General features: G+C 44.3%; 4 protein-coding genes and 1 long non-coding RNA gene across 10 annotated transcripts; 3 read left to right on the top strand and 2 right to left on the bottom strand.

Moving 5' to 3' along the window:
* The first annotated feature begins 494 nt into the window (after window positions 1–494).
* On the top strand, window positions 495–9630 carry LOC124702158. Of its 6 annotated transcripts, none has more exons than XR_007002363.1 (9): window positions 497–658; window positions 1462–1774; window positions 2246–5722; window positions 5808–5877; window positions 6104–6183; window positions 7424–7509; window positions 7860–7954; window positions 8098–8144; window positions 9321–9630. It is a non-coding gene; the product is annotated as an uncharacterized LOC124702158 (long non-coding RNA). The 6 variants fall into 6 exon arrangements; XR_007002366.1 differs by lacking the exon at window positions 7860–7954 and having other exon boundaries at window positions 503–658; window positions 2246–2325; window positions 5570–5722; XR_007002364.1 differs by lacking the exon at window positions 7860–7954 and having other exon boundaries at window positions 495–658; window positions 1462–2325; window positions 5570–5722.
* A 9221-nt stretch (window positions 9631–18851) lies between these two features.
* LOC124684647 lies at window positions 18852–22048 on the top strand. Its single transcript, XM_047218917.1, has 4 exons — window positions 18852–19336; window positions 19586–19709; window positions 19796–20030; window positions 21652–22048. The coding sequence occupies exons 1-4, from the start codon at window positions 18888–18890 to the stop codon at window positions 21810–21812; spliced, it is 969 nt and encodes a 322-aa protein (XP_047074873.1). The 5' UTR covers window positions 18852–18887; the 3' UTR covers window positions 21813–22048.
* Window positions 22049–27011: 4963 nt separating this feature from the next.
* LOC124684645 lies at window positions 27012–29796 on the top strand. The gene is made up of 5 exons (XM_047218916.1): window positions 27012–27058; window positions 27531–27599; window positions 28243–28411; window positions 29248–29452; window positions 29601–29796. The coding sequence occupies exons 2-5, from the start codon at window positions 27586–27588 to the stop codon at window positions 29759–29761; spliced, it is 549 nt and encodes a 182-aa protein (XP_047074872.1). The 5' UTR covers window positions 27012–27058; window positions 27531–27585; the 3' UTR covers window positions 29762–29796.
* An 8275-nt stretch (window positions 29797–38071) lies between these two features.
* On the bottom strand, window positions 38072–40749 carry LOC124684644. The gene is made up of 5 exons (XM_047218915.1): window positions 40688–40749; window positions 39998–40063; window positions 39034–39202; window positions 38438–38639; window positions 38072–38351 (listed from the first exon to the last, which is right to left on the bottom strand). Exons 2-5 carry the CDS (start codon window positions 40009–40011, stop codon window positions 38263–38265), a joined length of 474 nt encoding a protein of 157 aa, XP_047074871.1. The 5' UTR covers window positions 40012–40063; window positions 40688–40749; the 3' UTR covers window positions 38072–38262.
* A 3933-nt stretch (window positions 40750–44682) lies between these two features.
* On the bottom strand, window positions 44683–50672 carry LOC124684643. Its single transcript, XM_047218914.1, has 5 exons — window positions 50238–50672; window positions 49959–50085; window positions 49642–49876; window positions 47831–47878; window positions 44683–45093 (listed from the first exon to the last, which is right to left on the bottom strand). Exons 1-5 carry the CDS (start codon window positions 50621–50623, stop codon window positions 44981–44983), a joined length of 909 nt encoding a protein of 302 aa, XP_047074870.1. The 5' UTR covers window positions 50624–50672; the 3' UTR covers window positions 44683–44980.
* Window positions 50673–71257: the final 20585 nt, after the last annotated feature.

The raw sequence follows: 71257 nt of genomic DNA, 5'->3' as shown, positions 1-71257 counted from the left end.
GCGGTATCCTTCTCCTATAATACTCACGTATCTGCATACTAGTATTAATTGAAGCCTGGCATGGTAGTAGTGGTACTCACATTCATTGTGGCTAGTCGTGGGAATCATTCCGACCGGATCGCCGGACCTCATTCTCTTCTCGTCTGTTGTCTCGTTCCCAACCTCACGCACGCACCCGACCAGGCCGCCGCCGCTGCTCCCACTCGCTGCCCCGGCCGCTGCTCGCCTCCTCCAGCGCCACTGCCCGCTAGCCAAGCTCCGCCGCCTTCCCCTCTTCTAGTTCCCCGCTGCTATGGCGTTTGCCGCAGCCCGCCCGCACGGCTACGCGAAAACCCTAGCCTTGCGGCACGGCGCCGCGCCGTCGCGCCTCCGGCTGCCTTCCTTCCGTCGAGCAGACCTCCTCGAGCTCCTTCCACCATACCGACATCGACGTTCACCCCCAGGACCCCCGCGTCGGCCACGCCGTCTCGGTCTCCCCTGAACGCTCACGCCGCTCTGCTCCAGGCTACGCGGTGGTGCGATGGTGCTGCTTCTGCCGGCCTGACCGGGATGGCCATTGTCTCCGGCACCTCGGTGCGGTGGTAGGCTGCGGCTAGCCTTGCTCCCCTCCTTGGGCTCCTTCGACTACGCCGTCTCCCTCGACTACATCATCGGTCAGGTAATCCCCCGGTTCTCCCCTGCTCTCTCTCTCATGTCCTGTGGTGTGTATGTAGTCTGTCCATGGTTTGTTCTTGCTTTAGGACTGCAGTGATTATCTCCTGAACACGTGCTAGTTTGCGCTGTAGGATTTCTGGTGCTGCTGATGGTTCTCCTGATGAACAGGTGTATGTTGTGTCGACTTATGCTGGTGGTAGTTGTGATGTTGTAGTTAAGTGCTGGTGTCAGGTCTGGGACCTGAAGCTTACTTTTAGAAGAATTTTTTCTCCTTATATGCAGAAATGGTATGAGTTAGAGAGTATTGCTACAAGTGTTTCCTTTTTAGATGATACTGATCCCCTTATTTGGCAGTATGAAAGTTCTGGAGATTACTCTACTGCTTCTCTTTATGCCATCATAAATTTTGGTGGAGTTACTCCCATTTTTATCCCTGCTGTCTGGTAATTGATAGTTCCTCCTAGAGTTAATGCCTTTCTTTGGCTTTTATCCTAAAATAAGCTGACGAATATAGATAATCTGCTAAAAAGAAAGATGAACATACCTGAATGCTGTATTTTCTGCGCTGGAAAAGAAAGTATTGACCACTTGTTTTTCCAGTGTATTGTAGCTAATCAAATCTGGCATATTGTTTCTGATTACTTCAGCATCCCTTTGGGGTCTGATAACCTTTCAATTGCTAGATTTTGGGTTGCAAATACAAAGCATTCAGTTCTAAATTCTGTATGTGCTGCTACTCTTTGCTGTATTTCGAAATTTGGAAATGAGATGATCTTTAACGGTCAACCATGGCTGAATTTGCACCAGATTCTGTGGATGATTCTGCTTTAAGTCAAGAGATGGCGGATTATCTTCAAGGACCAGATGCAAGCAACCGTGGGCTGGTTCTGGGAGCATGTATCGCTGATCCTGTCGAAGAACTTCTTGCTACAAAGTGGCTGATGCGTGGGGATTGCTTCCCCGGTACCCCTGTCGCTATTCCTGATGATCACATCCCTTCCTCTCCAGTGGCGAAGAAGCCAGCCATGTAGGGGACCTGGACCACTCCCACTTTGACCCTGGAGGCTGCTGCCCTCATCTCCCGAGTCTAAGAAAGCTCTCTCTTCTGCATTGTTTAGAGGTTTGGTAGCCGGTGTCGATGCACTGTTGGCTTTGATAAAACACAAAACTTGGCTACCAGCATTTTTTTTTCAGTTTCTCATCCTGCTTTTGAACATGCTTGCATACTGTAAAAGACCCCGGGATCCAAAATAAAGTGCTGTTGGAGTGGTCCTGGTTATTCTAATGGTTAAGACTGCTGGTCTTAAACTTGACTCGTTCATATTTTAGTGCTGTTCTTAGTTCCTATGATTAAGCATAAGTAAATGCTCAAGAGTGACTTGCTGTTGCTGCCCTATTTAGTTCAGCTGACTGGTAGCCACTGGTTATGGTATTTTACTTGTTATGCTTCATATTCCTGAGAAGAAAATAATGTGTACTGCTGCAATAAAAAATGCTTTTATCTACCTTAAGAACACATGTTCTAGTCATTTAGTGCATTGTGCATCTATAATATCTGTATTTTATGACTTGCATCTTTTCTGTTGTGTAGCTTCTAAAGCACCATCCTGGACAAATGGTAGGATAAAATCATTTCTACATCATAACTGCAGGAATCAATCTGTTGATGAGGTATGTGCTGAACAACTGGTTCAGTAATTTTTTTCTGTATTGATATTATTCACCTACTTGTTACAGTTTTTTATAAGTAATGTTCATCTACTTTTCTTTCCATAGTGGTTTTTAACTTCTTAACCCAGTATAGATTTAGATTCTCATAGTTATTCTATTGGACTCAGTACCTGACAGTTTATCGATCTTAATGGGGATGATTCTGGTGTGCACTTGTTAAATTCAGTCTTTCTACACTTAAGCATATTACCACTTGTCACGTCCACTTGTCGGGTGGGCAGAGAAAGTTGCTGGCAGAGTGCATAAAATGATAACATTTGTAGCAAAGTCACTCTAAATCAGGGATGGGGGATGACTATGTTACATTAAATTAACTACACAAAATTGTGGTTAGAAGGATTTTTTTTTAACTTTAACTTTGCTTGCCTCTACTTGTAAGATGAATGAATAGGGAACATTGGAAACATTTAGGGTCGAAAAAAGAATAATGTATACCCTAATTCTTGTTTCCCTTTTGTTTTACTATACATTCGTAATTGTTTAATCTGCTCCATCCTCTTCCCAATAAATACATTTTCCCTCATTTTCCAGTTCTTCTAATTCATTGTAGATTATACTTTTTGAATCCTCACACAAATATATTGATTGTTTGTTCTTGATTCACGGGCTTGGAGAATGGCCTATTTCGTTTCCATCTTATGTTTTTTCCATTCAATAATATCAGAGCATGGTATGCAACTGCAGGCCTCCTAAAGATGGCCCAATGGGCCGTAGGGATGTCTGTTTGAACAGAATGCTCAGTATTGAATGCGAAAAACGTATTCTCGCTGTTCTCCTTTAGTGTACATCTTAGACTGAAATTTTGTTCCATATTAGTCTATATTTTAACTTTGTAATCAACAACACAGAAAACGAAGCAGTCCTACTCTCTCTATTGGATGTCATTGATTTTAATGCAGCTTGGATTGGTTGAAAGTAGTAGCATTATATGACTTGCTAATTGGTCTTAAAATCTGTAGAATGTAGACTAAAAGAGATTGGAGGGAGTACAGTCCATGTGGGGATCAATGTTTTAATCAACAATTCATTTTTATGCCTTTTCTATGTTCAATGCATGCTTTCTGTCTACATTGGTTTTGATCTTATAAAATACGGGGAACAGTCAATACAGGCTATTGATTGCAATTGCGAGAAGAAGTATCCGAAGGATGGTTCCTTATTGAATATAGTGGTGAGGTACCAGTTCAGACTGCTTACGTTACGTCCTCTATTTTCCCCTCTTTTCGTCTCTTCGTGGTGATCGTATTATGGGATAGGGGGTGCATGACTGCATGTGTGGTGTTTCTCCCACCTACGTTGGGTGCATGACTGCATGTCCTATTCCTGTAGGTGGTAGTGGTACTCTCCCACATAGTGGGTGTCTGGTGTTGCTGATACCATGGCGCTGATCCCACAGAAGTGTTTTCATTTGTAGATGTCTTGCTAATACCCTGTTTTAATAAACTTATTTGTGTTAGCTTTAGCTGTTTGTAATGTTTAGGTTCATGTTGAGGCTCATTTTTACCACATATTTGATTCTAGCAAATGGAAAATGATTCAAAACAATCAATCCTTTCATGCTGCCATCATACCAATCAATCCTTTCGAGTCCTGGCTTTCGCAATTTATCCTAAAATTATTGTTGCCCCCTCGGAGTCCTTGTATAGGCACGTATAGGCCTGTTGAGCCTGCCTCTGACTCTACACGTGTTGTCATGTCCTACTAATTATTAGAGTTTTTGGAGAAGACTCCCAACAAAATCGATGAATTGAGGGCTCCAAATGTGATTATTAGATCAACACCTAGCTCTGATTTTGGGAGCAGCGTTGTACCTGATTTCCATGCTAAGAAGAAAAACAGTCTAAAACATCATAGAAATGTAAAACCACCATGTCGTACTGCCAATGAGCATACTCTGGGAGGTAAAACCTTGTTGCGAAATGTGTCTTTTTTTGCCGCTTGACATGATAGTTTTAATGATTTCCGATGTCTCACCTTATCTGCAGTTAGAAGGGAGACTAAACTGTTCTGACTTGGACTGAATATTTGGACTTAATATCTTACAAATGGCTTGTTATGGTGACTTGCAGTAATTAGTATATGCTAAATTGAAAACAACATACTCCCTCTGTTTCACTGTATCTGTCCTCAGCCGCCATGCACATGGACCTATAAAATAATCAACTAGGTTCAAAATAAACCATTGTTTCCCTGATCAAAGTAAGGGAACATATTCAATCTACATGCTACTTCGCTGCACATTTACTATACCAACTTCAGTACATGCATAGATTCATCTTAACTGGTTCTTCATGCAGATGAAATCATCAATTCTTCATGCATTCTTTTGCGCTATAGTAGTGCAGTATTAAACGAATTTTGTCTGGCACTTTAAGTAGCCTCATAGGTGCAGATGTGCTGTAGACCAAATGCCCCTTTTGCATGGAACATGGCTTCTTGAAGTGGGAGATGATTGGAAACACAAATAGTCGGCTATTGTTAGGGGTATAAGAGGGAAAATGATACAGTACCAAAATACTCGCTCCGTCTCATGAAAGTTGTCTTAGATTTGTCAAAATTTGGATGTATCTAGACACTATTCAGTATGTAGATACATCTAAATTTAAATCTCAGACAAGTTTCATCAGACGGAGGGAGTACATGGTTTTAATGCATGGACAGATATATTGAAACAGAGTTTCCCAGGGCAATATTTTTCTTCTATATTAATGTATATACATAAAGCACTCCTGTACAGTCCTGGAAGAAAAAGTTCCCCGAGACCGAGGACACATAGTGGAACATAGGGAATAGTTAGACATGCTGCAGTTTGACGAAAGCTGGGAAGGTGCTAACATGTCTTCAGTACAAAAGCTGAAGTACAGACTGTGTAAAACAGTACTTATGATTGTTTGATCTTAGGATTCTTTAACCTTCTTAGGTTCTAAATGCTTCTTCATTGCTTGAACTTGAAAGGCTCTACCTTTTATAGTACACATATTTGTTCTAGGATTGTAAAACATTACTTATACATGGCAAGGCATTGTTTGGACTTGAAAAAGGCTCTACCTTTTATAGTGCAAATATTTGTTTCTGTTATATGGTTATGCCCTTGTCAACGTGTTATAACTAGTGATCCAAACAATGTATATTTTTAAACCGGATTCAACAAATGAATATTTGAGATTTCTGCTTATGACCAAAGCCAAAAGTGTTGCGGTGGAACATCTAAAAGGTTGGTTAGCAGTTGCCAATTGGCGTGCCTAGCACATTTGTATAAGGGATCTTGCATTGATCCATGAAGCACTTCTACAAACAAAATCACGAGCTCTCCTCTTGGATACCAATAACATGAATGGTATATTTCCTTGCCTTTCTGCAACTTTCTCTATGAAAGATAATCTTTTATAACTACTAGCTGATTTTTTTATGTTCCATGATAGGATTGTAAATGCTTCATAATGATATAAAGCAGAATAGAGACCACTTCCTTCAAAGACGGAAGCTCTGAAGGTTTGACACTGGTTTGATTTTATCCATTACTATAATCATCCTACTGTATGGTTTCAATGGTAATCACGATATATTTATATGAAACTGTGACCGTTGTGGTGTCCCATTACTTGGTGTTTTTTTGCTGCACATTTCTTTTGAGAATCACTTTTTTTTCACAGCATTGTAAAATAGAGCTTTATTATTCCATCACTTTGTCCTTATGAACAGTAGCATCTTTCTGCAGGTATTGAAGTTTCTAGCTTTGAGGGGAATCTTGTCAGCTGAAAAAATAAATGAGGACACTCTATGTGCTGGAATGGGAAGGTTAGATTGCTCAAATTTTTAATTTCTTATTCTACTTTATTAAATACAAATTAAATAATTTTATATCTGGTTGGACCCTTTTTAGGACTTTCCTTTCTATTTTGCTTTGTGTAATGACTTCTTATTCTAGACTACTATATAGGATTTCCCCGAAGATAGTAATTGAGTTATTTCTTTTGTATGTTACATAATTGAAATATCCGGTTTCCTAAAACATCTTGTGTATGGCCTTGTAAATGCTTATGTCTGAAGTCCTGTTAGACCTATTTCTAACCATGCCTTGCGTGAACCATATGCAAGTAAAGCTTATATGACTTGATACGAGTCATGAGTGAGTTATTGATTTACAGCTATATGTAGTTACAGGTTTTTGGTGCTGGGTAACCCTTGACCTTGCAGTCTTTTGCTAAGCCTTGGCCGGTGGATAATATCATAATGCGCCAGAGAAAAATCTGAATTTCCCTCATAGCTTTTATATTTTGCACTTATTGCCTTTGCGGTTCATGAATCGGTGCTGGATTGTGTGGTCAGTTGTAAACTGATAGCAATGAAAAACATGCAGCCTCTGTTGGCTAGTGATTCATGTGAATATATTACGGTCTAGCGGTGTGGTACTGACACATGTTAGATTGAGATGCATGTTTTGTATATACACTTGAATGCTTCTATGCCTCTGCTTCCTTCACCATGCTGTCTATTGGCTATTGATTCTGTTGCTGTTACTTGTTTTTATCATTATAAGTCAACGTTTATGATTAATTGGATGCATTGCTCTGTAATTGTTTATATAATTGTGAATAGGTTTTTTCATTGGTCAATATGTTTCTATGGCTGCTAAGCATCCTCTCGCCATAAATAATACTGAGTGCTAATTAGGAGCTAGTATTTATCATTCAAGTTGAAATAACTCACTTCTTGGTGCTATTACTTGCTTTCAGATACTCAAGTTAATGTTGTTTCTTTCAGACTAGTTGAAAATAGTTATTCTTCATTGAAAGAAGCTTTGGTACTGATAGTGGTTGAATGGTATTTTTGCATGGTAGATAGCCAGTCAAGTGAACAGTTCACTGATAAGTTGGTAGACGTACCATGCTGTTGTTGCTGCCTCACAAAACATAAGATTGATATTTAGTTCAATTTTAAGGCTAATGTTCTTTATCACGAGTTCAGCAATAGTTGTTTTCTTCAACTTGCACTTCTCATCTTGTTTATTTATTGCTTTATTTGCTCCAAAATTCAGGTTGACCAAGGGTAGATGCATGACTAGGCTGGCTGCATGCATGTCATGAAGTATCCTGACATGAGCAACAGAAGCGTGTCCTTCAGGTATGACATGAGCTATCGAATGCACATCTCATTTTACACTGAAGGAGAGCGTGGATCAACTCAGAGGACTAGAGCATTTACATACTTACTATACTAAACATTGGTTCTCATGGGCATGCAATTAGACAGCCTCTTACTTAGGGTTCTTCCTTCAAAATTGTTCGCCTTTACCTGGAAACTATGTTCTGCTGGACCTATGACTTGGAAACTATATTTTGCTGTATTCCTCACGTCATACATGCATTACTTGTATATGTAGATTAAAGATTATTTTGAATTCCGTATAGAACAAAAATCACATGCCCTTTTTTTCCTTCCACCCATATTGATCTTTTGCATTTGTCTGCCAGGTTTCCTTAACAAGGATTGAGCAAACTGCTTCTGAATCTATATGCATTCTTGTGATATTATTCTTGGCCTATTGATATTGCCAATAATGGCACAGGTTTTCGATAGCTTTCACACAACTGTTATGTTATTTTCAAAGCTTTTGCTTCGGAAGATGTCTGACATGATTTGTACCTCTGCCTACTTGCACTTTGTGAAGCTTTGTTTGCATAAAACTTAATTACCTTTTTATTGTTGCAGCTTCAGGGAGTCGATGTTTGAAGTTGACCCGGTATAGTGACAAACATGTAATGTACTAGTGACCATGCATGCTTTTCAACTTCTACTTTAGATATACATGTGTATGTTTTCTATTTGTAGAATGCATAGCTGATTCATGGACTAATGCATGAAAGTAGTCGACCTCTGGTGTAATTTTACATGTAGAATGAATAAATGTAATAATCTGGGACGGACGTTCCACTGTAAAAGAATAACATAGATTAGCGGATATCAATGAAAGTCGTTATATAAAAGAAGAGTGTAGTGGATGTTAGCATGCTCGTGATTTTTGTGTTCACAAACCGTTTAGGTTTCAGTTCCCCAATTATGTCCTGGCTTTATAATAGGGGGGTTGAATTTTTGGTTGGTTGAGGATTGTGTAGCATTTTCTTAAGGGGGCATCTGTGGCTTGTGTAGTTCAACTCACCACAATCTTGCAATATCTACCAATGGGGTTAAATATTTTTACAGGTCGATATTAGGATGTTTTGAATCCATGTGCTCACAATATTCATTTCCAGTTGTTTGAGTTGCGTCCCCTTTTCTGTCTGTCCCTGATTTATTCTTACCTTCAGGTTGTGTATGATCAAAGCAACTGCACCTATATGTCTCTAGTTGATTCTGATGGCGTACAACCATACACAAACAAAAAGGAAGGCATCTTTTTTGTGGGGATCCTTTTTTAATAAAAAAATGTTTATTCTAGATCAAGAGACCATCCGATATAGGGTACCCTAACTGTGTGGTATCATCTCAGTTGCGCATCTCACATCCCAGGTGAAAGTGGCTAGTACCACTTGTGCACCTGATGTCTTTCTCTTTTACGAGGCTAGCTCTCCTTTGACCGTTGACTAACTTCAATCTTGGTTGAATGACATCACCTGTGTTGTAAATATAAAATTTCACTTGCACCCATTGTGCAACTGAAGAAAACTGTTACTTTTTCATTGCACCCAGTGGTACCATCTCAGTTTTTTTTTGTTTAACAGTTTTGTTAGTTGTTCATCACTTATATGAGTGGTGCTCTTGTTTCACTTGCTGTCATGACATGTTAGTATATGAAGACTTGTGATTATCACTTCACTTATTGAACATGCGTTGTGCCTGCCATGTTGATGCTTGGCATAACCTAGTGTATCTTGTTTGTGTGTTGAGTTTCTTGTACTGTGGAGGTGACTCTTTCTTTGTTTGCTGTCGTGCAGGTGATGGATGAGGCGAGAGTTTGTTCCGCCAGTGGGATCGACGCTGGACGGAGCAGCAGATTATCGTGGTGTTGGTGAAGGGGTGGAGTGATGCGGCCCTGATTCAGCGGCAGCAGGCCGGGCTCGTGCCCTGATTACGGAGCAAGTTTTTGTGGAGGGTAGGCGAAGAGGGCGCGCGGTCACGGGTGGCATTCGAGGAGGACGGCCTAGATCATGGTGAATTATGTTTGATAGCGTGCCTGATGTAGTCAGGGTATCCTCTATGCAGTTTTGATCATTCCAACTGGATGACTGGATGTACGTGGCATGAACGTGACGATGAATTATTTTCAAAAGAAGTTTGTAGAGTGCCTGGTGCCCCAATCGAGTGATGGCATTTCTTGTGTGGAGTGGATGGACTGAGCGGTCTGTCGCCTAGTGTCCGCTGGGCTCTAAAGGTATGGGCCGAGCCCATCAGTCAGTCACTCCCGCGCTCAGCCTATCTTTTCATGTTTAGTCCCAGCCAATGCCGTTCCCGCCAAAAGTCACGCTCTGATAGATCGTACTAGTTCAGTCAGTTTCAAACAAATTCATTTTTCTCTTGAGACAAATTCAGACAAGAGAAGCGTATCCAGTCATGTAGTAGTAGTATCATTCCCTCACCCTTGATCATTTGAAATGTTCCAAGAGCGAGAGGAGGATTGTAGATCCAAAGGTGCGTGCGTTTTCAAAGGAATCACACATGACCGAAATGGCAAAAGAGCAGCAACGCAGCGTTTTCACTGCGGTAAATACGGGGGTCAAAAAGGAAGACGCTGGACTGGCTGTACAGGCCCAGGGGCAGCGCGGTCATTCCGCAGCGCCGCGGCGCACGTCCCTGGTCACTGACACGTCGGGTGAGGTCGAGCGTGGGCCCACGTGTCGGCGAGACAACGAGGAACAGCGAATCTTTTTTTTCCCACCACTGACCCGCTCGCTCGCTCGCTTCCTTCCCCTTCTTCTCCCTTCCGCCGCTGCGGAGCAGCCGAGACAGACACAGGCCTCCAAACCCCAGGAGGAGGCGGCGGCGGCGGCGGCGGAGGGAGCAGCGGCCAGGCCAACGGCGAGGCCATCCACGCCGGCGCGCTCGTCGGACCCTCCAGGACGAGGAAGGCGGCGGAGGGAGGCAGCCAAGGCGAGGCCATCGACGCCGTGCCGTGCCGTGCCGTGTCGTCACGCGCGCGCTCCTCGTTGGTTTTCCTCCCCGGCGGCCGGCGCAACTACCTCCCTCGCCCGCTGCGGAGCACCCGAGGCCATCCAAGTGCGACAAGGAAATACCCCAAGCGCCGCCGTACCAGGACGCGGCCGGGGGCCAAGGCGAGGCCGTCGATCCACGCCGCGCGCGCGCGCTCCTACTACCTTCTCCATCGTACGTTTTCCCCTGCTCACCCGCGCGCCCATCCCATGTAATGTACCCTGACCCTCTTCCTGCTTCCCTCGAATTCTGACTGCCTTTGATGCGCGCAGCTTCTTGGATTGGAGACCTGCACCTTGATCGCGCGTGACACAACGGAGAGGGCCGGCGACAGGATCTACCGTACTGCTGCTTCCCCAAAGGACTCCGCTTTCCCCAAAGGTAGTTGCTTGCTTTGCTTGCGACGCGCGCCCTTCCCGTCCCCCTCCTCGTCCTACTCCTCTCGAATTTTGAGTAACCTCTTATCGCCTTGATCGATCGATGCAGCTTCTTGGACCTGCGCGCACCTTGGTCGCGCGTGCCACCACGGAGGCCCGGTGACAGGCAGGCTCTACCACTTCCCAAGGACTCCACTTTCCCCAAAGGTAGTTGCTTGCTGCGACGCCCTCCCCTTCCCTCCCTCTGCTGGCCCCGCTCCACACGATTTCTCTCTCTGCTTCCCGCCCGCGGGAGGCGATTTCAGGGATCAGGGCAGGCTAATTACTAGTACTACCGTCTATGTCTTGCATTAATTTCATTCGTATTGATCAAACTGCTCAGCTTGTGCACCTACATGTACCACTAATGCTTTTCCATAATTGCAATTCGGGCATGATAATGGAAATGCAGCCCTGCCACATACATGGGATTATTTGGAGTACGTAGATGGCGACTGTCCAGTAGTACATAGGGCTGATTTACTTGTGCCTTGCCAATTGTAAGTTCAGAAATTAACGCTGGACATTCAGGCATTCGCAACTTGGACATTGTCCAGCAAAAAACGCGCGCGGCACAATTGCTCGCTCGCTAACCAGCCAGTTCTACAGATATGGGCAATTGGTCCATGTGTCCATCGCTTGAAACCATTGCTTTACCTGTATGTAGATATAATTGCGCAAGTTGGCACCCCGACAACCTGGCCCTTCTTCCTCTGAATGTATGTCCTCCATCAAAGTTCAGTTTTGCACCGGCTTGGTAGTTGGTAAGAAGCAGCACAGTTGGCTGCAATCCAACCAGCACCCTATAATCATTTCAAACTGTGTTAATACCTAACCTGTGGATATAGAACTCCCCTGGTCGTTTCCCTGCTGACAATGAACGTCAGAGCATAGACGATCCATTCGTAACTTTGTGCCTAGCCTTTTGTTTGTTAAATTTACAGCAACTCAAAATGATTTTTATTGCGCCTAGCCTTTTGTCTTCCTGCTTCTCTCGAATTTTGCGTAACCTCTTATCGCCTTTCATGCAGCTTCTTGGACCTGCACCTTGATCGTGTGCCACAACGGAGGGCCGGTGACAGGATCTACCATACTACGTCCCAAGGACTCCGCTTTCCCCAAAGGTAGTTGCTTGCTGCGATGCCCTTCCCGTGTCCCCTCCTCCCCCCTCCCCTCCCCTGGTGGCCCCGCCCCGTTCCACGATTTCTCTTTGAGCTTCCCGTGGGAGCGATTCTAGAGCGCAGGCTAATTACTACCGTCTGTGTCTTGCATTCATTTCATTCTTATTGATCAAAGTGCTCAACTTACATGTATGTACTACCAGTAATGCTTTTCCATAATTGCTTATCGGGCATGATGATGGAAATGCAGCCCTGCCACATACATGGGATTTGGAGTAGATGGCGACTGTCCAGTAGTACATAGAGGGCTGACTTTACTTGTGCCTTGCCGATTGTAAGTTCAGAAACTAGCGTTCAGTCATTCGCAACTTGGACTCGCACACTAACCAGCCCAGCTGCTGCTTCGGCCAGTTCTACAGATCGATGGGCAATTGGTCCATAGCTTGAAACCATTGCTTTACCTGTATACATCATTGCGCAAATTGGTACCCCTACAACCTGACCCTTCTCCCCCTGAATGTCCTGCATCATATACTGCATCAAAGTTCAGTTTCGCACACCCATGAGCCGGCATGCATGGTAAGAAGCAGCACAGTTGGCTGGAATCCAACCAGCACCCTCTAAGCTTTTGAAACTGTGTTAATACCTAATCTATGTATAGAACTCCCCTGGTTCCCTTGGTCGTTTCAATGCTGCAAATGAAAGTCAGACAATCCATTCGTAACATTGCATCTAGCCTTTTGTTTGTAAAATTCCAGCAACTTAAAATGATTTTCGCAACAAAAGGGGCCTTCTAGTATTTTATTGGAATGCATATCATAATTATGATATCAGCAGTGACAACCCAAGTGCAACCAAGGAGTGCCACGAACTTGTGCAGCATACTATTTTTTGAAGTAGGCTAATCAAAACATGTGTAGTATGTTTTATTTAAGCGGTGTTACTTATTTCAGTTCTTTGATAAAAAAAAGGAACCAACATTTTTCAGCTATGCCTCCTTTTGTGCCTCCGGACTCCTTGGCCAGACGGTTCGATCAAGCGTACAGGAGGCGTACATGGAGAAAAGTCCGGACATCCAATGGTGTGAAGGTCCTGCCGCCAGTACCGAATCAGATTGGACGTGAGTAATTGTAGATTGTTCAATTTGATATGTGCATTCGTACCTGCATTACCAATACGATCTATAATGTTTCGCTGCAGCGACATGCATTTATGTGGCACTTGTGGCATGGTTGGAGTCACATCTGAGGCTGCAAGGTATAATTGTTCGGCTATCATCAAAAGACCTGCAAGAGAAAGAGCAAGCGCTCATGACCGAACAGGAAGATAGAACTGCCCGATGTTTTGAGGCTCTTGGTTATCTGGGTGTCCGGAGTGAATTTGACTACGAGAATGAGGTAATTTCTCAATTTTTTTTTGTCCAGACACGATCTATATATTAGCACTCTCATGCCTTATGCTATTTTGGGGAATTTTTTAGTTATCGCTTCTGCTAGGTTCTTCATATATCAGTACATGCAGGATTGGGCAATTTGGCCAACTCACACACACAAACACTACTCGCGCACAGCCCAAACCATTGAACATGTCTCCATATCTTTAATGAAAGAAATGGCTCTGGTTTAGACTTTGGTTAATGTATTAAGTACTATGCATCTCAATCTCTTTACTAAATGAAATGCCTCTGGTTCAGACTTTTGTTAATGTATTAAGTACTATGCACCTTACATTTTCACGTTGACTTCTTTTTTCAGATATGGGATGGGATTGTGGTTTATGTGACTGGCATTGATAGATTCTTTTCACTGAACGAGCAAGCCATCAGGGGAGCGCTTCAATCAATGGAGAGGGGTCCATTGTTGCTCGTTTTCAACTGTGATGAGACCTATAAGTTGTATCTCACCAAATACGAATCAAAGCCCATCTTGAGCTATGCAAAGTACAAACATGAGGAGATCGAGTCACATGCAGCAAACGCAGTTGGTTACTGCATTGAAAACATTGTGCCAGCCTGGGAGTTCATGAATAGTTATGGTAAAATAGGTCCAACAAAAGGGTTTGGTAGAGTTCTGGCACAGAATGCTGTGCGTCTTGTTGGGATCAAGGCGATGAGAGTTGATTTTCCAAGAGGGAAGATAAACCCTAAGAGAAAACGAGAATACAAACATGACAAGAAGGAAACGAAGCGCCGGCTGAAGAAACGAAGACTAAAAAATCATTAGCTGCAGAAGATCATGGTGGATTAGTTGGAGAAGAGGGGGAACTGATGAAGTGGCCTAGGGAATTTGCTGCCAGTAGATCCTAGATTTTTCGGTGAGTCTGTTGATGTATGACCGTATCTGTCTAGTGTCTACTGCGTCAATAGTGTCTCTTTGTACTCTCTCAACATGTTTCGACGTTAACTGCATCAGCTTCCTGAGGAATACTTGTAACAAACTGCCTGCCAACAGATTTTCTGATAAAACTCTGTCTATTGTTTTTGCTGTTAACTCGTGTTTACAATCCTTGTTGTTGATGTTTCACGGAATGCCTGCTGGATAGTTTTACAGTTTACCAGATTGTTGAGTTTGAAATCTCTTTAGTGCTGGCATTTTAGTGCGGAAATCTCGACGTCCTTACTAAGCATGCCTGGACTGCTGGACAGTGTGCTGCGCGCAAAAGAAGGAAGTCGTCCCTGTCCACACTAAGTATCTAAATGACCAAAGAAACTCCTGCGAATGTTATATAGCATCAATTGTCCACACAGCTAGGGAAAGGAAAGGGGGCAGGAATAGCTTTCTATTGGGATGATCTGCTAGAAATAAAGGTGTTGTCGAGGGACCGAGATACTTTGATGTGTTGATAAACGATATCCCCAATGGATGTTAGTGGCGGGGAACGTTTGTGTACGCCTGTACGGTGAGTCGAAAAGTTAAGAGAGACACCATATGTGGACTGCTCTGAAGAAAATAACAATGGATGCTAATGTCCCATGGCTCATGATTGGTGACTTCAACGAAACCAAGTGGCAGCATGAGCACCTTTCAGAAACAAAAAGATCTGAAAAGAGAATGTCTGATTTTAGAAGTATGCTATCCTTCTGTGGTATGCAAGACATTTCCTATGCTGGCCCTCCTTGGACGTTTGATAACAAGCAAAAAGAGAAAAGAAATGTTAAAGCAAGGATAGACAGGGCCGTTGCTACACAAAGCTGGCTCACTCTTTTCCCTGACGCCAAGCTCACACATGTGATCTCTTCAAGATCTGATCACCTTCCTCTTTTGCTTGAGCTTGATAAGCAGAGTGGAAAAATGAAACCAAATGGCTGATGATTTCTTCAAAAAGTTGTACAAAAAAGATAAAGAAGTGTTCCCGGATGAGCTCCTAGAATGTTTGCACTCACCAATATCTCCTGAAATCAATGAGAAACTTTGCTCCGACTTCTCTGATGACGAGATTGGTGATGCCTTGTTCCAAATTGGCCCGTTAAAGGTGCCTGGACCAGACGGCATGCCGAGCAGGTTCTTCCAACGAAACTGGGCGGTTTTGAAACATGATGTGGTCAACGCTGTCAGGGAATTCTTCAGTCATGACACCATCCCCGAGGGTCTGAATGACACAATCATACTTCTCATCCATAAAGGTAACAACTCAGATGTAATATCCCAGGTTTAGAGGCAATAAAATGAGAGAACACCAAAGTGTGCATTTGCATTCATGCATAGAAAATCCGAGGAATATTCGCGCTTTCAAATAAAACTTGTCACAGTAACTAAAGTTTCACTCGACTTGCTGGAATTGAAGTAGATCATCAAGTCAAGCGCTATAAACTTCACTGTGATCTTTGCTAAAACCTTGTTTTGGGTAGACATAATTTGATCCATAGGTTGGATCAAAAGGAACTAGAACTACTACACAACACTATAAGTGAGGATCAAATACCAAATCCTATAAAGGATCATAGCATGGTATTCCTTACAACAACACATTCTTCCCTCTGCGAAGGGCCTTTCTTTTACTTTTATGTTGAGTCTTCATCTTCTAAGTTCATGCACCATTAAGAGAGCATAGTTGTCATTCTTAGTTTTATGTGCATGGTCCAAAAATTATTATTGATTGAATCATGAATGTGTTATTACTTGTTCTTAAATTATTTTTATTTAATCATCCTTTGAACTTTGAAGGTGCATGTCACTTCAAAAATTATTTGTTTGTTATCACTTACCTACTCGAGGATGAGCAGGAGTTAAGCTTGGGGATGTTGATACGTTGCAAACGTATCTATAATTTTTGATGCTCCATGCTTGTTCTACACCAATTCCTACATGTTTTATGCGCACTTTTATATACTTTTTAGCATTTTTTGGGGACTAACCTATTAACAAGTGCCGTAGTGCCAGTTCCTGTTTTCTGCTGTTTTTGTATTCCAGAAAAGTTATACAGCAAATATTCTCGGAATTGCACGGAACAAAATCCCAGTGTCTTATTTTTCTGTAACGAAGCTGGAGCCAGAAGGGGAGCAACAGGGAGCCAGCCAGGTGGCCAGACAGGGCCCAGGCGCGGCCAGCCCTTGGCCCGCGCCTGGCCTGTGTCTGGGCCCACCAGGGCTCCGTCGACTCCGCCTCTTCTCCCATATATTCTCCATATCGGGAAAACCCTGGAAACCAGACCTCCGTCCACGAAAAGTTCCGTAGCCGCCGTCATCACCGAAACCAAGTTTCGGGGGACAGAAGTCTCTGTTCCGGCACCCTGCCGGGACGGGGAAGTGCCCCCGGAGCCATCACCATCGACTCCACCGCCTCCATTTCGACTCCATGATGGTTTGTGAGTAGTTCCCGCAGGGACTATGAGTTCTTGGATGTAGCTAGATGGTACTCTCTCCCATGTGCTTCAATACAATGATCTCATGAGCTGCCTTACATGATTGAGATCCATATGATTTGATCGGTGTTGTGTTTGTTGGGATCCGATGTATTGATCATTATGTTCAGTATATCTTATAAGTTTGTGAAGTATTTGTTGCTCCAATATTGTTATGTTTAATGCTTGTCACTAGTGCACGAGTGGCATGATCTTAGATCTAGGCTCTATAATTGTTGCTTAGATTGTATCTGCAAATTGTATGCACATGTCATTGTCCGGAACCCGAGGCCCCAAAGTGACCTCGAATTGGGATAACCGGAGGGGGTGGCTTTGATATGAGGATCACATGTTTTCACCAAGTGTTAATGCTTTGCTCCGGTGCTCTATTAAAAGGAGTATCTTAATTACCAGTAGTTTCCCTTGAGGCCCCGCTGCAAACGGGCTGGTAGGACAAAAGATGTTATGCAAGTTTCTCATTGCGAGCACGTATGACTATATATGGAAAACATGCCTACGATATTAATAGACTGGATATTTTGTCTTAATGCTAAATTAAATTCTGTCAATTGCCCAGCTGTAATTTGTTCATCCAACACATGTTATCTGGAGAGTTACCACTAGTGCAGATAGTCGGGAACTCCGGTCTTTTATTTCATCATCATTGCTTTTTCAATCAACTGCGCGCTGGGATATTTTCCAGTATCATTGCCTCTGTGTTACTGCTACTGCTGTGTTACTATTGCTCTCATATTACTGCTGCATCACATTTCGCTGTCAACACGCCATCAAAGTAGTACCAACTATTTTCTGGCGTCGCATCATATTACCACTGCTTTCATATCACCCTGTTGCTAGTGCTTTTCTAGGTGCAGCTGAATTGACAACTCCGCTGTCAAAACTTATAAGTATTCTTTGGCTCCCCTTATGTCGAATCAACAAATTTAGGTTTTACTTCCCTCGAAGACTGTTGCGATCCCCTATACTTATGGGTCATCAGTAATCTAATGTTAGTAGCCAATAAAGATGTTATTATCTTTTTTTTGTTACAATCATGATGATTTATAAGTTTAATAGGTATCCAGAGTTGGGAAAAGACATTCATGCTCATGGCTGGGTGCCAAGCACCCCATACAGGAAAAAACAGTAATTCAATAAAAGTTAAAAATTCGAGTCCTTTCGAAAACCAAAGATGACCAAGTATTATACTTGTAAAAACAATATTTCGCGAAGGAGTTACTATCATTTTATCCTAGGTAAAAAATAAAAAATCAAGAAGGCTCATGTTGATGTACTATTCACGCTATATTCATCATAAATTTGTCTTCTTCGCCTAAGATATCATGGGAATCATTTCAAGCCAAATATTTATATACGAGTACAATACTTAATCATCTTTTATTTTTAGGAAGATTCATATTTTGCTTTCAATATTTGAAATTACTTTCTATTTGTTAAATCAATATGTTTTGGATGTTTTCGTCGAAATCCGCTGTCGCCTTAGTAGATGGAAAAGTAGCTCTCTCTTTACTCTTTTATCAGAATCTCGAAGCAAAACGGACGGTATCGAAAACACCCACACCCATACATGTAGGTAATAAAATATTTTCATTTATTTTGCTCTTTCGCAGCAACACGTGGGTATTTTGCTAGTATATCAAGATACTGTGATACATTTAAGTTTTAATTCTATAGAACGGAGCGACTAGATCTTATCTATGATTTCTATTTATACTTGAGACTTAGGATTTTGTTTTTTACAGGATTGTTAGCAGGCTGGAGTTTTTTTCTTTTCTTGACGGGAACAGGCCGGACTATGTGCCGGTCCATGCTGAGACGGCCTGAATAGGTTTGCAGTGGCCACTCCGGACAAGACCTAAATAGTTTTTCGATAAAGCCGCAAGACCTAAATAAATAAATACTCCTAAAAGGAATCCCCAATCCTAGGTCGAGACAGTCGAGGTCCAAGGAGGCGACGATGGAGTTCCCACCCTTTGCTGATGGTTTCTCTGAGGGTTTCCCAGGAGGATCTGAGGGCGGGTCTTCCAGTTGGGCGGCGCCGGTGCCGGTGCCGGTGCCGCCGTCGCCGCCTCCGCCGCCGCCGGCGCGTAAGATGGCGCCGGCGAGGAAGAGGATTCCGGGTAGGTGGAAGAGGCTCCCGCGCGTCCGGACCCCAGCCATGGAGGCCACAAGGGTGGCCATGCAGGCCGTAGAGGTGCTGGGGATCGTGGATTTTGAGGAGCGGAACCGCTTTTACCTGAAGAAGGCCGAGGAGCTGGAGGCAATGGACGCCGACGACTGCGACTCGGAGGAAGCCAAGGCCACCTTCCTGATCGCCCGAGCCCAGGAAGTCGCCTTATGTCGCAAAATCGCCAGAACCAGGCCGGAGGATGTGGTCCTCCGCCCCATCGAGCTCAGCGACACCAAGTAAGGAACACCACCACCTGCCAAAATTTCCATGCTTTGTTCTCTCTAGGAATTTTTTTTTGGCTCCTGGATATCGTTATTTTGTGGGATTTGCCAAAACAAACCACTAAATCATGTACTACTTGCTGAGTACCATTACAATTTTGTGATTTGGCAAAGGCCACAAAATAACCGTGTATAGGAGCCAATTTTCCCTCTTGATAATGCGGTAGAAGAAAGTGCAAAGTAGTACCTAACTTTCACCTGCAGGGAGGAGCTGGTCACTGCTGAGGAGATGGAAGCACGCTTCGCTGGGCGCAAGGTCTCTCATGTAGCACAATTACAGCACTTTGCTCAACTTGCCTTGAACCATTATAATGCCAGAAAGGCAGAGGTATGCATCCAATACGTACTTATCAAATATATAATTCTGTTATTAGTTGTTGGTTCACTAACAAGATCTTTTTACAAAAATGCCAGCACAACCAGTTTGATCTATCTCAAGCCTTGACATCCAACTGCTTCTCTGAGGCTTGTGGAACGACATATGCCCATGTCAACTTCACAGCCATTCCCCAGAACAATCAGAGCGATCAGCCGATGAAGAGACTCTTCTTCGCCGAGCTTATGCTGATTCCAGAGCTCCTGTCATGTGAAGATGCCGAGCCTATGAAAGTGCTTCAAGTCTCCACTATTAATGATGTTCCTTGTTTTGGTATGGTGTCTCAATCTCTTGCTATGTATTTTGAGGTCACTGACGTGTTGCCTCGTAAGCTAAATATATAGTTATGCATTGTCACCATTTAGATGTATTAACTGTTTAGAAACCAATAACATGCTTCTTGGTGACTAAAGCTCTCCTCTTCATTTTGAGGTCACTAACGTGTTACCTCGTAAGCTAAATATATAGTTATGCAGTGTCACCATTTAGATGTATTTACTGTTTAGCAACCAATAACATGCTTCTTGGTGACTAAAGCTCTCCTCTTCATTTTGAGGTCACTAACGTGTTGCCTCGTAAGCTAAATATATATTTATGCATTGTCACCATTTAGATGTATTTACTGTTCAGCAACCAGTAACATGCTTCTTGGTGACTAGAGCTCTCCTCTTTATTTTGAGGTCACTAACGTGTTGCCTCGTAAGCTAAATATATAGTTATGCATTGTCACCATTTAGATGTATTTACTGTTCAGCAACCAATAACATGCTTCTTGGTGACTAAAGCTCTCTTTATTAGGGACGAATCACCAACTCTTGGTCCTTAATGATTAATGGATACTTGTAGGCATTTTGGATCTCCTTGTCTGCTCTCTACATCATCAACAACTAAGTCTTATATTTTTTATCAAATGTGTAGTATACTAACTTAATACATCATACAAATAGCAATTTAAATGTTGACCTATGGCATTTGTTGCTCAACATGATGAGTCAAATCATGGAGAAGCTGACTGTAATTTTGCTCTTTCTTGTGCTTGGAAACTAATCCTTGACATGAATGAGGAAGATCACACTATTATGGCTACTAGATTAGATCTTAAGTTGTAGGTATGATCAATAGGGGTATGAGGCCCGAGTCCTGTTGACCTGTTTATGGATAAGCGCCTAATTGTGGATACACATAGAAAGGGATTAGAAAGAGAGACCTATTATGCTGGCCTGCTTTATTCATTCCCAGTGCCTGACAATCTGACATCATATAGCCACTCCTCACACCTTCAAATTTAGATAAAATAAAATAATTAACTTGCAAATAAATCAGTTAATCTGAACTTCCTAAAATAAACAGTTGAACATACCTCTAGTTCTTGCTGGATTGTTGGTGCGCCCCCACCTTGGCCTGTTGCAGCTCCTGGTGAGGCCACCTTCTTATGCTTGTAGGTTATGCTCCACATGGCAGATAGTTTCTCATCTCATGTTCTCAAAATATGAAACTGAGATAGCTGTGGATATCATCGGTCGCTTCAGCTTAGCTGTTGCACGAGTGCTGGATGGACTATTGTCCTCAGCCTGATGACTAGCTCTCCTCGCGCAGATTTGTGCAATAGGTTCTGGTCACTCAAACTGGTGTTCCAAAATAGAAAAGTGCAAACAGAAAGCCCTTTGAACAAGAAATCTAGCAACCTCTTTGAAAATAAAAATAGTGCTATATGTGCAGTTTGCTAGTCTAGGTCTGCTGCATGTTTGAAATGATTTGTATGAATGCCGCTTTAGTTGATAGAGAGATCTTATGCCGCTTTATCTATTGTAGCAGCATTTAGATATGTGTGTGCTTGTACTTGAACTTTGTAATCTGTATTTAATTTTGAAATATCATGTGTGTTGCTCTGCAGGTGGATGCCACGAGATACGTCGCAGGATCGATCACAAGATGAGGGGGGTTATGGATTACGAGCGCTGCCACGCGTGCCGCGACATTCTCAAGCATCCAAAAGGAGAGACCTTCGATGGAGGGCATAATAGCACCAGGATGCCGTACTTCTCTGCAATTTAAGTCTGAAATGGCCGCAGATTGAAAACTATTGTCATGGGTGGTGCGACGAGATAAGTTATTGTCATGTGTGCTGTCTTGGATGCTTTCAGATTAGAGGGTTATATGAATAGTTCGAAACCAAGTATGCTTCAAACCGGTGCTGGTTACCCTTGTGAATCCTTCTTGCCCATGACTATATTATCGCATGAATCTTCTTTAGAACAAGTAATAATATTATTGATAATCTCTGCATTGTATCTGAATCCATTCATGACTAAATATATGTTCATGTACCTCAATTTCCTTTCGTGTATAGCCTGAAAAAGAAAATAAAAAATGTATTTGAAAAACAATGTGAGAAAATAAAAAAGTAATAAAATGGAACTGTGCCACTCAGTGGATCCCTATGGCGACGCGATGGATCTGGATGAGAGGCTGTGCGAGGGGAGGTCTCAGGTGAGAGGATTTTCACGGGGAGGTGGCACACAGCAGTTTATCTGGGCCAGTCCTATACACCGACCAGGTCGGTGCCGATGCGGGTTGCCGCACACCCTGGTCGGGTATTGGGCCTGGCCCATTTAGCGTTTTTCGCTTTCGTTTTCTCTTTTTTTCTGTTTTGTTTTTCCGTTTTCTGTTTTGTTTTGTTTTATTTTCTATTTATTTTTTCTTTTGTTCAAATTGGAAAAGTCCATATTCGAAAAATGTTTAAATTTGAAAAACGTTCAAATTTGAGAATTACTAAAATTCGAAAATTGTTAAATATGAAAACAGTTTAAATTCAAAAATTGTTCAAATATGAAAATCGTTTATATTCGAAATTTGTTCAAATTTGAAAATTGTTCTAATATGAAAATCGTTCAGATTTGAAAAATGTTTAAATATAAATTTTGTTCAAATTCAGAAATGTTCAAATTCAGAAATTGTTCATAGAAACAAAAATACATTTTTGTTCAAATTAAAAAATGTTCAAATCTGAAAATGTTCAGATTTTTAAAAATTGATTTTTTTTTTTAAATTTTACAAATGTTCAGGTTTTAAAAAAAGATTCTTTTAAAAAACAAAACAAACAATAGAAAAAAAGGAACGAAAAAGAAAAAACCGGTTTACCTGATATTGGGCTGCGCGGCCCAGTTAGTAATCCGGGGCGCGCGGGGTGTGCGGCGACGGCTTCGGCACCGACCAGCTCGGTGGATAGCATCTCCCAGTTTATCTGTGTACTGGGCGACTTCGGGATGCGGCTGCGGGACGAATCAGCCCACTAACGTCTTTGTCACTTATGTACTGGGCCCTAGAGGCATGCACGCGAATTATAACTGAATGTAGCCCGGTTCTGTTTTTTTTTTCAAACTTCAAATTTTTTGATTTCAAAGTTTAGAAAATCTCGAAAAGAATATGTAGACGTAGAGAATGTTGAATTTTATTTGAGTTGATATAAGGGAAATAACACACTGATGCTATGTAGTCAGGAGCACTGAACTACAAGGCATAATAAACTCCAAGAGAGCAGCACATTGCAAATTATGAAATACAGGACATAAAATCCAAAACAAAAAACATTCTATGACTGACCAATTATGTTTCAGTACAAGATAATCGAATCTAGGATAATAAATTCTCCCAATTCATCGATGAACTATCATTTGCAGGGCACAAAGTAAAAACTTTGTAATAATAAATATTCTAGAACCACAAGCTTTGACACGGAGGATTAGTGTGGTGCATTTTAGGAGGTTTGCACCTCATCCAAGGGAATATCTTCATTTAGATCGGGCAGCACATCCCTTCTTGCTCTCTGTTCTTGCTCCGAATTCATCGATGAACTATCATTTGCAGGGCAACAAAGTAAAAACTTTGTAATAATAAATATTCCAGAACCACAAACTTTGACACGGAGGATTAGTGTGGTGCATTTTAGGAGGTTTGCACCTCATCCAAGGGAACATCTTCATTTAGATCGGGCAGCGCATCCCTTCTTGCTCTCTGTTCTTGCTCCACTATCACCAAAAAGTAAATTGTGAGCACTGTTAGATCCAGAGGTCCAGTGTTGTACGTTGACCTCTCGTCTGCTCCTTTGGCTGTTGTTCCACCTCTTGTACCTCTTAATGTTGTTCTTCCACCTCTTGTACCTGCTAATGTTGTTCTTCCTCCTCTTGTACCTCGTGATGTTGTCCCTACTCCTCTTGTGCTTCTTGATGCTCCTCTTCTTCCTCATGTTCTTCCTACCCTAGATGTTGCAGCTTCATCGTCAACTGCTTTTGTTCTTCCCTCTTTCTGTCACTTTTGATGTATCTCCCCCGCCTCTTGATCTTGACATTGATATTGCAGTTGTAAACCTTCCATTACCAATAGAAATCGAGTCCCTTTTAGCTGCCACAAAGTCACCAATATCTGGCAATTGTTCATACACACTTAAAAGCTTTATAATGTGTTGCTTTCGACATATGACAGTGAATTCTTTTAGTACCATAATACATGGCAATATTTGAACCACAATAGGAACTGTTGTATACTACCATGACTGCCAATATAAAAATAGTGAACAAAGATATGCAATTGGGAGTGTAGGAAAACACCTCTTGTCCCATTATGTATACCATATGTCAAGTTGTGGCTAGCATGTCTTGTAGGGTCTGTTTGTTGTGCACGTGCTGCCACAATTTAAAAGGGATATGTGTTAGCATAATGTGGCTTCATAACTTAAAGATACAATTATTATTTCAAACTTTCAAGATGGTAGGGTCATGTTCATCTACAACATGAGCTTCTTCTGCTTGCTAGCTCTCAATGTACTTAACATGGCCTTTATTATTGTGGTCGGCCTTCCCACAAATGCATTATCAGACCATCCCTGGTAACATACTTAGCTCCTTGCATCATCATAATTCGTTGTTTACTAGTGTCACTTTCAAATATTATGAACCATGGGCAACCATTCCAATTGCAGTATTAACCATCAAACCTTGTAGCTTCATTTCTCACCTTTTAATATCCGCTCCTTCCCTAATGCTATAGGCAGGTAATGCACTTTTGAATTCTTTTCTACAAGAGAATAGCATACGAACTCTGAATGTTGGACTCTCCATATCAACTTATGGATTAAATGTCTTGAATTTGTACTTCAACTCAAGATGTTGCTGCTTTGTTAGTTCCAAATCATCATGATCTAGGCCACCCTAATCCTCCTTTTCTATTATTTCCGTGTGCTCATTATTGTCATTCACATCCTTGTCAACAAAAGAATTAAATATGTCCTCATCCCTATCTTCTGCATCATAGCCTCTATCATAAAACTCAAAATCCGTGTCTCCATCTCCAGCTAGTTAAAAATCCTCCCACTCAACCCTTTGTAGAAGTGATATCTCTAGCAACCTTTGGCACTTTCTTAGGGTTTATAACACGTGGGAGCTGTGTATCTCCATTTATAACCACGTCATCTCTCAATCCCTTCAGAAAATTTGTGTGATCAATGAATATGCACAAATTTGTGCGCTTCTTGGCAATTGCTGTCATTGCTAATATATGAACATAATTCACAATGTAGAATAAAACATCCAAGAAATCTTTCCCAGGCATGCACTAGTAGACGTGTAGTCTTTCAGTTATCTCATTCCCAAAAAACTTGATGAAATCATGAATCCAAATCAGCGAGAAGGTGCCAATGTCGCAGTTGTCCTAGAAATCACAACTATCATTGATGTAGCTCAGATTCTCTACTAGTCCAAAAAAAAATCCATTGTGATCCATTTGTAGTGTGAACTTGTCCGGGTCATCACCTAAATCATAAATAAATGCAACATTCGGTTATAATTCAGTTTAAATTGTGCGAAAGCATGCACACTACACTACTACGAAAAAAGGGTGCACAAAGGTGACACGTTGCACACTACTGAATTCAGTGATTTGCACACGAAATTCAGTTCACACATGATTACATGTTACGCACAACGTGACATGTTAAAAATTGAACTTTAAAAATCATTGTTGCACACTACTGAATTCAGTGCACGCGAATGTAAACAATTAGTCAATGAAATCCGGTTCAAATGTTGCACAAGATTTCCTTGTGCACATCGAAGCACAAAATTCATTTAAAGGTGAACACTTGCATCTGCGATTCAGTTAACACAAGAGAAACATGGCATGGTCAAAATCACATGTACCTCAAGATCTAACCTAACTTATTGCCTGCACTTCATCACTAGACTAACACAAACATCGAGATTAATCCACGCTATAGTATGGTTTGTTGGACGACCTACCAACCCGAAACAAAACATGCTCCAAATCGTCATAATCAGACACATCATCGGTGGAGCGGGGACCATCCCAATATCATCGTAATACGTAAACATTGAAGCTTTACCGATGAACAAGAAGTGGAATGCGGCCATGAACCCTAGCAGTGATGCTGGCCTCCACGAAAAGGGAGCGCACCAAAATCAGTGGAGAGAGGGGAGACAACACATACCGTAATGAAGAGGATCTTCTCCGTGAAGCTGCATGAGTAGATCGTTGGCCATCGTCATGGAGAGATGGCGCCAAAGCTAAGGACCAGCTCAATCCCCCCTTGTTGGACACGGAAAGGAAGTCACATCAAAATGCCACGGAAAAAAAAGGAAAGAGAGCGAGATTTATGCCTCATATTGTTTAGTCTACTTGATAAGTCGAAAAAGAATGAGTACTAGTAAATTTCCCTTGTCTATTATAAGGACCACCTAGTATAGTTTGTAGGTTTCGGGGGTGGTGGTGGGGGTTCTTTGTGAAATTCACAGTTTAGCATGATGCCTCATTGTCACTTTCGGATAATTTTTTTTTTCTGAGAAGACTTTGGGATAATTTTGTATGACTTTTTTTGACAATGATTTTGCACCCACTCTAGCACATTGTGCAAGCCCCTTTTTTTATGAAAAGGCACCCGGTGAAGAACTATTTGTACCCCGGGTGCAAATAGCTTTAATAAATACTATCTCCACTTTAAAATATATAAGTTTTTTTTACAGATTTAATTTAGTTTTCTATATAAATTATAAAAGCCTCGGATTTTGGAAACGGACCAATCGACGGGAAGCCGTACGGAACTGTACGGACCAATGGACGGGAAGCGAACAAAGCGAAAGCGGGTCCGTCCAAGTCCAATAATTGCTCGACCTCGACACATACTACACCCACTCTTCCACACCGCGCTGCGCTGCACACCAACTCACTCCGCCCGCTGCCGCCGCCGCCGCCGGTCCACACCGCGGGGGTGCCGCCGACCGAATCTGCAGGTGAGAGACCCCTACTTCACCCCCTCGAGGCCGACGCGCGGGCTATAATCTTGCACGGCGCGCGGCGGCCTAATCCCACTACGCCCTAGCACCGCTGCTCTCGCGCCGCCAAACGCCCCGGCCGGCGCTAGCACGCTAGCTAGGCTTTCTTCATCTAGCTTGATTCTTTCCATACTTGTGGTTTCCTGGTTGCGGGCTGGCTCCATCTCTTCCTCAACCGATTATTACCAGAAACGACGGATCTACTCTCATACTCTCATCATCCATGGCGCCCCTTCACCTCGCTCTCCCTCTTGCCCATTTTGCAGCCAAGCGTCGATAACACTAGCTTGTTGCAACGATCCTGATCACACGCGCGGCCACACACAGCACAAAACAGTAGCAGCCGGCCCACCCTTGCACAATGCGCTCATATTACCAAGTATTGCATTCCTGACTCATTCCTTTCGTTGTTTATGTTGACTAATACTAGGTCTCTTGATTGGTGGTTCCAACTTCTCTGCCTTCTTTTAGGTGGAGCTTCAACAATGCCTCCAAAAAGGTATGGATGTAGATGCCCTAGCAGATTGAAAGTTTGCGCATTTCCTTTTCAACAACACCAATGTGAGTGGTTTAAAGAAAAGTCAGATGTGTTTCTTGTCATATCAGATTTCATGTACCCTTCCTCTATAAATCGTATAAGCTTTAACAAGTAGCATAGCACATTTATATGATTTAGAGGCCCTTACTCTCATCAGTAGTATGTTCTAAATAGGTAAATAACTAACGGTTCTACGAGTCCATCACTTGGCTGGCTACAGTAGAGGATGCGCTCTAGCTCCAACCTGCATGATTGCTAGGTGCATATCATGTGGTACTGCTGTAGTAATGCGCTAGAGGGCATCCATGCAGGTTGATCGATAGATTGTCAATACAATCCAAACTGACAGAAAATAAGGATTTTGCATGCATGGCTTGGATGATCTAGGTCACTAGAACTTTATCAAGCAGCTGATAGATAGATAGGTTGTCGCTTAAGGCTCCCCCATTAAGGGCGCTCTCAAACCCGGGGAGTTCTTGTTCTTCACAAAGTATTTGCTGCTTCAGGGTTTTTTATGTGGCTTCGTGCCTTTTGTTTCCATGTGACCGAGTAATTCATTTAATTCCTGGTATAACATAAACTGATTAGAGCATACTTTTGCTAGTGTTGCTGAGGAGTTTGTTGGTCACCGTCTGCTTAGTCGAGTCCAGCATTTTCCTGATTCAAAAGATCTACCGCTTCCACTCGATATGGAGAAGTACGCCAAGGATGACCCTCCATGTCAGACAACGCTATGCACAAATGTGGCGGTGGAGCAGTACAACGCCCAGCAGGTATGTGCATCTGTGTTTCTTTGTGTATTAGCTTGCCAACCTTGTTCGTTGTGTTAGCCATAGCCTTGGGGCTTAACATTGCATGGTCAGAACCTAGAGATCTGAACACCACATTAGAGAAGTGGAATCAATTAGACATCATAGTAGATGGTTTGACCAGTGATGGTCATTGGATTTATGATGCCCATTGGTGCCTCTTCTTAAGAACTGTGGTTAGGCAGGTCGGTGCTAACCCAAACGTGTGTACACTAGTACACAAAGGCCTCCTCTTACGTTATATCTAAGGCACCGAGGCTGGTGTAGTGTATCACATATTAATTTCAGATTTTTGATTTGGAAAAATGATCATTGGGACTTTTAGATTTTTTATTTACCAAATAAGTCATAGCTCCAAAGACACTGAATTACTGTGCTTAAAATTTACTGTCATATGTCTGAATCAAAATAACTCGACTTTTTTAAGTTGCACATTCTTAAACCACATTTTTTAAGTTCTCAAGTGAAAATGCTCATTTGGACCATGTTACAGAATATAAATAACTCGACGTTTGGTTGCCAAAAACTTAGAAGTTCATCCAGAACTTGTGCGCATGTTGGCTGGTCTGTTCTTTTTACAGTTGCAAGGAGACGTTTCGCATGTGTGTGTGTCTTCTCCACTGAGAAATGAAATGCTCTACTGTTGCTGGTGTATATATATACCTTAGCCTGCTGCTAGTCGCGATAGGAGAGATGCATACCTTTCTTAGATTGTTTTGTTCTACAGCTTACTAGTATTATGTTTGCTATCACTTAATTTAGTGAATCAGTCTTCTTATGCTGTGCTCATGTATGCATAGGTGGAGAGTGGTAAGAAGATAAGGGGAGCTGTTGGAGTGGACAGTCAAATGTTTGTATTGTCTCAGGACGACCCAGTCAGCTACTGGCACCTATACTTCAAGGGGTCGGTGGGGAGGAAAAAGTGCAAGTTCTTTGCAGAGCTGAGCGGCGTAGGAGGGCCGAAGGAGCTAAGGACCTGTGTATTCGTGGACAAAGCAATTGCTGGTAAGTAGTACTCGAACTATTCTCACTTTGTACCTGTGATGTCACAGCTAGTAAAATTAACTTACAACCATGATGTAATCAGTAGCGTATTTCTGTGTATACATGCTATGGTATGTTTGATAGCAAATTGTATGTTATTTATCTGCAGCTTCTGTGGTGAACTGCGACCATTGCTTTGGAGGAATCTGGCACCCTCTACAAAATTTTCTTGGATGCAAAGAAGAAGAGGAGGAGGAGGAGGAGGAGCATAAGAAGAAGAAAAGAAAGCACGGCTGGGTTTTTAAGTTGGACTGGCTTGATTCTGATTAGCGTGCCAGGCAGGATTTTTGTTTTTGTATGATGCGTCAGGTGATCCCCCTACTGTGTATCGAAAGCTAGCAACCGGGTGAATGCTGCTGAACTGTGACCGTGGTGAGTTGGTCATCCCGCAGCTAGCTGCATATGTGTGTCCCGCAGCTATGATATTTATTGTCTTCGATAAGAAAAAGAACTTTTTTCTTCTTCTCCGAAATTACATCATGAATATTTTTCGGCTGGCCCAAGACGGTACACACGCGTCGTACTAACACTGAATGGGTATATATAGAGCAGCCGATGGATGGATAGTTTTTGTCTGAATTACACACAGGAACGACCGTGCGCAGCTCCAAGGGGATTTTTTTTTTGCCCAACATGGCCTCCCAGTATAATAATGTATCAACGTATGGTTCGCCTTCGCCGTGGAGAAGCCCCTGCACGAGTTACACGCACGTCGACACGATGAATTTTCGTTTTGTTAACTAACCCGGTCGATGTCGTGGCCAAGCCAGCAAGGTAGCTGGCCATCGATCGTGAGAAGTGAGAAAGATAATGCGTACTCGTCGTCGTTGGATGATACAGGTCTTGGGCTTGTACTCCTCACAAGTGGGAAAAAGATATTAAGTCGCCATCTCGTGACACTTCTTATGGATGGTTTGTTAACATTGCCGGAACCTAACTATGAGCTTTTATTGTCGGTCAACCTGTATATAAACATACATAGATTGTACATTTGGTCTTCATTCCGTCCTCCTACTAAAGCTTTAATTAGGGAGAATTTCACTTCCTAGTATCTGCACCAACTTGAAATGCACACAACCATTAAGCATGAGCACTAGATTTTTTTAAATCTTGGTTAAGATTAAATTATAGTCCTCAAGATAAATTGCATTAGTACTAGAATCAATCTGACTCGATCTCAAGTATAAATATGAACATAAATTCGTGCCTGTGAGGATTTAAACTCAGGTGATAGGTTTATACATACATTCCCTCAGCCCGTTGAGCTAGGCTCACTTCTATAAATAAAAAAAAGCTCTCTGAGAGGCTCCCATGCTGCTCCCTAGGGCGACACTGGGGCTAACCCTAACCGCCACCAAAATCTCCTCGTTGGTGCAGAGTATGCAGCAACGTTCACGATATCCAGCTTGACTTGGCAGACCATTCTCCTTTCGATGTCGGAGTTTACACGGCAACCACGTACGCCTCCTCCGGATGTAACATTTTTTCCGTACATTTTTTTTCCGAATGTAACACTTTCTTCTTTGTGTGTAAATATTTCATATTTTTGTAACATTTCTTTGCGGTATATCCAATACTTTTTCTACCTTATCCAATATTATGTAACATTGCTGCAATCTCTATGTATCATATATAAAAAAAATCGTTGTATCACTTTACACGTGCACGTGCTTGCACAACAAAAACAAGTAGCATAAGTACAGATTATGACACCGTATGTATAACTGAAAAAATTCCCCACAAAATTGTCTTCTCTACCGGCGATGGTGGCAGTGGCGTGGATGAATCGACCTTACTGGTCACCAGTCCACCACCGTTGGCACCGTCGGAGACCAGCTGGGCGCAAATCAGGAGTTGCAGCCACCATCGGCACCATCATCGCCGAGCTCGCAGTTGTCGGCAGCATCGGAATTTCTGTACCATAAGCACAAGTAGAAACTGCACCGCTGGAGAGGAGCTGCAGCGTTGGATGCCAACGCACACGCCCGTCCAGAGACGATCTTGGAGGGGCGTCGACGACAGTGGCTTGTGGCAGCGGTTGTCGGCTGCCAAGGAGGCAAGTGTGCGTTGGGCAATCATGGGTGGAGGCGGGAGCACGCGGTGGCCGAAGCGCCTAGCGCCGAATGGAGGAGCAGGCGTGGACGTATCTGTAGCTCAGCGGCGTGCGCGTACGAGTGGTTGCCGTGGAGTGGAGTAGTCAGCGCATAGGAGCTACACCGTCGTAGGCGATGCATTAGCCGGTTGGTGAATAGACTTTTCGGGCGCGTTTGGTAGCCTGCATCAGATTCCTGTACCACTGGCGCCGTGGGAAGAAGTCCCCTGCGCGTCGCAGACGGGCCATGGGCCATAAAAGCCACGTTGTTTGGTGGCATGCACATAGTTTTTTCGGCCCCGTGGAGATTTGGGCTATGCCTGTTTGGTAGGTCTGCTTTCAGGCCTTGAACAGCCCAGACCAGTGCTCCTGTTGTTTGGTTGCAACCCAGAATCTCCGTCTGCTTACCTCTTCCCTTCAGTGGTGAGGTTACCAGCGATGAACAGCACAAGCAAGAACACAATCACAATTCAGGCAAACTTAACACTGACCATAGTTCAACACACAGTCATAGTTCAGGACACAGGACGATCATAGTTGACGATACAACAGAGACGATCATAGTTCTACACACGACAGGAACAACAACTAGACACAGACATGGTAGCAGCGAGGCAGAACCAGGTAAGCTTTAGACATGACTTTCGAAGCACACCTGGTGGCATCGCCATGGTAACGATACATGGTCATCATCTTAGTGCATGTGTAGTCGAAGATGACCACACTGTACTCGAAGGAGGATGAGGAACTAGCCTACCTGCAGCTGATGAGCGACGGCGAAGCCCGCCCACCCCTGGTTGATGTATGCGTCATCACCTTCTCTCGCCTTACTCATTCTCCAGTTGCAGCCAGTTGATGGGAGGGTACATGGCAGGTGTAGTATTAAGTGATTTGGTGGGAGGGTAAAATGGTTTAAAAATTGTTGTTGACGATAATTTCAGCAGAAACTTTAGCTACTTTATTATAAGGTATAAATTGAGTTATTTCTGCAGTGTGTTACGTAAGAACCAGCAGAGACAAAAAAAAAACTACATTGCAACCTAGGAGTACGTTATTTGCTTCCTCGAGGTTATGAGCTTACACTCACTTCAGTTTGCTCTCTAGATAAGCTAATTACCCTCTAGATGTTGCATGATGTGTTGCACCCTTGCAAAAATAGTCATAACATTATTCTCTAGGGAAAATCCCCATCTCATTTGCGTATAACATAAAAACTTGAGTAGACAGGGACAACTTAGTTAATCATATGCAATTCCCTTGTTGAAATCTTATTACTAGTGATTTGATAAGAATGTCTTAAATTATATCTCAGCATGATGAAAAACAAGACTATACGGGTACATTACAACACTTGCAAAAGCCTGGAATTTCAGGATGAGGTCAAAGGGTCATATGGGCATTAAGAAATGAGAATCTTGGTATAATTCTTGCTAATTCTGAGAACCAAACCATCCACATATATAGAAACCGCACTAGCTCAATTCTGTTCACCCAATAATTTTGCCAAATGTAGGAAACTATTATTATTTCTCCTTCACAAATATATTGTTGTCCATGCTTCTCTCTTCACTAGAAATGTCATAGTCGATATTAAAAAATGTATTGTTCGCTCTTTTTTCAATTCCTCTTGGCGTTGCTACTTAAATGATCAAAGTTGCAAAAACGGATACTCAAATACATAAGTTACCACGAGACATTACAATCTTAGGTTGCAGAATAGTAAGGCATCCTAGTACTGTTATGCCCTCCGATGAACATATCTCCTTTTGGATGCTTGAGAATGTCATGACATGCATGGCAGCGCTTGTAATCCATGACCCCCCTCATCGTGTGGTTGATCTTTCGGCGTATCTGGTGGCATCCACCTGCAGATGGCGCAACATAACTCCATCATGATCACTAACCTTCAGGATTCATTGTTAATGCTATTGTCCAAATTAATCAAGAACAATGGAAGCATGTTTACTGATCTAGAATAAAAGAGACTCTAAGAACATACCGTAGCAGGGAACATCATCAATAGTAGAGACATGCAGGACACGCATCGGTTCTGTACCTTCGTGCGCCCCGAGATGGAGAACAAACATAAGCTCGGCGAAGAACAGCCTCTTGTTCATGTGAGCGTGACCTGGGTCGTCATTTGAGTGACTCTTCTGGGGAACGGCGGTGAAATTGACATGAGCGTACGTCGTCCCACATGCCTCGGAGAAGCAGTTGGACGTCAAGGCTTGAGAGAGCTCAAACTTGTGCTGATTGTGTTTACATTCTTTCCATCAGTAAGATTTAAAGTGGACCAAGAAAATAGAGCAAAAACTAGTATATGATCGAAACTGAGAGTGTACAGTTTTTGCGTAGATACATACCGTTGTCTTTCTGCCATTGTAATGCGCCAGAGCAAGCTGAGCAAAGTGTTGCACTTGCGCTGTATGTGAGACCTTGCGTGGAGCCAGCTGCGCCTCCATCTCCTCGGCGGTCAGGTGCTCTTCCCTGCAGGCGAAGTTATTTAAGGTACACTCACTCAATAGTCAATACAGTTGCAACTGAATCATATATACGAACCACTGCTTACTAGTAGTACTAGTATTAGTTATTTTTTCAAGTACAGTAACAGGATGTTTGGACCCTGATAACAGCAACTGCTGAACATGATAAGAAGAACGAAGTGAGCACTTTTTATTTTGTCAGATTATGGGTAAAACTTGCATTGTCCTTGGTTTCTCTGCATACTTGGTGGAGGAAATAATAATCTTTATCGAGCCATTATATCGTCGGCATATGATCTTGCACCCATCGGTGTCATCATCTCTGACCTCAAATTTAGGTTCAGTATGAACTTCATTCAGGTAAGTGTTGTTTTTGCTCCTCGCATTTGTAACAAGTTGGCTCATGAGCTAGCGGCTTTGGGTGTATGTGTAGCTCACGGAGACCATGTATTTATCCGCCTGGTAACCGCGATTTAGCGGTGTCTTAATGGAATACGAGTGTTCCATATCAAAAAGAATATCACAAATGCTTGTCGTCTCCATCGTCCGCCATAACAGAAGTTGAAGCCCAGTTTCACCGCCGGTTGCATCTCCCCAAATCTCTCCCACTTTACAGCCAAGATCCACAACCACCACTCGCCCAACCGCGCCATCGCATGAGAGGGTCGACCTCCCAAGTCCACCGCGGAGGACCTCTAACGACGCCATGAGAATATGTATTGCCGCCACTATATGCCCCTCTATCTTTGTCTGGTGGCGTCGCGTGGTGGTAACGCGTGAGAGGAGGGAGGGGGGTGGGGGAGGTCGTGGCGGCTAGGGTTGCCCCCATGTTGCCCTGGGTGGGGAGCGACACAAGACGGGTCTCTTGATGGGCTGAAGCACTTTGAAAGGATAGGGTGATGGCTATCCTATATAACTAAGAAGATCATCCCCACTTACATATTTCTCTCAACATGCAACCCCTCCACCTCAGCAGACCCCACTCAAACTGCCACGTCACTTTTTTTAGAAAAAAAATTCTCCTTCCTTTTCTTCCGTAACATTTGTTTCTGAGATCTTCCATACGACCTATCGTTTCCCCTCCCCACGCTCAGCCCAGGATCAGCATCGGCCGCCGGTTACGCCTGCACGACCTGATCGCCTGGCCTCCACTTCCTCTTCCCCGCTGTTGCCTCTCCACCTCCTCTTCCTATAAATCTTCCTATAAACCAATTTCTGTTCACGTCTCCACCAAAAACAGCCCTTGGGCTGGTTGTCCTGCTCTCCTGCTAAATTGCCCATCTACTGTCCTTTGCTTCTCTGATGTTTCTCTCCTGTCCAAGCTATGTCCGACAAGCAATCAAGTCTCTGTTTGTTCTATTCGCTTCTCTTTTGCTTTCCGATGATCTGCCATGCCTGATCAACAGGGACACAACCACGACGCATATGGCTTTCTCAGATGCCGCAAGGACCGGTTCTGGCAATAGCTGCTACCAAATCCATGATTTTTCTACTTATTATCCACTTTATTGCTAGAGAGGTTCTTTGTTATTCCCTTACTATTTGTGTATGCGAGGTTTGAAGGATCATACATATGATGTTCTGTCATTGCTTTATATAGCCTCAGTTTGTACATTCATTAGATTGAGTAGAGCAGGCAGTGAAAACTACTCCTTAGTTATCGCCTCACTACAGCAGGTGACCCAACTATTTTTTGAAGGCAATCTTCAGGTGGATTTTCTGACTGGAGCCTTCATGTGGATATTTCTTGCAACGAACCTGCAGGCGTAAGTTAACATGGTATTTTTTTTTCTTTGTATGTTTTATTTTTTTATTAACATAGATAGGTCTATTATTTCCTCACTGTAAGTTTGATTTTTTTATTCACAATCTTAATCCAAATTTCGTTCAAGGGAAACAGTTTTTATAAAGTTAAAGGTTCATGTACTGTTTTCTTTGTATGGGAATAAATAGGATGTCATTCCCATGGTTCTATGTTTGTACGCTAATCTTTCTGTTTCAGTTGAGACTTGAGAAATAATCACTTAAGCCATTCAAGTAGCCTTCCACTGTAATATGGTACAAGCAATATCTTCGGTAAAAGATTTTCACCACCTAAACAAATGTTAAGCGAATCAATCATATGATTCCAGTTATAGGTTTTGCATGTAATTACAAGTGGACTTGGTTACTTCTTAAATTCTTTTGCTGGTTACTTTTCTCACCGCGGAGTGCACTATTCTCTTTCGTTCAACAAGAGAGTATTTCCATTCTTTCAATTATGCCAACAATTATGTAAGCTTGCTTCTGATCTTTCACTTGCTCTGAGGTAGCAGTTCTATATTTTCTATTTCATAGTGCAATCTTAATATTTTGTCCAACACAATTGTCCGTTGGCATACCTGTTTTTTTCAAATTTTTCTTATCAGGAATACTACTTGGTACATAATGGCATGCTGCTCACCAATTTTCTGTCAAACTGAGAAGCAGGATGCTTTATCTTCAGAAGTAAGGCCTCTTCTCAGAAGTAGCCATAATTCTATTTTCTTTTCAGTTGATCTTTTATGATTTATCAATTGGTACCCGTGTTAATTATGCACTATATACATTAGATTATGTTCCTTTTCTCTGAATTGTGTACCCTTTACAAGAGTTATTAATATACAAGTTTGAAATGTGCACCTCCTAACACCTTAGTATACAAGTGTGCAGAACTTCACAATAGGTTATATAAGAGCTGATATACAAGTTTGAAATGTGCACCTCCTAACACCTTAGTATACAAGTGTGCAGAACTTCACAATAGGTTATATAAGAGCTGACATCTAATGTCGGATTAGTATAATGCGTATTAACCAAAATTTGAAATTACATTGTCCTGATAGAACCTGTCGTCGCAGGTCAGGTGGATATATTTGTGTGGAACTGAACCGGGAAGCTCTCCTCGATGATAATCTGAAAAATAATGTCAGAAAAATTGTGTGTGTTTACCAGAAACCTACTCTTAGTAATTGTTCGTACTTACTTGCCAGATGGATTGCGTGTGTTTACAGTTTGCATGATGTAGGCCATGTTGCAGATTATGGAACACAAGAATTGATCTCTCTCAAAATCAATAGATTCTTTTAGTTCATTTTGTTTTAGGAAGTGTACGACAGCCTACTAAGAAAGGTGAACCTTAACTATAGTCCATTCACTATAAGTCCGCTTGATCGTTTGTGTTGATACATGCAAGTGTACATACATACTACATCACACAATTCATGGGAGAATAGGGTTGTGATGTAAGAGATGTCAAAATCATGATATTTTGATTTTGCTTCGTTCTGTCGCGAGGTGGTTCATGCAAGATTATGGCATAATACTTTTTTTTTCTTCTTTTTGACTCTAAGAGTTGAACACATATGATGGTTAGTTCGACTGTATAATTGATCTCACCCACTCACAAGATTTAGGAAACTGATATATATCCTGATAGTTAAACACCAGAGCTTCCAGGGGATTACCCATTGAAGACTACCAAATACATATTTTGCGTACATGAACAAAAGAACCCCGATATTTAAATTCACCGCATCTTATGCTACCTATGCTCAATAAATATTTTCTGATAATACAATAATAAAAATGTAATTATTTCCTATTGTGAGTTATGATATTATTAATACAAACATTTCTCTGAAATACAAACAAAGATCATCCAAATATATTGCCCACAATTTCTGCAGCAGCGCGCGGGGAATTATCTATTAATCACTAGTTTTAGTTATTAGCTAGTCATGGTTTCATTGATTTCCACAATGTGTCTGCTCAAGAAATTAATATGCCGTTACCACATGGCATATGTGGAAGCTAACATCAAAATCAATATATCTATAAAAAAACAGTTAATTTGCTCCATCAGCATTATCCGTTAAAATGGTGCGGGTTAACTGCGTGTGTCACGCTGTTCTCTTCTTGACTCAGGATCACAGGACAAATTAAGTACTACTAGCTACTAGTTGTAGTGTACCGGCACAGAGGTGGTTGTCTAATCAATCCACGTCATCCTGTGGGATAATGAAAGGGCCAAGTTCTGGCGTCCACCCAACTGAGAATGTGCACAACCAAATCACTACAGATTAATACAAAGAGCTGATCGAACACATAGACAGCAAAATCCATCTGCTAGCTAGATCCACAAACTCGCCAAAATGAATCAAATCTGGGGCTCTCGGCTACATGCATACAACATGCTTCGACCCAATGAATCCTCCTAGAGGGTGCCAAATCCCTCCGAAGCAGTGGTCGCAATTCACAACGGAAGCTGCAAATATATAGTCACCGTCAGTATCAATATATAGTACGTGTACCCAAAAATGCATCTCAGCTGCAAACAATGATGGTTACCACCTCTTGTTTTATCCACCACCTCACATATCCTTAGAATCTCGGGTCCTCTTTCGCCACTCAGCTCAGCAAAGTACCTCAACCGTTTCCGTCCAACAGTTCCCTTGAAGTACAAGTGCCAGTAGCTGATTGGGTCCCTCGGGTTCAAGATGAATATGTTGCTGTCAACTCCAACTGCATTATTTATCTTCTTCTTATCATCCACCTGTGCAAGCATACACGAGTACAAGATAAGAAGATTTTATATCATCGGGTGCAGAGCAAAATATCTAGGATAACTGACAACTCCCAGGAGCATCAAAAGAACTAGCTCAACAACAACAATGGAAAAAGCATTTAGTAAAAACATGATGTATCAAGAGGCTCAGACTGCCGCACAACAACACCATCATTGAAGTTCACACTGTTCACTTTCAAGAAGAAAAACAGCAGCCTCATTGAACAATTGTTGGAAACCCCCGCTTCTCTAATGATGTGTTCTGATCTCTAGGTTGTGATCATGTAATGTTAAGCCCTAATTAAGGCTATGTCCAACGCACTGAACAATTGTTGCCAAGCCTCATATTGTGTAATACACAAAGAAACACAGATGCACGTACCTGGTGGGCGTTGTATTGCTGGACCGCCACGTTTGTGCACTGTGTCGTCTGACAAGGAGGATCGTCTGCACTGTAAGCTACCATATTGAGAGGTATTGGTAAATCTTTTGAATCGGGAAAATGGTGAAGTCGACTTAGCAAACGGTGATCAACGAACTCCTCGCCAACACTGTGAAAGACATAGGCATGTTCTGATCAGTACGTTCTACTTCAATCAATTATATATACCAGTAATTAAATGCATTACTTGGCCATACGGAGACAAAAGGTACAAAGCCACATAAAAACCCTGAAGCAGCAGAGATACGTTGGGCAGAACATGAACTCCCAGTTTTGAGAGCACAATGGACAGGGGCCTAGCTACTTTACATCAGTAGTACAATCATGTACCCTGAACTCTATTGTAACAAGAGATCCACACGGAAACAAGAACATTCTGAGTGATGTCCAAGCAATGAAGACCCGCAGGTACAGGCCAGTTGATGAGGCCTGACGGCTACTAGCTAGCAGTATGTATACCACACTGATCGGTCAGCCATTTGAACCAGTTCTAATAACCTAGATCCAAGCCATGCACAGTCTTTATTTTCTTTCTGTTTAGATAATGATAGGCTTGCGTATTACTACCACATGATGTACATCTTGCTAGCTACGAAGGCTAGAGCAAGAAGGTATCCTCAGCCATGTGATGGATTAAGAAAGCTAGGTGTTGATTAAATCAGAAAATAATCAGGGGAAAGGAATTTAAATCATGTAAATGCATTACAAACTAGCATGTTCTCAGTTCCACGTTAAATCAGTATGGATATATATGCTATACATTGTGCCGCCACATGTTAAATCTGATATGATATTTAGATGAATGGCACATTAAAATTGACATCATAAGAAAAATTCCTAAACTGCTCATGTTTGTACTGTTGAAAAGAAAAGATGCACACTTTCAATCTGGGTACATACATACCTCTTGGCAGCCATTTTTGCAGGTCGACCTACATACAAGAAAAGCTTAAACCACCAAACAGGAAACCTATGAGTCAAAAAAAGAAAAACAGGCAACCTATGAGTCAAAATAAATGATAAAAAACTGAGTCAGTCAATGCAATTCTATTTTATTAGTAATCCGAGCGAACTTAGCTTTAAATACACTGTAGTGAGGGTTTTGCATCGTGGAAGAGAGGTCTGTGACCATCACTAATTAAGCCCAGAAAAACGTTAAGCTAGTACACTGCTTCATATTGCTACTGCGTGTGCGCAAGCTCGCTGCAACAGGTTTAGTAGCTTGTTAACGGCGTGTGGCTGTAAACGAGGCAAAGCGGCAATGTGGGAGGCCGGGTGGGAGGATGTGGAGGGACGACGTACGTACGGTAGATCCGTTTATCCTAGATGGCTCGAGGTCTCCGCTAAATCGCACGAAGAGAACCACGAGTAAAACAGAATCAAGGTGCTGCTTAAAAACCAGTCAAGCCGGATCTGGCAGGAGGGCGCGCGCTCGACCACGGCGGTGAGCTCGCTCACGCACTAACTTCGGCGACGAGCAGCGGTAGGGCGCCGGCCTTGGACCGCCGCAGGCTCGTCGTTCAAGCATATAAAATTAGCTAGCAGCCGGAGGAGAAACCTGCTGCGTCGGCGAGGGGAATTAGCGGGCTCTCACCTGCAGATTCGGTCGGCGGCGGCGGCGGCGGCGGCGGAGCAGCGGAGACAGTGTGGTGTGCAGCACGGTGCGGAAGACCTGGCTCTCACCTGCAGATACGCGCGCGCCTCGGTCGGGGAGCAGAGCAATAATTGGACCCGCTTTGTTCGCTTCCCACCGATTCGTCCGTACGGTTCCGTAGAGCTAGGGTTACTGTCTTTTTTCCCATTTATTTTCTTTTCCTTCAAAAATAATAACCCTGTGATTTAGTATCTGACTTCCTAATTAAGACATGTAGCCTTCACCCCATATCCATACCCTGTCATCTCTGATTCTCCGCTTCGCCCCCTCCAAACTCATCCGCCACCGCAGGAGAATGACATGGCTTTTTCTCATTCCACTAATATGGTGGCTGGCCAACTATAGCTGGGGTGGCAACCTTGAGTCGACAGCCCCTGTGGCCGCTGAAGGACATGTATGATCTCGTTCAACTCGGTTGTGACATTGGCCGCTGAAAGACACGATATCGTTCAACTCGGTTGTGACATTGACGAGTTGGCAGCGGAGGCAAGGCGACTCAAACGAAGGTAGGTCTTCCCCGCACCTTGAAATCAGGTGAAAGATTTGTCGGAGTAGGTGACAATCATTGGCGGAGCTACGGACAAACTGGGTTGTGGACCACCAAAGATTTTTGCGAACAAAAAAGTATGGCTATGTAGGATAGGCCTAGCCCACTAACATGTAATCCATAGGCCCTTATGTTGCCTCAATACTATCGGTAATGCCATGTCTACGTCAACTCGTCTATTGTTCGGCTTTCTGCCATTAAGTAGTGGCACCGAACACTAAGATGCTAGGTATATATATTTTTGGTGCAAGAATTGGGGGGATGAGGGAAGCAATGGAGAAACAGCGGCCCAGCCGGCAGTAGTGTCACCAGAGTCATGGGGGCAGGGGTTTGCTAGAGGCACGGAGATGGCACATTGGTGAGGGTTCCAATAGCCAGGCACTAGCAACCATAGCCATCCAGCGAATCGAGCCCTTATAGGCGACATCACGTTTTTTTTAACAAGATAGGCCTCAAAGGACCTAGACTTTCCATTACTTCAGGGGTGGATAAACACTTACAAAGAGAACCTCAAGAATGGAAAATTTACAACAAGGGCCTCCATGGTAACAAAGGGCACCCTAAAATAGATCGCAAAAAACCCGATCAAGTCCCTAAGCACCACCGGCGAGACGCGGCCTCTAGCAGCCAGAGCTTGTGAGGACATCGCCACTTGGCTGAGACGGAGCTTGTGAGGACGCACCAAGGCTGGAGAAGATCCTCCACTTAAGAAGGAAGAAGCATGGGCAGCCGCTGCTGCCAGGCGCGACGGGGTCACCCTCTAACCAGAAGTAGCGGCAATATACCGGTGGCGTGCCAAGCACATGCCACTAAGGCTACTTTTGGCACACGACCAAGATGTTATCCTCTACTAGTATACTCCTCTCTAATCTTCATGTCCGAGTAGTTTTCTTTCTTTCACCAATTTCTTAGCAATTTCATAGGCATATATGTTTATCCTCTAATTTTAACCAATAAGAGCAAACGTATCGAGCAATAACTAATCTCTAATGAAGTGGTTTGGTTGCGGAAATGATCTCTTCTCCTTTAGCATGGCCTACCCATCATTTTATTTAAACCTCCGCCGATGGTGATAATGATGCTTCACCATGGGCAACCTAGAAACGTGATCTTTGGGGATGTGGCCTCCTAATGATTTGTGGCGTGCATTACAACAGGAGAGTGGTGTGGTTCTCGAGGACTTTTTCTAGACGGAAAATATCCGAATCGTCATAGAGCTTCATATATGGTCATTTGTTCTTCATCTCCGGGACGGATGTGGTCTTCCGGACCCATTCGGCTACTTACCGTCCACAACCATCACCGCTAGGCCGGCTCAGGGAGGAGTGTCAACGGCGGCGCGCCGTCGACACCGGCTCCAAGATTTCCAACACAAGCTTCTTGGGTGGGAATCGATAGTTGCAGGTCATTTTTTTTATGCTACTACATGTAAACTGACATTTCTTTTAGTGCCTTTTGACACAAGTTTATTTTATAATAATCTGGAGATGAGTGCATCTTTAGTTGGTGTACAGGCAGAGCTAATTTTATTTTCTATAAATGATAAGAAAAAATAAAGTACTACCGGTCATGGATCAAGTCAAATTATGCATGCACTCAACATTTTCTTAGCCGCATAATTATGGGCACAGTCAATATCTAAAACTTTGAATACTAGTATTTGTATAAGATATGGAGCGTGCGAACAAAATAAAATTTTACGCTGCAAATTTATTTAATTTTACAAGCAAAATGATAGTCACATGCTGAAGTGCCATACGCGTCTTATGTATTGCACGGGGAGAGTACCCCAAAATCGAAAACCTCTTCATACAAGTAAATAAAATCCAAGAAAAAAATGATGAGATAGATATACTACAACAACTGAAATCTCAAACTGAAACGCAACTGTAGAAGGGGGAAAAGACAGCGAGGATGACGTCAAGATCGTGGTGGCGCGTGCTTGTGGGTGGTTGGTTGGGCGGAGCACTTCGGATGAACGGGGTGGTGGTGTTGGGGGTTGGGAGAAATCCTTGTTGGCCTTGCCGACACCGTCGCGGTGACGCCCGAGGGCGCCGCCTTGCCTTCCTGGAGGGCGTCGGGTGTACCCCCTCGCCCAATCCCCTCCGTGGACCGGGGGAAACCCTAGGATTAGTCCGGACAGCAGCGGCGTCATCGTCGTCCTCCTTGTTGAAGGTGTTGTTTGGTACGCGGTAGTTCGGAGTGCTAGGAGTGTGGTAGGACTTTTCCGGGATGCGCAGCGGTGGCGGGTTGTCCTCGTTCTTGTCGATCTGCCGGTGTTGGCATTCTTTTTCTTTTTCTTTTTCTGTGTTGGTTCCTTTGGGCTTAGTTGTGATGCGGCCCCAGTATGCTTGTTGTATCGTGGTTGCTATATTAATATAGCGGGGCGAGAGCCTATTTCGAGGAGGGGGAAAAGACAAATGCTCAAATTGGACCCTGAATTAACACTTTCAACGTTGAACTTCTCTTTTTAATGTCTCGAGATACATGTTGAGCGGAATTCGTTAGTCCCGTGTTAAGCAAGAACGAACGAGACAGCTGTGCAGTGCAGCTAGTAGAATGATAGTTGAGACAAGCCGGTGAGAGAGTGGATAAATGGAGGCCGAGCTACATGTAGCTCTTTATTTTCAAAAAATTGGAAATCATATTTTTTAAGTTTTTAAAAAATCCAAAAAAATCATGAATGTAGCCAATGATGAAATCTACAAACATGCAGAATCTGATTGTGAAATTCTTAGTACTTTAGGCTACATTAAAATATCAAATGTGTAGATCTGGAAATAGTGAATAGTGCACATTTCAAAACTATAAAACCTAGTCAGATTTTGTCATTTTTGTGTAGCCTATAATACAAATAATTTCACATTAAAAATTTGCACGTTTGTAGATTTCATCATTGTACATCCAGATTTTTTTTTCAGATTTTTTTTGAAATTTAAAATTATGATTTCCGAATTTTTGAAAATAAAGGGCTACATGTAGCTCGGCCTCCTTTTACAGTTTTCGCAAGTTTTGGTTAGTTTACTTTTCATATTTTTGTTTCTTTTTCCCTTTCTCATTTTATTGTACTTTTTATGACCTTTCTTTTATTTTATACTTTTGGTATATTAATTTTTTATCTATCGCAATGTTTTCAGAATTACTTAATTTCTTGCCGAGGAAAATACATGGAAAATTGTGTGTTACCTGAAGATTTTCAAAATTCATGAGTATTTATTTTTAATGGATAACCTCCTCTTTTCACACTAGCTTCATGTTTGTGAAGCTCAGCACCAAATTGGAGCGGCAAGAAGAACAATGAGATGCAAATGGAACCAGTCGTGTGTCTACAGGTCCAACATGTCGAGGCTGGATATGTTGAGTAGAAATATAAGTCAGAAACCAGGAGGATTCTTGAGACAGCAGTAATTGGCAATAACAAAGGTTCACCATGGTAACTACAGTAGCACTTGTTTGAAACATATTTGGTTTCAAACTACTCACTCATAGCCTCTAAACTGGAAGCATGTTTAGAGCACACATGACAATAACTTACCGGGAGCCCACTCGTTTGAAGCATAATTGGTTCCAAACTACTCAGGCATAACCCTATAAACTGGAAGCATGTTTACATCACACATGACAATAACTTATCTCGTCACATCACACATGCCGATAATAATTTTTAATTTTCCACCAATTCAGACTTAAGTTGCAGAGTAGTAAGGCGTCTTGGTGCTATCATGTCCTCCGATGAAACTGTCTCCTTTTGGATGCTTGAGAATGTTGTGACATGCATGGCAGCGCTCATAATCCATTAGAGCATCTCCAACAGGCGCGCTATATCGCGGCGCGCTAAAACCAAGAATCCGCGCGCGGTAAACAGATATGGCGCGCTGTGCCGTTTTTTCCTCCGCCGGGCGCGGCAAAATACAGCGCGTGCGCGCGCAGGAAAAATGGTCCTCCGCCGGGCGCTGCAAAATACAGCGCGCGCGGGCGCGGAAAACAGATTTCTAGTCTATTTTGCATTCACAATTCATGAAAGAAATGACACAATTCATGAAATAAATGACACAAAGTGCAACAACATCACATAGTTCAACAAGGACACACAAAATGACGTAGTTCAACAATGACACACGACATATGGTTCAAATGGACAAAGTGAAACAATGCATATCACAAATGCATATCACACTTCCGCATTTTCCAAGTCAACACCTTCTTCTTCGTCCTCGTCATCTTGGGTTGAAGGAGGAATAGTAGCATTCATGGAAGACACGAAGCCTCCCGGTGGTGCTCCCATACTCCCGTACACACCACTCACGGAGCCTCCCATGGTCCCTCCAAACACTCCTCCATAGCTTGATCCTCCCATGCCGGCCATGCCTCCATAGCCTCCCATGCCGGCCATACCTCCCATGGAGGGCATGGGCATGCTTCCCATGCCGGCCATGCCTCCCATGGAGGGCATGGGCATGCTTCCCATGCCGCCCATGCCTCCCATGGTGGGCATGGGCATGCTTCCCATGCCGCCCATGCCTCCCATGCCTCCTCCAAACATGCCTCCTCCAAACATGCCGGTGGTGGAAGTGTTCATGTTGGCTAGCAACAATCTCTTTTTGGCCAACACTTCATCGCGAAGAAGGTTGACGTACTCCTTTTGCCTCTCATCCATATGGGAAGTATCCATCAAGAAAAGCTTCCTCTCCTCCTCCGCTAGGCGTGCATGCTCCTCGGTGGCTTGCCTCTTCTCCTCCAAAGCCAACTTCCTCTCCTCGTTGGCGGCAATCCTCTCCTCCAAAGCGGCTCTCCTAGCTTCAATAGCATCCATAGCCTCTTTCTCCAAGTTTCGTTGCATCTTTCTATCTTCATTTGCTTGCAACCTTGCATTTGCAATCCTCTCCATAGCCATGGCAATGTCATCATCTCCGGCCTTCCTTCCCTTCATTTCCTTGCCGGTCTTCCTACGGGCACATTCCTCCGCCCATTGTTGATGGAGTGAGGAGTGGAGCTTCTCTTCTTCCCTTCATCACTTGAATCATCATCGATGATTGTTGCATCACCGGTAGCATTGGCCGCCATAGTTGCCGCATCCAACTTGCCGCGCGTCTTCCACTTCTCTTCATTCCCTAGCACTTCATAGCAATGATGCAAGGTGAATGGCTTGCCAAGAATCTTGTTGCCTTTCTTGTTCTTCTTTCCCACATCCCTAAACAATCCTTGAGCCATGGAGTTCTACACATATGCGCAAAAGAAAATAGATGAGCCATATGAAGTACAACCGTATTCTTCTCATATGAGCCATATGGTGAACATAGTAGAGTCACTTACCCTATCATTCTCATTAGTGCCACTCGGATTGAGAACATCGATGTTGGCTTGCACGCCCGCCCATTTTTGGCAATCGGTGTTGATACTGGGACCAACGGGACCGAAGTGAGCGCATGGTTCGCTCGATCCCACTTGTGTTTGTATTGAAGTACTCCGTCATCCTCATCCAATATGTTTCTCTTGTTTGATCGGTACCGGTTGTTGGATCCATTCCAATTGTCAACCACGTCTTGCAAAGCAACTTGTCCTCCGCTATGGTGTAGTTGGCGGCCCGGCAGGAGGGCGAGGTTCAATCAACCCTTCTCCTTCCTCATCTACATCCTCATATTCCTCCTCCCCATAGGCGGCTTCATCGTCATGCAAGAACGAGGATCCAACATTCATTGTCTCCATGAATGCCGCATCATCCACTCTACATTGCAATGAAATTCATTACCATCGGCTAGGTATGCATCTAAACCACAATTCGACAAAAAAGAAGTGTTTTTTACCTCTCGGGCATTTCACCATCCACCATATGTGCGCCGCGCGGTTGCCGGGACGGAGGCGTCGGGCGGGTCGGCGGAGGAGGAGGAGGAGAAGGCGCCGGTTCGGCGCCGGAGGAGGAGGGCCGTCGGCGGGGGACGGGCGCCTTCGCTTTCTTCGGTGGCGCGACGGCGGCGGGGCCGACGTGAGGCCGTTTCGTTGACGGCGCCCTGCCCTCCGGCGCGGGCCGCGCGTTGCCGGTGCCTCCGCGCGGCCATCCGCGCCGCGCGCCGGCGCTGCGTGTAGTGCCCGCGCGGCGGGACGAACGGCGCCCGCGCGGCGGCTCGTTGGGTTCCCGGCGTCGCGCCGCCGCTAGGGTTTGGCGGCGGCGCGGCGGAAGTGGCGGCGGCGGCGGAGGGTGTGACGAGTAGGGAGGGGTCGGCGGGTTGCCGGAGGGGTCGTCCATCGTCGGGATCGCCGGCGGCGCGCGGAGACGACGGATTGGGCTCGGGCGACGACGCGGGGGAGGAAGTTTCAGCGCGGGGGATTTTTCGCGGTTGGACGAGCGATGCCGCGCGCGTAGCCGACGCGCCGGATATGCCGCTCCGGATTGTGCAAAACGCCGCGCGCCCTAAAAATTTTACAGCACCGCGCCGTTTACCGCGCCTGCTGGAGCGCCTGATTCTGTCCCGCGCGCGCTATATCGGACGTTTTTATGCCGCGCGGCCTATATAGCGCGCCTGTTGGAGATGCTCTTACCCCCCTCATCTTGTGATCTATCTTCCGACGTATCTCGTGGCACCCACCTGCAGAGCAACACAAGTAAGCACACATGATATTTGAAAATATAATATGAAGTACTACAAGATTTCTGTATAAGCTACCACTATGGATGGTACATAAGATTTCTGTATGAACAAAAGTGTTCTTCATATATCACTAAAAACATGCAGCAAACATAGACTAGCAAACTGCATATACAGCACTACAAGAAAATAAATATTTACATGGTACTCTCGCCGATATTTTGCATTTGCCTTCGTTCTCACCTTAGGTATTTCATATGTGCATCCATTCTCACCTTATAATATTCTGTAATTCCATGCAGACACCACACACTGAATTTACATGTTTAACACACTTTGTCTAATAAAAACATCATGGTTATGCAGTTATTGGTTGTTTCTGAATTTGCATCTGTTTTAACCTTCTTATATTCAGGATTTGCATGAGGACATCATACCCTTGTAACTATTTTAATTACAGCGTATGCATATTCATGCTCATGAAGTTGTAGGTTGTTTCTGAATTTGCATCTATTTTAACCTTCTTATATTCAGCATTTGCATGAGGACATCATACCCTCGTAATTATTTTAAATGGCAGCATATGCATATTCAAGTGGCCAATGCAAATACGTTTTGTTCCTGCTCTTTTTACAGACTTTGTTGCATGTATTACTAGAACTACGGTGTCGAGAATGTGAAAACTGATAACCTTGATTGTGATGGCACATGTAGATGCACTCTCAGAAAATACCTAAGAAATGTAATACAGTAAAATCATGCACTTTTATTACAATTAAGTCCTCATATAAGCACCTGATCCACTTCTCTCAAAGTAGAAATTAATTGCACTTTTATCAGAAAGAAGGTCTTTCTGGCACTCTATCTTAGCAGCTCCGATCTCTTTATTCATAGGGCTTGCTAGATTTCTTTGTTCAAAGCGCAACATCTAAGCTGTCGTGATCGATGCTATTAAAAGCTAGCTGAATTTCCTCTTTTCAAATTATGAGAAACTACATGCCATGTGAAATTGTGGAGCATGACCTACAAGCGTAAGAAGGCAGCCTCACCAGGAGCTGCACCAGCCCAAGGTGGGGGTGCACCAAAAATCAAGCCAGAATAAAATTAAAGGTATGTTTGCCTCTTTATTCAGAAAGTTTAGATTAATTTCTGTATTTACAAGTTAATTTTTCTTTTATCTCAATTTAAGGGTCTAAGCCATAATGCCAAGCACTAGCAAGCAACAGCGCAAGTCAGCATAATCCACAACAGGTCAATGGGAACTCAAACCTCATTCCCCTCTTATCATACATAAACTTAAGATCTAATCTACCAGCCATAATATTGTGGTCTTACTCATTCATGCCTACGATTAGTTCCGATGCACAAGAAAGAGCACATTACAGGCAGCTTCTCTATGATTTGACTCATCATGTTGAGTGAGGAATGGTACACGGCAACATCTAAATTGGTATTTGTATGCTATAATCAGTTAGTTTACTACACATTTAACAAAACAACATTCCTTAGTTGTTAGATGTACATAACCGACAAGGAGATCCAAAATGCCTACTATTATCGATTAGAGTATCGCTTAATCGCCTAGGACCAAGAGTCAGTAACATTTGCTTGGTCACTTATAAAGATGAGAGCTTTAGTCACCAAGAAGCAAGTTGTTGGCTGCTAAACACAACAGTAAAATAGGGGCATAACTATAAATTTAGCTGATAGGGGCAGCACCATAGCGACACCAAAATACATAGCAAGAGATTCGGACACCATACCAAAACAAGGAGCATCATCAATAGTGGAGACTTGCAGCACACGCATAGGCTCGGCATCCTCACATAACTGGAGTTCTGGAATTAGCATAAGCTCGGCGAAGAAGAGTCTCTTCATCGGTTGATCACTCTGATTGTTCTGGGGAGTGGCTGTGAAGTTGACATGAGCATATGTCGTCCCACAAGCCTCGGAGAAGCAGTTGGACGTCAAGGCTTGAGCTAGATCATACTTGTTGTGCTGCAATTTTTGTAACACGATCGTACTTGTTAGTGAACTAAGTGATAACGCAATTACATGGATATAGGTTTTGGATGCATACCTCTGCCTTTTTGGCATTGTAATGCGCCAAGGCAAGTTTAGCGAAGTGTTCTAGTTGTGCTAGATGAGGAGAGCCCTTGCGCTCAGCAAAACGTGCTTCCATCTCCTCAGCAGTCAGCATCTCTTCCCTGCAGGTGAAGTAAGGTGCTTAGCATGGTCTACTTGATCTGTATGAAGTGACAAGGCACAGTTTTATGCGATGAGACATACACCTATCTATCTATATGAACAAACTGATAAAGGCACTGTAGTAGACGACAAAGTGGTGCTCCTTAATTACTTGGTGTCGCTTAGCTGGATGGGGCGGAGGACGATATCCTGCGGCCTGGTTCTGGCGATTCTGCGGTAGGAGGCTGCTACCTCGGCTTGGAAGGCCAGGAAGCCGATCTTGGCTTCCTCCGAGTCGCACCCGTTGGGGTCCATCGCCTCAAGCTCGTCGGCCTTGTCCAGGAACCACCGGCTCCTCTTCTCGAAATCCATGCCCCCCAGCACAAGTCTGGCCTGCATGTCCGGTGTCAGGACGCGCGGGATCCTCTTCCATCTCCCCGGCGTCCTCTTCCTCACCATCGCCGCCCCACTGGAGCCGCCGCCACCGCCGGCCGAGGATCCTCCTGGGAAAGTAGGAGCAAAGGCGGGGGATTCCATCGTCGCAAACGATGTCGGCATCGCCTCTCCGTCGATCTAATCTAAAAACAAACAAAGACGACCGCGACCTCGGAGAATTGGATTGGGGATTTGGGGATTTTTATTTATTATTAGGTCTACAGGTGATCGGTTCGGATAGGGCTGCGGTGCCAACTCGTATTCAGAGGGCAATTACCGTTCGTCGGTGCGTGCTATGGGCCGGCCCCGGCCTGCTCAGCCCAGTTTACGTTTTGATCTACGTACTTGTTTTTATGATTTCAGTTTTCGGTTTATTTTTCGTGAAAGATTCGAAAATTATAAATTAAAATAAATTGAATGATGTGCTGATTTAAAATGCCCAATTTTTAAAAAAGTCCAAATTTTCTAAAAAAATACATTAAAAATGGGCACATTTTATAATCTTCAAATTTAAAAAAATGCTCATATTTTAACAAAACTTCAAATTGTGGAAAAAAAATGTTCATATTGTTTTGGAAATAATAATATTTTGAAAAAATAATTTTCTCAAAATATATTTTGGTTTTGAGAAAACGTGAAGATTTTGAAAGATGAAAAAACCAAAAAGAGGTAATAGAAAAACAAAGAAAAGAAAACGAAATGTACCTGACCCTAATATTTTTTTTTTGCACAAAGAAGGTGGTATTCCATTAAAGTGACAGGTGACGGGTACAATTTGCAAACAGGCCCTTTACAACACTCGACCTAAAGAACCTAGTATTTGAAGATAAGGCTTGTAAAGTTACAGAACACACCCCAGAACAAAAACTAAAAAAGCAATCAGGTCCTGGAGCTTCACCGTCGCCCCTCGGCTTCCTCGAAGCGTCGCCGCCAAGGAATGGAGAGAAGGTGCTCGCACTCTTCCATCCGACAAGAACCCACCCCCGCTGGCTACCTCCACACCGCCGGGAACTAATCACTTGGCTGGCGTCGAGCTCCAACAGGGACAGGGAGAGGCCTCCGTCATGGAGGTAGAGAAACAGCCGTCTTGCCAGCTGAAGATCGCATCGGCCATGGTGCCGATAGCATGATTGCGCTCGCAGAAGAACCACCAGGGATAAAGCTGGATCCGCCTGGTCAGAAGCACCACATCGCCCTTCCTTCTCCCCTTGCCTCCATGGCCGGACAGAGAAGGATAGAGAACGGCGCAGCCCTTGAGCAGAAAGCACCAGCAAGCTAACCTCCACATCGTCGATGCCGAAGACGAAGCCCAACGGAGCATCTCCCCCTCGCCTCCACGGCCGTCCAGGAGAAGCTTCACCCAGCTGCAGTCCTCAACCCGCCGCCCCTCTTCCTCGCCGCCACGGCCGGCCAAGAGGGGCTCCGCGCCAAGGATCTCGCGCCTCTGGATGTGGAAGACGACCACTACTTTATTGAAGGAGACCGTGCTCCCCTCCGCCGCCTCCAGCTCCGACCACCGGAGAACTAGCTGCAGGGAGAGAAACCCTAAGAAGCCGTCATCTAGACCCCAAGCTCTGCTCCTACTACCGGGCAAACAACCCAAAACTAACCTAAGAAGCCGTCATCTAGACCCCAAGGATTTAACCCTACTCCGTACAACATACAACATGCAGCCATGCAATCTTTGGCTAGCGGAGGGGGGAGGGGGGGGGGGGCGCTTGCATTCGTTTCTTCCACCTGCATGCGAGCCACAGAAGACGAAAAACTTCATCGGACACATTGTCGTAGAAGAAGCTCTTTTAGACCCCCTTTGGCATTCAACCTGCATGAGTTAGATTCTCTCTTGCAAAATCACACCCGGAATCTAGTTTCCAAACCATCGGGTCCCATTGTCATATCTAGCAAATGGGTTTTCCGACCGGTGGCACTCTTGCCCGTTACAAGGCTCATTGGGTTTGTCGGGGCTTCTCTCAACAACACGACATATATTTTGATGTGATATTTTCTCCTATCATTAAACCTAGTACTATTCGTGTTGTAAATAATATAAATTTTAACCAAATTACTAAAAATCAACATCTGCATTATTATTGGATACTAGCTTCATGAAATATATTATCTTATTTTCTTAGTACATATAGTACTATTAGAGTTGTTGGTGATTGTTTCTACAAATTTGGTAAAACTTAGTATTGTTTGTCATCTAAAAAAAATTAGACGAGTTTTAATCATCTAAAAAAATGTGCCTTTTGCTCATCTAACAAATTATATGCTTTTTACTCATCTAAACCTTAGCTCTTGCTGGATATAGAGAAACTAGATGAAAAGTAGTGTGTTGTGGGAGTCCTAGTCCCCTGGTGTTTTCCAATAATAGAACTATCTTGTAATTATATTCTGCCTCTATAAAAGTATGGTACAAGGTCGGGCGTACTTTGGAAAAAAAAGTAGTTATATTCAAAATCAACAACAAGCAAGATCTATGATTTTCTAAGGTGAAGTTGTATATACACGAACTTGTGTTTTCTTGCCCCTTTACATGACATTGCTGTCATTGTTCTGCTTCCAACAAAAATTGGAAACCACTGCCTCTTGGAGCAAGTGAGCTGAACAATTGGTCCCTGTTACCACAGTAAGAATATATATCACCGTTACCCCTTTACAGGACACTGCCGTCATTATTCTGCTTCCAACAAAAACTGGAAACAACTGCCTCTTGGAGCATGTGAGCTAAATAATTTTTCCTTGTTCCACTGTAAGAAAATATATATCAAGTGATAATAAAAGTAATAGCAACTGATCAAACTCAGCAATCTGGTAAACTGTACCATGAAACGAGTCATCATCCAGACCTCTGATGAAACATCAGAAACAAGACCATGAGTAAGCGGTATAAACTAGGAATTATGCTGTTTTCATGCAAGCAAAACCACCAGAATTTTACAATAGAATTTATCACAAAATTGTAGTCGATCAGTTATGCAGTACCGAATATTCTGAATCTGTTACACAGTGAAGAGAAAGAGGCATAAATCAGCCTGCAGTTATGCTGTTATACCTATTTCTAAATCTGTTGATACAGTACAAAATAAGGCTCATACATCAGACGGTACAGAGAACTCATACAACATACTCTCTCAAAATCTACATCTGTCTTCCACACTTATCCTAGTCTCAGCTTTTTCAGCACATGCTCAATTTCATCCTCATCAACAGCTAACTCTTCCCTTTTCCTCTTCTTCAGGTTTCTAGCGTCCCATGGATACACAACAGCGATCTTGATCAATCCAATCAAACGAACGGCATTCTGTGCCAAAACTCTCCCAAACCCCTTTTTAGGACCACCTCTCCCATAAGAGTTCATGAATTCCCAGCATGGGACAATGTTTTCAACACCGTATCCAACTGAATTAGCTGCATGTGTCAGCATTTTTTCATGCATGTACTTTTCATAACTGAATATAGGTTTTGATTGGTGTGTCCCAAGGTACTTGAAATAGGTCCTGTCACAGTTAAAAGCTAGCAATAGTGGACCTCTACTCATTGACAGAACTGCCCTCTGTATGGCTTCTTTGTGCAGCGAATAAAATTGCTCATATGAGTCCACCACATACACTGGACAATCCCAAATCTAACAAGGAAATAAGTACATGTGAAACTCAGATGCATAACACTTAATACATTAAGCATAAACTGTGATTGAATCGTAATAGTTCTAATAAACTAAGTCTCAAGACTGTACAAGGAGGATTAGTCAGTCACCTGATTATTGTAGTCATGCTCGCTGCGGACACCCAAAGTGGAGATCACATCCAAACATCGTTGTGTTCGATCGACCTCTTCACTCATAAATGCCTGCTCTTTCTCTTGAAGGTCTTTTGATGATAGTCGAACAATTATTCCAATCAGCCTCAAATGTGATTCCATCCATGCCATCATGGCTTCGTATATGCATGTAGCTGCAGGGGAATATTGCAAATTATATTGCTAATGCACATATGGATGCGCATATCAAATACGAAAACTTGAATGATTACTCACGTCCTATCTGTGAACGTATGGGTGGTAAAACCTTAACACCGTTTGCTGTTCGGACTTTCCTCCATGTATGCCACCTGTAAGCTTGAGCAAATCGCCTTGAGATGGAGTCCGCTGGTGTAATAAATGGGGCCATGGTCTCCTGGTTTCTGCAGTATCAAAGAAATGCAATAAGTAACATGGACTGAAATAAAACAGAATGGAAAGTTTTTGATACATAGAGAAATTGATTCAAATTGCAGAATTTTAATATTTGCCACAACAATTCGGAATTTTTTTGTCTAATTTTTTTTTCAAAGCCAAAGAGCAATAAGCAACGAAAATAAAATCAATCCTCCACGGCTATGAAAGAGCTACTGGGCAGCTATTCAGTCCAGGCAACTGTAACATGCTTCTAGGGAATAGATGTTGAGCGGGAAAGGCGGAAACAAATCACGGCTGTTCTGAATATCCAAAGAGCAAGTTTCAAAGAAAAACATTCAAGACTTCCGGTCACAGATTGGTCAGGAAAGCACCAGCAAGTAAAGTGCTTTGCACGTGCTGGAGATATGAAATGTACTGGGAAAGGAAGGAGTCATTGGAGAAGGAGGTTCAAGGCACATGGAAGGGACAGCGGCCTGCACACAACCTGGGAGATGCAGGGAAGAAACTAGGAGTCATCGACACGTCAACGCTGATTAAAAAGGAGATAGCAGAAAATAAAATAAAAGAACTGAAGATAGCCTGGAGTGTTCCCTTTCTCTCTCGATCTCATGAACTCTAGAAACTCAGAGACAAGGGCAAAAAGGTTTTTTTTGTGCCGCGTACTTACTCTGCAGTTTTTCTCTCTTTCTCCTCTTATTCAACAAGGAAACCAATCGTGCTTGTCTACACGATGCCCACAACGGAACGTGCCATCCCATGTCCCAGGCGATCGGGAGTACATCGCAAAGATCAGGTCAATCAGCTAAACAAAATCCTATCTATCTGACCCAAAGAAATAGCTGAAACTCTAACTGTAACCTGACGCTCTAAGAACTCTGAACTTATTGACACTAGACCTGACAGAAACGACTTCATTACTTAACATGGAGACTATTGGCATTTCCAAATAGTCTATGTGCTTGGCTGTTTAAGGCTACATTCTATCCCCATGGTGAATTAACTGAGTCTTCTTTTACAGAGTTCTTCTCTAGGATGGCAAAGGATCTGTCATGGCCTAGAGTTATTTAAACAGGGAAGGAAAACATAGTCACGAAAATATTTATTCCTCATGATGCCAATGAAGTTTTAAATATCCGACTAGCCAACTTTGTAGCCAAAGACTTCGTATCCTGTCACTTTGAAAATTCTGGGGTTTTTACTATCTAGACTGCATGCAAATTGGCAGTGAATGAAAAACTTGCAATTGATACAAATAATAGTATATGTGTCATGGAGACAGGTCCTTATGGAACACAACAGGGAAGGCCAACGTCCGACCAAAGATCAGAGTCTACACGCGGAAGCCTGCCATGGATGCCCAGGCGGTTCAGGTAACCGAAGTAGACGTTTAGCTAACCTGGTTCCAACTAGTCAGATTTGCGGTATGGATGACGAAAATGGATACCTTCTGATTACGACATGAGATATACCGGAAGTGGTTTCGTTTTAGTGCTACCTGGCAGTATGAATAACAAAAAGAAATCAAAAGTAACCCACCTGTTGATTGTACATACTACAGAGTTGGGTCCTCTGGCGAACAATTTAACAAACTCAACAGAAAGAAGTACATGCTTAGAGAGCCACAGGATGTTGGGCTAGGTGACATTATGCAGAAGCTTAGTCATACCTACAAGGCTAAGATGGATGGAAATCACAATTACATACTATTCCCTACTCGAGGCAAGTCAATGCTATTTGTAATAGAATATCAGGGCATGAAGAGCAGGAAGGAAGGCGATCCAACGCGCAAAAGACAAGACCCCAGGTACGTCCAAATCGATTGATAATTTCGCCATCCTGCAAGATATTCCCGATGCATCTTTACTTGCGGTTGCGCGAGATAGCTGTGTTGTCTTTCCTTCTGCTGCGGGAAACCCTGCTCCCCTCCTTTCCATGTTGCGGGCACGGGAACTGGCTCAGGCGGATTAGCCCTAGCAAGGGACAGAGCGGCGGAGGATCTTGATGACCTTGGTCTTGAGCATCAACATGTGGTTCACGATGAGGTGCCGGTTCCATGTTGTGGATGACGTTGTCGTGGGGTTGGTCGTCACGCCCATGGTGGGCATGGCGAGCCGCTTGATGACGATCTTGGTGTAGAACTTGTTCTTGTGGAGGACGTTCATGTGGACGAGCATGGCGATGGAATTCTCCTCGCCTTGAGTTGGAGCGAGAGTCTTCTTGACGAGCATGCGGGCGATGAGGTCTTAAGAAGAAGGATTCTGAGAAGCAGGACGATCGGGGCCAGGAGGCTCAGCAACCCAACACCACGTCCTCTCCTCCAGTAGGGTCTGGGGGAGCCGTGCTAAGGTGTTAAGACAGGTTAAGAAGAAGAAAATCCAGAAAAAAGCGCGGTGACACGGAGAAGGATCTTAACCCGCCAAGCACGGGGGCGTACGGTGGTTGATCAATGAGGGCCCTTTTCTGGAACATGCACAGGTTTGGTGTTAGGGGACGCCAAACTTTGCTCAAGAACAACACATAGAATTGACATCGTCTGCTTGCAAGAGACAATCAAGCAGGAGTTCACAGACCAAGAGCTCTCGAGTCTAGAGATTGGGGACAAGTTTGTGTGGTGTTGGCTTCCGTCTAATGGACATTCAGGGGGAATGCTCCTAGGCTTCCGTGGCAGCACCTTCGATGTGGGTGCCATCAACAGGGGCAGATATTTCATCTGCACAAATATTATTTGTCGCGCGGATCGGCTGCGTTGCAGAGTCATGGGTGTCTATGGTCCTGCCGATCATTCTCGCTCGGCGGAGTTCTTGCAGGAGATTTCCAATAAGGTGAACACCACGGATACCCCTATCATCATGGGAGGGAATTTCAACCTCATCAGGGCGGCTCATGACAAGAACAATGACAGGATTAATTGGACCAGAATGAACTTGTTCAATGAGCATATCGCAGGTTGGGGCTTGCGCGAGATTCCGCGCACAGGGGCGCGCTACACTTGGACCAATAAACAGCTTAATCCAGTCAGGTGTGTGCTAGATAGAGTGTTCATATCTCCTGAGCTAGAGTTACACTTCCCGCTGTGTGCGGTTGCTGCTGAGACTAGCATCGGTTCTGACCACACCCCGCTTATCTTTGACTCTGGTGAAGGGAATCCACCTAAGAGCAACAGATTCTTCTTCGAGTCGAGTTGGCTTGAGATTCAAGGCTTTCAGGCGGCCTTGGAAACAGTTGGCTCTCCCTTGCCAATAGGGTGGGAGGGAGAGACATAGTAGATTGGTGGAGTTTTATGAGCGCGGGTCTGAGACAGCACCTCAGAGGCAATGCAAATAAAGGCGAAGAGGCCAGGGAGATCAAGCAAAACCTGCTGGCTCAAATCAAGAGCCTGGATGACAAAGCTGATACGGTGGGAATTGATGAAGAAGAGTGGGCGTTCCGCAAACATTTGGAGGACCAGCTGTTGGAGGTGTTCCGTGCGGAAGAGGAGTACTGGAGGCAAAGGGGTCGGGTGCGCTGGTCCTGCAAGGTGACGCCAACACCAAATATTTCAAGGCGATGGCGAATGGGCGCCGCAGGAAGTGCTGCATATCCTCCCTGGTGTCGGATCAAGGGGTGATCACGGACAAAAGGCTCATCCAACAACATATCTATGAGTTCTACCGTCAGCTTCTCGGGTCGGAGGAGGCCAGGGTGTGTGGGCTACTCCCCAATGCTTGGGGTGCAAACGCTAGAGTTTCTCAAGAAGAGAATGAGAATCTGATGCGCACCTTTACAGAGAAAGAGCTAGAAGCTATCGTCATGGACATGAAATCGGATACCGCATCAGGCCCGGATGGGTTTCCGGTGTTCTTCAAAAAATTCTGGGGCCTCGTCAAGATGGGAGTGCTCCACATCCTCAACGACCTCATCCTTGGCAGGATTGACATTGCGAGACTCAATTTCGGGATTCTCTCGCTCATTCCAAAGGTCCCTGGGGCGGACAGAATAACGCAGTTTAGGCCTATTGCTTTGATCAACGTGATCTTCAAGATCATATCCAAAGCCTTCGCAACCAAGCTTGATCCCATCGCGCACCGCATCATTAGCCCAAACCAAACTGCGTTTATTAAGGGCAGATTCATCCTTGACGGGATCTTGGCCCTTCATGAGATTGTCCACGAGGTGAAAGTTAGGAAACAAGGGTGCATCTTGTTAAAGCTCGACTTCGAGAAAGCTTATGACCGCGTCAACTGGAATTTTTTGCTGGAGGTCCTTAGGGCGAAGGGCTTCGACGCTAGGGTCGTCCACCGCATCTCGCAGCTTGTCATGGGCGGACAAACTGCGATTGCTATCAATGGAGAAGTGGGACCATTCTTCAGAAACAAGAGAGGGGTCAGACAAGGGGACCCCCTCTCCCCCCTTGCTCTTTAACTTCATGGCGGAGGCGTTGTCCAAGATCCTTTCATCAGCGGCTGCGGCAGGCCACATTGCGGGAGTGGTACCTCACTTGATCCCGGGAGGGATTACGCACCTACAATATGCGGACGACACTCTCATCATGATCCAAGATGATGACACTCAAATTGCAAACTTAAAGTTCCTCCTCATGTGCTTTGAGGATATGTCAGGCCTTAAGATTAACTATCATAAATCTGAAGTGGTGGTCATGGGGACCACAACTACCCGGAAGCGGCAGATCGCTGATAGGCTCAACTGCAAGCTCGGCTCCTTCCCTTTCATCTACTTGGGCCTCCCCATCTCCGACCGAAAGCTTACCATGGAGCAATGGCTTTTCTTGGTTCGTAAGCTGGCAGGCCGGGTTGAGCCTTGGTGGGGCAAGTTTATGTCGTCGGGAGGACGGCTCATTCTTTCCAACTCCTGCCTGGCCAGCTTGCCCCAGTTTGCGATGGGTTTATTCCTGCTACAAGATGGTATACATGCAAAGTTTGACTCGCACCGGGCCAGATTTTACTGGGAAGGCACGGGCCCGAAGAGGCGCTATCATCTGGTCAACTGGCCTGCTGTGTGCAGACCCAAGGAGTGTGGAGGACTGGGGCTTCTCAACTCCAAAAAGATGAATATGGCTCTGATGCTCAAGTGGATTTGGAAGTTGTACCAGAGTGATAACCCTATCTGGGCGCAGATCATCAGAGCAAAATACAACTCCGCCAACAACATCTTTGGGGGAACGGGACAAGGGGGCTCCCAGTTCTGGCGTAGTCTCCACAAGATCAAACACCTCTTCAAGCTTGGGGCCAAGTTTAAGATCCGTGATGGAAGGCGCACTCAATTCTGGATGGACAAATGGACAGGCCAAGGGGCTCTCAAGGATAGATTTCCAGAGCTGTTCAGCATTGCTAATTCGCAGATGAGCACAGTGGATCAGGTGTGTGGGCCTGGGGGCACTCTGTCCTTCCGCAGATCGCTTGACCCGCAGAGCTTTGTGGCCTGGCAGCAACTGAGGGCCATCATTGAGCAAACCTCTCTATCCCATGGCCAAGATAGGGTGTCTTGGTCCCTGGAACCTTCAGGCTGTTTCTCCGTCAGATCCATGTATCTGAAACTGGCACAGGGTGCCTCCATAGCTCATTTCCGTGACGTTTGGTCGGCTCGTCTTCCACTTAAGATCAAGATCTTCTCGTGGCAGCTAGTCCTCGATAAGCTGCCCACCAGGGGCTGTTGCAAGCTGTGCGGCAGACCGGAAGACGCGGCGCATATCTTTTTCTCGTGCTCCCCGGCGATCTTTGCCTGGAGCATTGCTCGCCAGCTCCTGGGGTTGCAGTTGGTGTCCCGCCAATTTTGCCCAACTATACGCTATCATTTCTAGTCTTTCGGGTAGATTTAGAAGATGCGTGTGGCTGCTTTTCATTGCGCAATCCTGGGCCCTCTGGCTTTTTAGAAACAAGATGACCATTGAATCAAAATTTATGAACCATCCCGCTAACATCATTTTTAAAACTATGCTGTTTCTTCAGATGTGGATGCCCCTGGCAAAACCCCTGGACCGGCCCTGGATCGAGCACGCGATCGCCGAGCTCAAGCTTCTTCACACCGCATCCAACCCAAGAAGGCCTGACCAAGACGCCTGAGTGCCTTTGGAGTAGCAGTTTGGTGTTTGCTGCGTGCTCTGCTTAGGCTGTTGCTTCGATCTTGTTAGTTCTTTTGGCCAAGCTGCTGTGCCGCAGCATGTATCTCTTAACTTGTTGTATTGAATCTGAGAGCTTTATTAATTTAAAGTCGGGCAGTCCATGCCTTTTATCTAAAAAAAAAAAGAGCAGGAAGGAAAGGATTTTCTCCTTATCTACTGGCACTGTTCGTGCACCTGTGTTTGACCGTTTCCTTTTTGGCACGCCATTCACAAAGAATGGGACAACGGAAGGTGGCCTTGAAGATCAATGCAAGAGACTGTTTCAGCCTATGGACACATCGAGCATTGCCCATCTGCAGAAGTGGCTGAAGCAGCAGCTGGGCTGCTTAGCGTGCGAGCTACGAAATGAGATATACCGAAAGTGAGTTGGTTTTAGTGCTGCCTGGCAGTACGAACAACAAAACGAACTCAAAAGTAACCCGCCTGTTGATGGTACATACTACAGAGTTGGGTTCTAAATATGGCAAACAATTTAACGAACTCAACAGAAAGAAGTACGTGCTTAGGGAGCCACAGGATGTTTGGCTGGGTGAGACTATGCAGAAGCTTAGTGATACCTACGAGGCTAAGATGGATGGCAATCACACCTTACATACCATTCCCGGGTCGAGGCAAGTCAATGGTGATTAGCTGCAACCCAGTGTACGGTATCTACAGATAACTGTAGACGATCCTGTAATGGAGGATGAGGACTTGTACGCCTCCTAAGAAGTACTAATTTGTAAGTTCTGAACTTAATGGGCAATGTACAATAAAATCAGTCCTAACAAGCGCTAATTTCTGAACTTAATGGGAAAGGCACAATAAAACCAGTCCTAACAAGCGCTAATTTCTGAACTCAATGGGTTAGGCCCAAGAAAATTAGTCCTAATATATGAATCACCCATTTGGCAGAGCTGCATTTCCATTATCAGGCCCGAATTGCAAGTATCGAAAAGCATTACTTGTACCCATATGTCCACAAGTTAAGTACTTTGATCAATAATGATCAAAATAATGGGAGATACAGAATACTAATTAGCGCACTCCAATCCCTACGCCCTGAAATCACTCCCGCGGAAGCAAAAGAAACCAGGGAACCGAGGAAGGGGAGGGGGGAGAGGAGGGGATGGGATGGGGGTCTCAGCAAGAACCTTTGGAGAATTTGGAGTCGGTCACTCGTCGATAGTAGAGCCTGTCACCGACACTCCCTGGTGGCACGATCAAATTCCAGGTCGAAGAACCTGCATGCAAGCAAAAAGAGGGTTACACAGAAGTCGAGAGAACTGCGAAGAGGAGAGGTAGCGGCCCCGCCAGGGGGAGGAAACTCTCGGAAACACTTGGCAGTGAATGAAAAACTTGCAATTGATACAAATAATAGTTTGAGTGCCATGGAGACAGGTCCTTATGGAACACCATGATGATGAAAATGGATACCTTTCTGATTACGAAATGAGATGTACCGAACGTGAGTTAGTTTTAGTGCTGCCAGCTGGCAGTACGAACAACAAAACAAACTCAAAAGTAACCCGCCTTTTGATGGTACTTTTTTTTTTGAAAGATCCAGCAAATGCTGGCTTTCGATGTATTAGCAGAGGGAAATTCGTACAACGGATTGTACAACGGGCCAGACGAAATTACGTCTGGAAACGAGCAGAAAAGAGAAAAGAAATGGAAAAAAATAGGGCGACAAGCCAACCACCCTCGTGGAACTGGTCTATATTTATCTGTAGATACCATACACTGGGTTGCATGTCATCACCATACAGGATCGTTTACAGTTATCTACGGATTGTACAGAGTTGGGTTGTATATAAGTCGAACAATTTAACGAACTCAACAGAAAGAAGTACGTGCTTAGGGAGCCACAGGATGTTTGGCTGGGTGACACTATGCAGAAGCTTAGTGATACCTACGAGGCAATCACACCTTACATACCATTCCCGAGTCGAGTCAAGTCAATGGTGATGAGATGCAACCCAGTGTATGGTATCTACAGATAACTGTAGACGATCCTGTAATGGAGGATGAGACATGTAGAGCTAGCAGGGAGGAAAGAATTTTCATCTTATCTACCGGCACTGTTTTTGCACCTGTGTTTGACCGTAATTTCCTTTTTGGGCACGCCATTCACAAAGAATGTTAAAAAACGCAAGGTGACGTCCTTGAAGATGAATGGAAGAGACTGTTTGAGCGTATGGACACATGGACAATAGCCCATCTGCAGAGGTGGCTGAAGAAGCAGCAGCTGGGCTGCTTCTATTATGCCGGTTTTTTCGCTGGGTGGACATGTTTAAGTTGCGAATGATTGTGTACCAGTCCTAATTTAAGAATCGCCCATTTGGTAGAGCTGCATTTCCATTGCCAGGCCTGAATTGCAAGTGCGTTACTCGTGCTGAGAGGTCCACAAGTTAATTAATTCGATTGGTGATGATGAAATTAAATGGAAGATGCTTAGAGTACTAGTTCGTGTACTCCGCTCCGTGCGCCTCAAAATCACTCCCGGCCCGCGGACGCAAAAAAAAAGATGAGGGAACCGAGCCAGGGTCAGGGAGGGAAGGGGGAGAGGATGTGGGTTTCAGCCATGCGACAACCTTTGGAGAAGTTGGAGTCCGTCGCCCGTCGGAGGTGGAGCTTGTCGGCGGCAGTCCGTGGTGGCACGATCGGGTTCCTGGTGGGCGAAGCTGCATCGAAGCGAAGATCGATAGGGTTAACGCGCGCAGAACTCGAGATAAGCGCGAAGAGGAGAGGTTGTGGGCGCCAATCCAAGGGGCAAGGGGGAGGAAACGTACGATCGAGGAGTTACTGGCGCGCGCGCGCGCGTCACGGCCCGGCGTGGATGGCCGCCACCGCCCCGTCCTGGTTGGCTTGGGTGCTCCGCTGCGGCGGCTCCTCTCCCGCCGCGGTCTCGGGTGCCCCGCTGCGGCGCCTCTCCTCCCGCTTCGGTTCGTGAGCGGCCGAGAGAGGTAGGAGATTCCGGGGGAGGAAACGTACGTGGAGCGCGCGCGTGTGACGGGCCGGCGTTGATGGCCTCGCCTTGGCCGCCGCCGCCGCCTCCTCGTGACGAGCCTGCGTTGATGGCCTCGCCGCTGCTCCCCACCACCCGCCGCCGCCGCCGCCTCCTCCTCCTGGTGGGCTTTGGGGTTTCGTCCCTCCCTCCCCTCTGTCTGTCTGCCTCGGGCGCTCCGCAGCGGCGGAAGACTGAAGAAGGGAAAGGAAGGGTCAGTTCGGGGGAACAAAAGATTCGCTCTTCTTTGTTGTCTCGCCGACAAGTGGGGCCACGCCCTACGTGTCAGAGACCGCAGAGCGTGCTCGTAGTGGGACGGACGAGCAACGCGGCGCTGCGGAATGACCGCGCTGCCCCTGGTCACGTACGCAACCACGCTCTGTACAAAGTCTGTACACCGTCTCCTCTCTCTCTCTTGCTTTTTTGACCCCCGTATTTACCGCAGTGAGAGAAGAGAGCAAGCGCTGTGGGCACGCATCCTCCTGCGTTGCTGCCGCTTGCCATCTATAAACACGCCTCCTCTCCTCTCCTCATGTGATTCCGTCCAGTTCCAGCCCACGAATCATTTGAAACGCAGCACTTGGATCTCCAATCCTTTTTGAACGTTCAAATCAAGGTTGATGAAAATGATGCACGCCCAAAATAATACTACAGCAGTAGTATTCAAACGGCCAAGGAGGAAAGAGTTTGTTTCAGAGTGAACCACCATCTTATCGGTATGTTTTTGGCGGGAACGGGATGGCTGGGACTATAAAGGGCACGAAAGCTGACCGCGGCACGGCTGGGCTCGGCCCAAACTTCTGTATCGGGCCCAACCCGACGGGACACTAGTCCACATGCTTACTCCATCGGGAAGGCCTTTCTCCCATGCGATGAGATCGCTCCATCTCCCACGTCTAAATCTATTTTTCTTTTTCTTTTTCTTTTTGACGAGGGGAAACCACACGCTTTATTAAACTTCAATTATTAAATAAATAAATAATCTATATCTAAATAGAGGAGGAAGAGGACAGCATGGTTACATAGATAGATGGCACTTCAAACACCAACATGTTTGGTAACCTCATGCTTCACACGGTCACGTGCAAGACTGATAGCACATGTACTATCAGACAAGAGAGTAGTGGGTATCGTAACGGAGAAACCAAATTCGGCAAGTAACCACGTCGCCATAGCTCGCAACTCAGCATCTGCACTCGAACGAGAAACTACAGTCTGCTTCTTCGTTTTCAAGGCAATGAGAGAACCACCAATAACATCACAGTAGGAAGAAAGGGACTGACAATCTGAAGGATCACTCGTCCGTCCATGTAACATTGGAGTAGGACTGGAGCAGGAACTAGGAAAGAAGAGACAAATAGAGATTGTTCCACGTAAATAGCGTAGAACGCAAATACGGTGACTATAGTGGACCGAAGTGGAAGCAGAGGTGAACTGACCAAGAATATGGATAGGATAAGAAATATCGGGACGAGTAAAACCAAGATAGACAAGACTCCTGACAAGGAGGTGATAACAAGTTGGATCAGAGAGAGGATCACCATCAGAAGAGAAGGAGGTCAAAACGGCTCTTTTTCAAATGTTCCCAACAAAAGCACCGGGCCCTGATGGGTTCCCGCCTCATTTTTTTCAAAGAAATTGGGAACTTTGTGGAGAAGAGGTGACAAATTCTGTGTTAAGGGTTCTTCGAGGAGAGGAAAGCCCAGAAGGGATCAACAAAACCTTCATTGTTCTAATACCTAAAGTGGCTCAACCAGAGGATCTTGGTAAATTCCGCCCAATAAGCTTATGCAATGTTATATACAAGATTGCCTCCAAGGTGTTGGCTAATAGGTTGAAGATAATACTGCCGGATATAATATCAGAGGAGCAATCCGCTTTTGTTCTAGACAGGTTGATAACAGATAATATAATTACAGCGTATGAGTGCTTACATTTTATGAAGAGGAATAGGGCTAAAAAGCATCAGCATTGTGCGCTTAAATTAGACATGCGCAAAGCATAAGATTGTGTTGAGTGGAACTATCTACAGGCGATTATGCTTCGCATGGGATTTCATACTCGATGGGTTCAGTTAATTATGAGGATGATCTCATCGGTTTCTTTCTCAATTCCATTTAATGGGTCGCCACTGGATGAGTTCAGACCTTTTAGAGGGATCCGGCAGGGTGACCCTATATCCCCGTATTTGTTCTTGATAGCAGCAGAGGGCCTTTCAGGCCTGTTAAAACAGAGTCGTCAGTCATCGCTCCTCGAAGGAATTAGAGTGGCCCCAACTGCTCCTGCGGTTAACCACCTCCTTTTTGCCGATGATACCATGTTGTTTGTCAAAGCAAGCCATGCGGGAGCTATAGAAGTCAAGGAAATTCTAGAAAAGTACTGTTTGGCGTCGGGCCAACGGGTGAACTTGGACAAATCCTCGGTTTTCTTTAGTAAGGGTTGTCCATAGGCCATTAAACAATCAGTCAAGGTTACACTCCAAGTTCCCAATGAGACTTTAAATGAAAAGTATCTTGGCATGCCCTCGGATGTGGGCAGATCGTTGAATGGAGCATTCAAGTATTTGTGAGATAGGGTCTGGAAGCGTATACAGGGATGGATAGAGCAGATGCTTTCAGTCGGCGGGAAAGACATATTGATCAAATCAGTTGTTCAAGCAATTCTGACGTTTTCCATGTCCTGCTTCAAACTCCCTAGAGGACTTTGCCTTCATATAAACTCCCTGATACGAAACTTTTGGTGGGGAAGCAAGAAGGGAAAGAGGAGGACACACTGGGTTTAGGGTTCAGAGACATTGAATTATTTAATCTCGCCCTTCTAGCGCATCAAGCATGGAGGATTTTGCAAAATCCCGATTCTCTTAGTGCCAGAATTCTCAAGGCGGTATACTACCCTTCCACGGATTTCTTAAATGCCAACCTTAGCTCCCATCCTTCTCAAGTTTGGCGAGCAATTCTGGAGGGGCGGGATGTTATGCATCAAGGACTTATCCGGAGGATTGGTACTGGAGCTAACACACACGCGTGGGACCAAAATTGGATCCCAAGGGATCATATGATGAGGCCAGTTGCATGCATACGGGATGATCCACCGGAGAACGTTAGTGATTTCATAAACGCCGACTCGGTCACATGGAATAGGGAGAGACTTGATCACTTCTTCCTACCAATGGATGTCCAGCACATCTGCAAAATTCCCCTGAGTACTCGTAACCAGGAGGATATATGGGCTTGGCACTACGATCGTACAGGTATCTTAAATGTTCGATCGGTTTATCGGATGCTTGTTCGTACAAAGAAGAGGAGAGAGGACTGGCTGGAGCACATGCCAACTTCCTCTAATACGACTGCAGAAGGCAAGATGTGGAGCAAGCTATGGAAGGCCTCGGTTCCTTCCAAGCTTCGCTTGTTTCTTTGGAGACTAGCTCATCAGTCCCTTCCAATAGGCAATATTCGACACCACCGTCATATGGCCACTTCCCCGGCTTGTTCTGTGTGTGGTGCGTAGGACTCATGGCGACATTCCTTGATTGATTGCATGATGGCCTGCTGTGTTTGGGCGTTGGTCAATGAAGACATCACCCAGCATATGATATCAACTGAGGAGCCATCAGCAAATAAAATGGCTATTTATCATGATGGAGACTTTGAGTCATACGGAGTTGGCAGTGACACTATTTGGTATGCTCGCCGACGGCTCATACATGATGGTGAGCAGCAGAGTCCTTTATCTACTTCCATGTTTGTCAGAAGGTTTCTTGGCGATCTGGAGTTGTCTCCAAAACCAGTTGCGGCAAAACCGACTACAGCAAGGAGAGTGGAGCCAAAATGGCTACCGCCGCCGGCAGGGTACCACAAGATCAATGTGGATGCGGCGACAGCGAAGGTAGCGAAGGGTGGAGCTATTGCAGCTATTTGCCGGACTGAAACGGGGATCTTCATGGGTGCATCTGCTCTAACTGTGAAGGAAGATCTTAGTCCGGCTGCTCTCGAAGCCCTGGCGTGTAGGGAAGCGCTAGCGCTGGCACAGGATCTGCATATATCACGTATATGTGTATCCTCTAATTGTCTTGACGTCATTAACAACTTGACGAGGCCATACTCCGGTGAGTACAACATGATTCTCACGGAGGTCAAAAGGACGTCGTCGATCTTCCCAGGCATCTTGTTCAGCCATGAGAAGGGAGGGTCAAATGGAGAACCGCATCGTCTTGCTCGTAGTTTAGTTAATTTAGATTTCGGTCGCCGATTATGGCTCCTAAACCCCCCGGAGGGGCTTTGTATTCCGAAGAACCTTATGTTAGATGAATAAAGTGCGGGCGATCTCTCAAAAAAAATCTAAATCTATTTTTTCCCCTCAAAAAAAATCTAAATCTATTTTTTTTCCTTTTGAAGGGAAACCACACGCTTTATTAAACTTCAATTAAATAAATAAAAAAACTAAATCTAAATAGAGGAGGAAGAGGACAGCATGGTGAGATAGATAGATGGCACTTCAAACATCAGGGGTCGGAGGAGGACAACAGCTGGACCTCGATCGCTATGGAAAATCAAGGTAGCTTCAAAACTCAAGGTTTTCTTGTGGACATTGGCACGGCGGATCCAAACACTGAGTTTGAAGAGTACGCAGAAAACTATGTTGTGTTCTAGTTTTGGCTTTTGTAAAGAAGTCCGTCAACTGTGACTCTGAAGGCACATACTGAAGCGCAATAATCTGATTCAGCGCACTGGCACGATCAAAACAAGCATCAACACCAACATGTTTGGTAACCTCATGCTTCACACGGTCAGATGCAATACTAATAGCACATGTACTATCAGACGAGAGAGTAGTGGGTATCGTAATAGAGAAACCAAATTCGGCAAGTAACCAATGTAACCACGTCGCCATAACTCGCAACTCAGCATCTGCACTCGAACGAGAAACTACAGTCAGCTTCTTCGTTTTCAAGGCAATGAGAGAACCACCAAGAACAGCACAGTAGGAAGAAAGGGACCGATAATCCGAAGGATCACTCGTCCGTTCATGTAACATTGGAGTAGGACCGGAGCTGGAACGAGGAAAGAAGAGACAAATAGAGATTGTTCCACGTAAATAGCGTAGAATGCGAATACGGTGACTATAGTGGACCGAAGTGGGAGCAGAGGTGTGATGGCGTGTATTTCACACGTTCGTTGGGCAACCCCAAGAGGAAGGTATGATGCGCACAGCAGCAAGTTTTCCCTCAGAAAGAAACCAAGGTTTATCGAACCAGGAGGAGCCAAGAAGCACGTTGAAGGTTGATGGCGGCGGGATGTAGTGCGGCGCAACACCGGGGATTCCGGCGCCAACGTGGAACCTGCACAACACAACCAAAGTACTTTGCCCCAACGAAACAGTGAGGTTGTCAATCTCACCGGCTTGCTCGTAACAAAGGATTAACCGTATTGTGTGGAAGATGATTGTTTGCGAGAGAAAATAGTAAAAACAAGTATTGCAACAGATTTGTATTTCAGTATTAAAAGAATGGACCGGGGTCCACAGTTCACTAGAGGTGTCTCTCCCATAAGATAAAAGCATGTTGGATGAACAAATTACAGTCGGGCAATTGACAAATAGAGAGGGCATAACAATGCACATACATGGCATGATAAGTATAGTGAGATTTAATTGGGCATTACGACAAAGTACATAGACCGCCATCCAACCGCATCTATGCCTAAAAAGTCCACCTTCAGAGTTATCGTCCGAACCCCTTCCAGTATTAAGTTGCAAAGCAACAGACAATTGCATTAAGTATAGTGCGTAATGTAATCAACAACTACATCCTCGGACATAGCGCCAATGTTTTATCCCTAGTGGCAACAGCACAACACAACCTTAGAACTTTTCGTCACTCGTCCCGGTGTCAATGCAGGCATGAACCCACTATCGAGCATAAATACTCCCTCTTGGAGTTAAAAGCAAAAACTTGGCCAGAACCTCTACTAGTAACGGAGAGCATGCAAGATCATAAACAACACATATGTAATAACTTGATAATTAACATAACATGGTATTCTCTATCCATCGGATCCCGACAAACACAACATAGAGTATTACAGATAGATGATCTTGATCATGTTAGGCAGCTCACAAGATCCAACAATGAAGCACAATGAGGAGAAGACAACCATCTAGCTACTGCTATGGACCCATAGTCCAGGGGTGAACTACTCACTCATCACTCCGGAGGCGACCATGGCGGTGTAGAGTCCTCCGGGAGATGAATCCCCTCTCCGGCGAGGTGCCGGAGGAGATCTCCGGGATCCCCCGAGATGGGATCGGCGGCGGCGTCTCGGTAAGGTTTTCCGTATCGTGGTTTTTTCGCCTCGGGGGTTTCGCGACGGAGGCTTTAAGTAGGCGGAAGGGCGAGTCGGGGGCCGACGAGGGGCCCACACCATAGGGCGGCGCGGGCCCCCTTGGCCGCGCGGCCCTATGGTCCGGCCACCTCGTGGCCCCACTTCGTATGCTCTTCGGTCTTCTGGAAGGTTCGTGGCAAAATAGGCCCCTGGGTCTTCGTTTCGTCCAATTCCGAGAATATTTCGTTACTAGGATTTCTAAAACCAAAAACAGCAGAAAACAGGAACTGGCACTTCGGCATCTTGTTAATAGGTTAGTTCCAGAAAATGCACGAATATGACATAAAGTGTGCATAAAACATGTAGGTATCATCAATAATATGGCATAGAACATAAGAAATTATCGATACGTCGGAGACGTATCAAGCATCCCCAAGCTTAGTTCTCGCTCGTCCCGAGCAGGTAAAACGATAACAAAGATAATTTCTGAAGTGACATGCCATCATAAACTTGATCATACTATTTGTAAACATATGTAGTGGATGCAGCGATCAAAACAATGGTAATGACATGAGTAAATAAGTGAATCATAAAGGAAAGACTTTTCATGAATAGTACTTCAAGACAAGTATCAATAAGTCTTGCATAAGAGTTAACTCATAAAGCAATAAATCAAAGTAAAGGTATTGAAGCAACACAAAGGAAGATTAAGTTTCAGCGGTTGCTTTCAACTTGTAACATGTATATCTCATGGATAATTGTCAACATAGAGTAATATAACAAGTACAATATGCAAGTATGTAGGAATCAATGCACAGTTCACACAAGTGTTTGCTTCTTGAGGTGGAGAGAGATAGGTGAACTGACTCAACATAAAAGTAAAAAAGAATGGTCCTTCAAAGAGGAAAGCATCGATTGCTATATTTGTGCTAGAGATTTTATTTTGAAAACATGAAACAATTTTGTCAACGGTAGTAATAAAGCATATGAGTTATGAAAGTTATATCTTACAAGTTGCAAGTCTCATGCATAGTATACTAATAGTGCCCTCACCTTGTCCTAATTAGCTTGGACTACCGGATCTTTGCAATGCACATGTTTTAACCAAGTGTCACAATGGGGTACCTCCATGCCGCCTCGTACAAAGGTCTAAG

Source organism: Lolium rigidum, chromosome 1 (assembly GCF_022539505.1).
Source record: "Lolium rigidum isolate FL_2022 chromosome 1, APGP_CSIRO_Lrig_0.1, whole genome shotgun sequence".
Taxonomy (NCBI): domain Eukaryota; kingdom Viridiplantae; phylum Streptophyta; class Magnoliopsida; order Poales; family Poaceae; genus Lolium; species Lolium rigidum.
The sequence above is the reverse complement of the archived record's forward strand: the minus strand, read 5'-3'. Positions and strand labels throughout refer to the sequence as shown.

Bases quoted from the DNA above. Each gene is read 5' to 3' on its own strand.
- LOC124684647 (XM_047218917.1), top strand. From the start codon at position 18,888: ATGGAGTTCCCACCCTTTGCTGATGGTTTCTCTGAGGGTTTCCCAGGA. The intron at 19,337-19,585 runs GTAAGGAACACC...TTTCACCTGCAG, and splicing joins ATCGAGCTCAGCGACACCAA to GGAGGAGCTGGTCACTGCTG. The intron at 19,710-19,795 runs GTATGCATCCAA...CAAAAATGCCAG, and splicing joins ATAATGCCAGAAAGGCAGAG to CACAACCAGTTTGATCTATC.
- LOC124684645 (XM_047218916.1), top strand. The intron at 28,412-29,247 runs GTATGTGCATCT...ATGTATGCATAG, and splicing joins AGCAGTACAACGCCCAGCAG to GTGGAGAGTGGTAAGAAGAT. The intron at 29,453-29,600 runs GTAAGTAGTACT...ATTTATCTGCAG, and splicing joins CGTGGACAAAGCAATTGCTG to CTTCTGTGGTGAACTGCGAC.
- LOC124684644 (XM_047218915.1), bottom strand. The intron at 38,640-39,033 runs GTACGTGCATCT...ATGCTTGCACAG, and splicing joins AGCAATACAACGCCCACCAG to GTGGATGATAAGAAGAAGAT. The intron at 38,352-38,437 runs GTGGTAACCATC...ATATATTTGCAG, and splicing joins GGTGGTGGATAAAACAAGAG to CTTCCGTTGTGAATTGCGAC.
- LOC124684643 (XM_047218914.1), bottom strand. From the start codon at position 50,623: ATGCCGACATCGTTTGCGACGATGGAATCCCCCGCCTTTGCTCCTACT. The intron at 50,086-50,237 runs GTAATTAAGGAG...CTTCACCTGCAG, and splicing joins ATCCAGCTAAGCGACACCAA to GGAAGAGATGCTGACTGCTG. The intron at 45,094-47,830 runs TAAGAGCATCTC...TTGGAGATGCTC, and splicing joins AGATCACAAGATGAGGGGGG to TAATGGATTATGAGCGCTGC.